This window comes from Dipteris shenzhenensis, chromosome 12 (genome assembly GCF_047967505.1).
Source record: "Dipteris shenzhenensis isolate YYH24624 ecotype China chromosome 12, Dip_SZ_1.0, whole genome shotgun sequence".
In the NCBI taxonomy this organism is placed as follows: domain Eukaryota; kingdom Viridiplantae; phylum Streptophyta; class Polypodiopsida; order Gleicheniales; family Dipteridaceae; genus Dipteris; species Dipteris shenzhenensis.
This window is the reverse complement of record NC_141607.1, coordinates 21,876,389-21,948,477: the sequence shown is the minus strand read 5'-3', so window position 1 is coordinate 21,948,477 and position 72,089 is coordinate 21,876,389. Positions and strand designations below refer to the sequence as shown.

The 72,089-nt window shown below is 41.6% G+C and overlaps 1 protein-coding gene across 1 annotated transcript; it reads left to right on the top strand.

The window, feature by feature from the left end:
- Nucleotides 1-32,687: 32,687 nt before the first annotated feature.
- Nucleotides 32,688-39,130, top strand: LOC147895976 (uncharacterized). Its single transcript, XM_087382190.1, has 12 exons — nucleotides 32,688-32,880; nucleotides 33,819-33,877; nucleotides 35,534-35,979; nucleotides 36,069-36,279; nucleotides 36,372-36,503; nucleotides 36,590-36,877; nucleotides 37,271-37,386; nucleotides 37,473-37,648; nucleotides 37,728-38,211; nucleotides 38,297-38,360; nucleotides 38,439-38,905; nucleotides 38,989-39,130. Exons 1-12 carry the CDS (start codon nucleotides 32,688-32,690, stop codon nucleotides 39,116-39,118), a joined length of 2,766 nt encoding a protein of 921 aa, XP_087238316.1. The 3' UTR covers nucleotides 39,119-39,130.
- Nucleotides 39,131-72,089: the final 32,959 nt, after the last annotated feature.

The following is a 72,089-nucleotide window of genomic DNA, read 5'->3' as shown; positions in this document are numbered from 1 at the left end:
TCCACCTAGTTGAAGGTGTGTGCAAAGTATTGTGCTCATCGGATATGCTTTGCATTGTCGATCAAGCATAACACACCGTTTTTTCCTTAGTATCATGCACAACCATATAAAAACACCGCCAAAGGTGTGCTATTCAAATAAGTACTTATCAGATGGGGGTTCCACTTTGCACGCAAGTCCGTTTCAACTACGTTGAGGTGCGTGCAAAGTATTGTCACCATCGGATACGATTTGCATGGTCGATCACGCATTATACACCATTTTTTTCCTAATGATATGCACATCCGCAAAAAAACATGCCATTAGGTGTGTTCTCTAACCAAGTACTTATCGGATGGGTGTGCCTCATTGAGAACATTTCAATACCACCTAGGTTGAGGCGTACAAAAAGTTTTGTGCCTATCAGATATCCTTTGCATGGTCGATCGAGCATTAAACACTATTTTTGCTCTAGTGTCATGCAGGGGATGAGCATTTTCCGAGCGAAATCTTCCGAGCATCCGACCGAAGGAAAAAAAAAGCTTCCAACTATGCAAAAATATGACAAAAATGGATCAGAAGAAAACATAGTTTCACTTAGAAATATGAAAAGTATTATAGGAATGCCTATTTTATACACGAATATTTATGTGAATCTTTGGGAATGGTGAGAACATAATGGGATGGCTTTTGAAGAAACCCACATGTAGAGTAGAATTCTCTATGAAAATTCCCTTATGATCCTTCTTACAACTTTTTACTTAATAGGGGGTGACATTGAAAAGCCTCTCTCAACCTATCTTCATGAAAGGGTTTCTCCAAAGAAAACTCATTGAAGCAAGCCATCAAGCTAGTTTCGCCAGCAAAACCCCTTTGATTAAGGTCTTTCAAGGTAGTTTCGCTGGCGAAACTACCTTGGACAGCACTTTTAAAAGTGACATAACTTTCACATCCAATGTCCAAATATAGTCATTCAGCCACTCAAATTGATCAGAAAACCCCATTTGAGCACATCTATGGGGTTATATTTTGGAAAACCTTGAATATATAGTATTAAATATTACATATATTTTATGAGAGTGATATATAATCCCAAGTTAATACTTATTTACAGTAATTTAAACTTTTGTAGAAACATGTCCATAAATATCTTGTTATTAATACTATAAAAACACTTGAAAGATATTGCCATATGATATAAATGTGTTTAATAAGTAATTATTTATGTATAATATTATTATATTGAGAGTGATTATGAGGGACGTTTCTTAAATGAATTATTTTTCAATACTTTTTTAAGGTAATAACAAGGGTACAAAGGGATGTCTATGAATAAGAAGATTTATGTTATGTAAAAATGAATGAGTGATCTAGTTCTAATGAAAATAAAAGTGTAAAAACTATGTTTCCTAAAGAAATACTATTTTTAAAGTCTCTTGAAAAACACGCTCGTATAAACCTGCTCATAGGTTTTTGCTCGTAAAATTGACGCATCCATGCAGGCACATCCGTAAAAAAACACGCTGCTAGGTATGTTATCCGATCAAGCACTTATGGGATGGGCGTGCCACTTTGCATGTAAGTCAATTCCACCTAGTTGAAGGTGTGTGCAAAGTATTGTGCCCATCGGATATGCTTTGCATTGTCGATCAAGCATAAAACACCATTTTTGCCTTAGTGTCATGCACAACCATGAAAAAACACGGTCCTAGGTGTGTTATTCACTTATCGGATGGGGGCTCCAGTTTGCACGCAAGTCCGTTTTAACTAGGTTGAGGTGTGTGCAAAGTATTGTCACCATCGGATATGATTTGCATGGTCAATCACGCATTATACACAGTTTTTTCCCTCGTGGTATGCATATCTGCAAAAAAACACGCCCTTAGGTATGTTATCTCACCAAGTACTTATCGGATGGGTGTGCATCTTTGACAACATTTTAATACAACCTAGGTTGAGGTATAGGAAAAGTATTATGCCCATTGGATATGCTTTGCATGGTCGATCGAGCATTAAATACCATTTTTGCCTTAGTGCCATGCACATCCGTAAAAAAACATGCTGCTAGGTGTGTTATCTGATCAAGCACTTATGCGATGGGAATGCCACTTTGCATATAAGTCAATTCTACCTAGTTGAAGGTGTGTGCAAAGTATCGTGCCCATCGGATATGCTTTGCATGGTCGATCGAGCATTAAATACCATTTTTGCCTTAGTGCCATGCACATCCGTAAAAGAACACGCTGCTACTTGTGTTATCTGATCAAGCACTTATGCGATGGGCGTGCCACTTTGCATGTAAGTCAATTCTACCTAGTTGAAGGTGTGTGAAAATTATTGTGCCCATCGGATATGCTTTGCATTGTCGATCAAGCATAACACACCGTTTTTGCCTTAGTGTCATGCACAACCCTATAAAAATACGGCCATAGGTGTGTTATTCAAATAAGTACTTATCAGATGGGGGCTCCACTTTGTACGCAAGTCTGTTTCAACTACGTTGAGGTGCGTACAAAGTATTATCACCATCGGATATGATTTGCATGGTCGATCACGCATTATACACCATTTTTTCCCTAATGATATGCACATCCACAAAAAAACACGCCATTAGGTGTGTTATCTGACCAAGTACTTATCCGATGGGTGTGCCTCTTTCAGAACATTTCAATACCACCTAGGTTGAGGCATATGAAAAGTTTTGTGCCCATCGGATATCCTTTGCATGGTCGATCGAGCATTAAATACTATTTTTGCTCTAGTGTCATGCACATCCGTAAAAAACACGCTACTAGGTATGTTATCCGATCAAGCACTTATGGGATGGGCGTGCCACTTTGCATGTAAGTTGATTCCACCTAGTTGAAGGTGTGTGCAAAGTATTGTTTCCATCGGATATGCTTTGCATTGTCTATCAAGCATAAAACACCGTTTTTGCCTTAGTGTCATGCACAACCATGAAAAAACACAGTCCTAGGTGTGTTATTCAAACTAGTACTTATCGGATGGGGGCTCCAATTTGCACGCAAGTCCGTTTCAACTAGGTTGAGATGAGTGCAAAGTATTGTCACCATCGGATATGCTTTGCATGGTCGATCACACATTATACACCATTTTTTCCCTAGTGATATGCACATCCGCAAAAAAACATGCCCTTAGGTGTGTTATCTGACCAAGTACTTATCGGATGGGTGTGCCTCTTTGAGAACATTTCAATACCACCTAGTTTGAGGTGTATAAAAAGTGTTGTGCCCATCAGATATCCTTTGCATGGTCGATCGAGCATTAAATACTATTTTTGCTCTAGTGTCATGCACATCTGTAAAAAAACACGCTGTTAGGATGTTATCCGATCAAGCACTTATGGGATGGGCGTGCCATTTTGCATGTCAGTCAATTCCACCTAGTTGAAGGTGTATGCAAAGTATTGTGCTCATCGGATATGCTTTGCATTGTCGATCAAGCATAAAACAATGTTTTTGCGTTAGTGTCATGGACAACCATAAAAAAACACGGTCCTAGGTGTGTTATTCAAACAAGTACTTATCGGATGGGGGCTCCAGTTTGCACGCAAGTCCGTTTCAACTACGTTGCAGGGAGTGCAAAGTATTGTCACCATCCGATATGCTTTGCATGGTCGATCACACATTATACACCATTTTTTCCCTGGTGATATGCACATCCGCAAAAAAACACGACCTTAGGTGTGTTATCTGACCAAGTACTTATCGGATGGGTGTGCCTCTTTGAGAATATTTCAATACCACCTAGGTTGAGGTGTACGAAAAGTGTTGTGCCCATCGGATATCCTTTGCATGGTCGATTGAGCATTAAATACTATTTTTGCTCTAGTGTCATGCACATCTGTAAAAAAACACGTTGCTAGGTATGTTATCTGATCAAACACTTATGGGATGGGTGTGCCACTTTGCATGTAAGTTGATTCTATATAGTTGAAGGTGTGTTCGAAGTATTGTGCCCATCAGATATGCTTTGCATTGTCGATCAAGCATAAAACACCGTTTTTGCCTTAGTGTCATGCACAACCATGAAAAAACACGGTCCTAGGTGTGTTATTCAAATGAGTACTTATCGGATGGGGGCTCCAGTTTGCACGCAAGTCTGTTTCAACTATTTTGAGATGTGTGCAAAGTATTTTCACCATCGGATATGCTTTGCATGGTCGATCACGCATTATACACCATTTTTTCCCTAGTGATATGCACATCCGCAAAAAAACACGCCTTAGGTGTGTTATCTGACCAAGTACTTATCGGATGGGTGTGTCTCTTTGAGAACATTTCAATACCACCTAGGTTGAGGTGTACAAAAAGTTTTGTGCCCATTGGATATCCTTTGCATGGTCGATCGAGCATTAAATACAATTTTTGCTCTAGTGTCATGCACATCTGTAAAAAAACACGCTGCTAGGTATGTTATCTGATCAAGAACTTATGGGATGGGCATGCCACTTTGCATGTAAGTTGATTCTACCTAGTTGAAGGTGTGTGCAAAGTATTTTACCCATCGGATATGCTTTGCATTGTCGATCAAGCATAAAACTCCGTTTTTGCCTTAGTATCATGCACAATCGTCAAAAAACGTAGTCCTAGATGTGTTATTCGACTAAGTACTTATGGGATGGGCATGCCAATTTGCATGTAAGTCAATAATACCTAGTTTGAGATGTGTGCAAAGTAGTGTGATGATCTCATATGCGTTGCATTGTCGATTAAGCATAAATCAACATTTTTGCCTTAGTGTCATGGACAACAACCAATAAAAAACATGGTCCTAGGTGTGATATTCTAAAAAGTACTTATTGAATGGGCGTTCCACTTTGCATGGAATACCATACCACCAATTTTGAGGCACATGCAAAGTATTGTGCCCATCAGATATGCTTTACATGATAGATTGAGTATTAAATACCGTTTTTTTCCTTGGTGTCATGTACAACGGTCAAAAAACAAGATCGTAGGTGTATTTTTCAAACAAGTACTTATCGGATGGGGATGCCACTTTGCACACAAGTCAATACTGCCTAGGTTGAGGAATGTGTAAATTATTGTGTCCATTGGATATGCTTTGCATAGTCGATCTCACATGATACACCATTTTGTTCCTAGTGTTATGCACAATCGTCATAAAATACGTTTGGAGGTGTGTTATCCGAACAAGTACTTATGAGATGGGTGCACCACTTTGTATGCAAGTCAATAAGACCTAGGTTGAGGCGTATACAAAGTTTTGTGCCCATCGGAGAAATGTAGATGCGATAATATTAGAAAATTCTCGGTATGTGTATATGTGTGTGTGTGGCAAACAATTTTGATACAAAGTAAACACCTAGTGCACAAATTATGCACGTCATACCTTGAGTAAATAAGCTTGTTGATGAGGATAAATATGCCCTTGAATAAAAGCACAGTTGTTGTATGACCACAATAGGATCGCTTTGACACCTGCGATTTTGCCCATATGTAAGTTTGCAAATAGTATAAAAAATCATATAATAATATATTAATAGTTTGCAAATGTGTATAGCAAGTGAGTAATGGGAAGTGGAAGTGGGAATGAGGAGGGAGGAGTGGAATGGGAGAGGGAAGTAATAAGGGTGTATGATAATAAGTATAAAATACTATAATAATATATTAATAGTTTTCAAATGGCAAATGGCAAGTGAGTAATGGGAAGTGGAAGTGAGAGTGGGGAGGGAAGAATGGAATGGGAGAGGGGCAGGTAATAGGGGAGTAGGATAATAAGGGAGTGAAATGAGTGAGGGAGTTAATAGGGGATGAAAAAGAGGAGGGTGAGATGGGGAAATATGGGATTTTGGGAAATGGGAGGAGTATGGGACGTGGTGGAAATGTGGGATGGGAGTGGTGGCAATGGGGAGGAAGAAAAAATGGATGGATGGGGGGAGGGCTAATGGAAGATTGGGATGAGGGATGGGGGTCCAATGGGAGAGGGGGAGTAATGGGAGCCAATGGGAGAGGGGATAAATGAAAAGCCAATAGGAGAGAGGGGAGGAATGGAAAGCCAATAGGAGAGGAGGAGGAAAACCTAATTTTTCTTATATATAATCTTCCTTCTTCATTCATTCTCCCCTCATTTCATTCACTGAAGCAAGAAAGCAAGGACGATCAAGAGAGCAAGGAAGGAAGAGCAAGAAAGCAAGAAAGAGCAAACTTACAAACTTTTTCCAGGTACTTGCAAATTTTTTGATTAATTTTTTTTCTAGATTTTTTTTTAAAATTTGAAGAGAGAGGAACTAGAGAGAGAAAGGTTCAGGGGAGGAGAAGAAGAGGATGGAGGGACTGGAGGGAAGGGAGGAGGAAGGGAGGGAGAGGGTGGGGCTGAGTAGAGGGAGGAAAGGAGGAGGGAGGGGGGGGAAGGGGGGGACTGGGTCTCCCATGGAGGGGGGAAGGGGGGAGGGGGAGCTGGCGGCCTGGAGGGGGGGAAGGGGGGGAGAGGGAAGGGGGCGGGGAGGGCTGGCGGCGTTGGCAGGGGCGGGGAGGGGGGTGGGTGGGGGGGAAGGGGTGGAGGGCTGAGAGGGGGCGGCTGGCGCCCGGGGTGGGGAGGGGGGTGGGTGGGGGGGAAAGGGGGTGGGAGGGGATGAGGGGGGGGGGGCTGGCGGCCCCGTGGCCACCAGCTCGGGGGCGGGGAGGGGGTTGGGTGGGAGGGGTGAAGGGGGTGGGAGGGGCTGAGAGGGGGGGGGTTGGCAGCCACGACCACCAGCTCAGGGGCGGGGAGGGGGTGGGTGGGGGGAAGGGGTGGGGGAGGGGCTGAGAGGGGGGGCTCGGGGGCGGGGAGGGGGTTGGGTGGGAGGGGTGAAGGGGGTGGGAGGGGCTGAGAGGGGGGGTGGCGGCCACGACCACCAGCTCGAGGGCGGGAAGGGGTTGGGTGGGGGAGAAGGGGGTGGGAGGGGTGAAGGGGGTGGGAGGGGTTGAGAGGAGGGGTGGCTTAGTGGCTGCGGCCGCTAGCCCGGGGGAAGGGGGGGTGGGAAAGGGGGGGGAGGGCTGGGGGGGTCGCGAAGGGGGAGGGAGGGCTGAGAGGGGGAAGGGGGTGGGAGGGTTGATAGGAGGGGGGCTGGTGGCCGCGGCCGCCAGCCCGGGGGAAGGGGGGGTGGGGAAGAGGGGGGGAGGGCTGGTGGGGGGGTCGCGAAGGGGGGGGGGAGGACTGAGAGGGCAGGAAGTTGGGTGGGAGGGGTTGAGAGGAGGGGGGGCTGGCGGCCGCGGCCGCCAGCCCAGGGGAAGGGGGGTGTGGGGAAGAGGGGGGGAGGGCTGGGGGGCTGGGGGGTCGCAAAGGGGGGGTGGGGAAGAGGGGGGGCTGGCAGCCGTGGCCACCAGCCCGAGGGAAGGGGGAGGGGGGGGGGAGAGGGGTGAAGGGGGGGAGGGGGGTGCGAGGGGGGGGCCACGAAGGGGGGCTGGGAAAGAGGGGTGCGAGAGGGGGGGGCTGGCGGCCACGACCACCAGCCCGGGGGCCGCGAAGGGGGTTGGGGAAGAGGGGGGAGGGTGAGAGGGGGGCGCGAAGGGGGGGGTGGGGAAGAGGAGTGCGAGAGGGGGGGCTGGCGGCTACGGCCACCAGCCAGGGGGGAAGGGGGAAGGGAGTGTGGAGGGTTAAGGGGTTGGGAGGGGGGGAGGGCTGAGAGGGGGGGCTGGCGGCCACAATCACTAGCCCGAGGGAAGGGGGGAGGGGGCGGGGAAGGGGTGTGGGGTGGAGGGAGGTGCGAGAAGGGGGGGGGCTGGGGGGCCGCGAAGGGGGGTGGGGAAGAGGGGTGCAAGAGAGGGGGGGCTATGAAGGGGGGGTGGGGAAAAGGGGGGGAGGGTTGAAAGGGGGTAGGGGAGGAAGGGGGTTAGGGGGGGGAGGGCTGGCAGCCACGGCCGCCAACCCTGGGAAAGGGGGGAAGGGGGTGTGGAGGGTTAAGGGGTTGGGACGGGGCCAAGGGAAAGGGGGTGGGACGGGGACGGGAGAGGGGGAAGGGGAGGGGGGAGCGGGAGGGGAGGGGTCGACGGGGGGAGGGGTTTTGGCGACGGAGGGAGGGAGGGGAGGGGAGGGGAGGGGAGGGCGGGGGTTCGAGGGAGGGAGGAGTTTTGGTAGTGGAGGGAGGGGAGGGAAGGGAAAGGGAGGGAGGGAAAGGGGGAGGGCAGGGGTCGAGGGATGGAGGAGGGAGGGAGGGGAGAGGAAGGAGAGAGAGGAGAGAGAGAGGCAGAGGAGAGGAGGGAGTAGAAGGAGAGAGAGGGGAGAGGAGGATTTGACTTACTATCACGAGCAAGAGCGACAAATAAGATTTGACTTACGAGAAGAATGAAAAGGACTTACGAGAAGAAAGTATCGAGAAGAATGTTGAAGAAAGTATCAAGAAGAATGTTGAACACAAATTTGAATTCAAGAGGAACGTACGAGAAGAATGTATGAGAAGAATGTTGAACACAAATTTGAATTCAAATTTATAATGAATTCAAATTTCCCTCTCTTTTTTGAAAATTCAAATTTATGCGTAGGAGGAGTGGGCTAGTTTTTCTTATATATACTTTTCTTTCCATTCATTCATTTTAACTCTCTCCTCATTTCATTGAAGCAACCAAGAGCGGAAGAGAAAGGATAAGCGGAGCCTTACTTTTTTCACTTTTTCCAGATAAGTGGAGCCTTACTTTTTTCACTTTTTCCAGGTACTTGCATTCTTTTTCATTCGTCTTGTAATTTTTTTTCTTTACTTACAATTCTTTTTCAATTAGTTTCTTGTTAAAGTTTTTGAGTTCTATTTCTTAAAATTCATCTTGTAATTCTTTTTCTTTACTTATAATTCTTTTTCAATTAGTTTATTCTTAAAGTTTTTGAGGAGGGTGGTCTTTTAGAAGGCATTACAATTCTTTTTAAATTAGTTTCTTATTTGAGTTTTTGAGTTCTATTTTAATTAGTTTTTTATTTATATTTGAGTTTGTAAATTTGAGAAATGAGAGAATAGGGAGGGAGAGAAAGAGAGAGGAGAGAGGACAGAGGGAAAGAGAGAAATTAAGGGAGAGAAGAGGGGCTCCTTAAATGAGAGAGGAGAGGGAGAGAGGGAGAGAGAGAGAGAGATTCACAGAGAGAAGAGGGACTCCTTAAATGAGAGAGAAGAGTAGGGAGGGAAAGAAAGAGAGAGGAGAGGGGGAGAGAGATTAAGAGAGAGAAGAGAGTCTCTTGGGGGCCGTGGCTGCTTTGAGGGAGGGAGAGAGTAGGGAGAGAGAGAGAAAGAGAGAGAGAGGGAGAGAGAGAAAGAGAGAGAGAGGGAAAGAGAGAGAGGGAGAGAGAGAGAAAGAGAGAGAGGGAGAGAGAGGGATTAAATTAGTTTCTTATTTGAGTTTTTGAGTTATATTTTAATTAGTTTTTTATTTATATTTGAGTTTTTAAATTTGAGAAATGAGAGAATAGAGAGGGAGAGAAAGAGAGAAGAGAGAGGAGAGAGAGAAAGAGAGAAGTTAAGAGAGAGAAGAGGTGCTCTTGGTGGCTGTGGCCACCAAGAGAGAGGGAGAGAGGGAGAGAGAGAGAGAGAGATTCACAAAGAGAAGAGGGGCTCCTTAAATGAGAGAGAAGAGTAGGGAGGGAAAGAAAGAGAGAGGAGAGAGGGGGAGAGAGATTAAGAGAGAGAAGAGGGTCTCCTGAGGGCCGTGGCTACTTGAGGGAGGGAGAGAGTAGGGAGAGAGAGGAAGAAAGAGAGAAAGAGAGAGGGGGAGAGAGAGAAAGAGGGAGAGAGGGAAAGAGAGAGAGGGAGACAAAGAGAGGGAGAGAGAGGGAGAGAGAGAGATGTTTATTAGAATGAAACGTGGCAAGAGGAGAGAGGAAAAGAGAGAGAGAGAGAGAGAAGAGAAGAGGGAGACTTAGGGAGAGAGAAAGAGAGAGAGAGAGAAAGAGAGAGAGGGAGAGAGAGGGAGGAATGAAACTTCTGTGCTAGAGGGAGGGAGAGGGAGAGAGAGAATAAGTGGGATGAGGATAGAGAGGAAAATACTTAAGAGTTGTCAGAGAGAGAGAGAGAGATTAAGAGAGAGAATGAGGTGTCGTGACTATGGCTACAGAGAGATTTAGGAGTCGAGAGAGAGAGAGAGAGAGAGAGAGAGAGAGAGAGAGAGAGAGAGAGAGAAAGTAAAGAGAGTTTTATATATTTACATGTTTTATATTATACTTTTAAAAAATTATAAAAGAGTGAATTTATGGTTTTTTTTGAAGGTGAGATAATATTTTTATATATATTCATCTTTTAAATTGAAAAATGTTAACTTTTCTTTAGATACTTGTTCTTCATTTATCTCACATGCAGGTTTAGCCTCTACATCACAACTCCTTCTTTTGCATATTTAAGCCTCTTAAACCCAACACATTAAAATGGACACAGAAAAAGAAATTATTTATTGCTCTTCTTCGCTTCGACGGTTGGTTTAGCATAGTTTAGCATAGATTAGATTGCCTTAGAGGAGAGACAATTCTCCAAGTTGCCAATCGAAGCCATGCTCAAATTTTTCTAACTAGTTCCTAATTGTTGTCAGTCCCTTCGCTCACATGTGGTTTAACACTCATAACATGCTATTAAATAAGGCCTTTTACCATTTACCAAGAAGTTTATCAGTGGGTAGATTGCATGAGCAGATATCAGTGGATAGATTACATGTCATGGGACATATTGGAGCTTGATGATTATTGGTTATTTTTATTGCATTTGTATAAATATTTAAGCTCCTTTATTGTCATAAAAACCCTTGTAAAGCCTTCTATGCTATTTTTTACATTTATTGTCATATGAAGCTCCTTGTAATAAACCCAACCATCCCGACCATTCACTATTTAACGAGTATCAGTGGGATGCATAAGTGGATATCATGTGGGCTGCATAAGTGGATATCAGTGGAACAGTTTTTAGAGGATAGATTGCACCAGTTGGGTATCAGTGCACAGATATCAATGGATGGATAGATTACATGTCATCACGAAGATTGAAGCTTTATGACTAGAGGGCAAATCAATGGATGGACAGATTACATGTCTTCACGAAGATTGAAGCTTTATCACTAGACGACATTTTATATTACTTGTAAAGCTTTATTGGCTAATTTTTTTACATTTGTACAAATATTTAAGCCTTGTAAAGACTTTTAGGCTATTTCTCACATTTATTGCCATATGAAGCCTTGTAAAGCCTTTTGGGCTATTTCCCACATTTATTGTATCAAGGGTTGTATATTCTACTTTACTTGTATGTATCTAAATTCTTCATTATCTTTTCTTGTAGGATTATGGAGCAATCAGCTAATATGATGGCTATCCTAAATGACTCTGAGATCAGAGAATGGGTTTCTGATGTCACTCTGAATTTCAAAGGAAAGGAATATAGCCCCAATGGCTTTTGTAGGTGGACTCGATATCACATGGGCAGAAGAGCTTGGTTTCTTCATCAAAAGGAAAATAGACTCTTTCTACTTATGTCAAAAAGGGAGTTCAATGGTGTTGAAGATCCATGGGATGCTACTTTCTTCAAAAAAGATATGACTTCAAGCCTTGTGGTAGGCATAATAATACAGCGAAAAGACACCTTTGTGGATATTTTAACAAAGAGTTCAGATCTTGAAGTTGGCGGTATTCATTTTATTGTGTCAACTCCTCAACCATCAAAGTTTCTAGAGCTGCAAAGTGCATTGGAGACTCTTTCATATACTTGGGAGAAATTTCCTAGTGTGGTGGCAAAAAGGATGCATGCAAAGATAATGTTTGAATACTTTCAGGATGCAGAATATGCTCCTCATATTCAAGGATCTTCACATGAAGGAGATCAAAAAGCTCAGACTTCGATGCAGGGACAAGAAGAACAGGCACACTGTCACAAACCTATAGAACATGAGCGCAAACTTCTAGAGCCAGAAATGGTGGATGTAACTAAGGATGATTGAGTGCACGGGAATTAAAAAAAATTGAAGAAGATCAAGATCGATCCACTGCAGTTATGCTAGAAGCTCTTGCTAGCAAACCACGACGTAAAATGCAAAAGGCTAGTACTGCAAGAGCCATGGTTCCAAGGAGTAAAAAAAGACATCGTCCCAGTGTAGAGAAAGATAATGTGGATGAAAAACGGTTAAAAAAAGAGAAAGATGAAGAGGACTTAGAACCCGAGGCTGAAGATGATCAAGATGAACTCACATCAATCAAAAATCTTAATCTGCGTCTTAATGAAGTAGTTACAGATGATGATGTGGGATATATCTGGGGTCAAAGGACGTGGTTTGTGAATGCCAAAGATGTGGAAGCTGCAGCTCTCTTTACTAATAGCCGAAGCCTTGATATATCCTATGCAATGCAAATATACGAGGCTTTGAGAGATGGTAAGAAACCTATGGCAAGCAATGTGGTCTTGCACCCAATAATGTTTTGTTCAACCAAAAATAGTTTTCTGGATCAAATAACATTTACAGGGCCTACACATTTCGAGGAAACCTTCAGTCAATTCCTTAAAGACACTCTTAAAAATATTCCACATGAACAAGGCGAAGAGGCACAAGGTGAGAATATGCTAAAGGAAGTATAGAAGGAGTTCCTCCTTCATTGCAGATTCCAGCCCATTGATGGTCAACATTGGGCTTATGCTTGTAATCAGATCACAAGGGAAGCAAAGGAGGGCAAAAGACTCACTCCAGAACAATTTGCAAAGATAAGTTCATTCCATTATTATCTTGCAACAATCTATATATTCAAGCATGAGATCAAGTATTTGATTGAGTCCGAAAGACTTAATCATTATGTCCATGGAAAGCATAAGATATCCTCAACATCAGAGGTCTTACAGAAGGCAAGGGTTATATGGACAACATTTGGTTCTCCAAATACTGATTTGAAGTGAAAGGTCACAAAAGCAGACGCCGACACACTCACAAACTTCTATACTTCTTTGAGTGCAGTTTTGCCTAGGGGAACTCAAGAGCGAGAAGAAAGTATGACAAGCCTCAAGGTGGTGAGGGACAGATATACCGACTACACTTCTATCATATTTCGTCTGGCAAGTCAAAGGTAATGGATAAGAAGGAGTTGACGGCAAGGATGTGGAGGCCTGTAAAGTACTTACCTGATAAGTATGCATCCATGGCAGCACAAAAAATTTTAAAGAAAGAATGGTTTTTTGGAAAAAAAGACAAAGACCACTGCATGGAAGAATGCATCAATGTACAGGTGAGGCGTGATGCAGTGCATAGTGCCATTAAGTATTTGCTGTCAGAGAAACAAATTCCACTTACTCATTGTAACATTGACTATAATGTGGTGAAGCATATAGCTTCTTTGTCAACACCCAAGGTAAAGCTATGGGCAAGCAGGTGGATTAAAAAGGATGAAGATGGGTCAGAAATAGTAACCTCTTATATGAGAAAAGAAATCCCACAACAGGTGGTTGCATATGTGGAAAGATTAATCAGCGAGATAAGGATGCCGACAGATATGCACCAAAGCTTTCAATTCAATGTAGAGGTTACGGCAGAGTCTGGAAAGCTTGTGAACTTCAGGGGAGTCTCAGAAGATGACTTCTTCAAGAATGAGTCAGCATGGGATAAGCCACAACTATTCTTTATCAATGAAGTTTCTAGCGATGATATCCATAACTTCATTGATAGAATAGCATATACCACCATTAGCAAAGTGGCGATTTGCAACAGTGTCATTTTTGTTGATAAAAAAGACAAAGAAGCCATGCAGGTTACTCTAGAGTGAGCATATTCGTCAGATTTGAAGATCTATAGTGGTGTTTATGCAGCAAAGACAGGCAAGAGAGAATGTGGCATAGCGATTCAAACTCTTGAATCATTCTTTCTGTGTATGCGGAGTCCCAACCCTGATCACTCCTTACAAAAGAACATAAGAGAGAATTCAAATAATTTGAGATTGATGCTAGAAGAGCAAGATATTCCCAGGTCCATACATTATCAAAAAAACAACTATGGAAGTCTTGCAAAAAGTGGGAGTCTCTTGCTTATCATGATGGAGAATTTGCTACTGGTAGGTTGGGAGGTCACCTTGTGCAGGATGGGATATTTATTTGAGGATCTCCTAAGAAAAGGCAACTCCACAAATATTATTGAAAATAAGCATTTCATGGCTTATTTCCACACGCTTCAAGCATATCTAACCACAGGCTATGAAAAAGAGATAGACCACAAGGACACCGATGACATGGATGATTACCTTGAAGATCATAATGTCCCAGTTGATGATGATGAAAAGATGGACTTACATGACCCGTTCACAAAGAGGTTGGTGGATGAAGACAAACATGATGATGCCTTCTTTGATAATTATGGCTCGCAGGGTTATGAAAAAAGGCCACTACGACAATACTTAGCAGTATGAACTCTATATTTCTCAACTAAATACAATTTTTTAAATAAGATTTAAATTTAAAGATAATGAATCTAATCTCTCATATTTGTTTACAGGCAATACAGGGAGAAGAAATGGATGAAGTCAATACGGAGGCACTCCCTTCTACTTCAACAATGCAACCACCTCTAAATTTGATTGAAAAATCAAATTTAGCTGCATTGGATAAAATGGAGAGCTCATTTGAAGTTAGGATCGTTTTGAAACGAGAACCTCAATATTTAAGCTTTGGTAGAGAGGAGGTTTCAATCCTCTCCAATCCTTGAAAAGAGGTTAAAGACAATGTTATCTTTGCCATTCTCAAGTAACGTTTATTTATTTGTTGCTACTTCAATGAGCTAACATTTGTTTATTTATTCACAGTGTAGTTATAGATCAGTTTCCTAGTGCAGAATGCAAATCAATTCTATGAGCTAATGTTTGTTTATTTCTTGGTGCAGTGTAGTTATTTCTCAGCTTCCTAGTGTAGTGCAGCATCATGTCTACATGCTCGATGCTCTCCTTTCTTTCATTCTTAGCTCTCCTCAAAAGACTATAGAAGATGTTTGTACCTGGTTAAGCCCTTTGAATTTAGATGGGGTGCGAGTCATCTTAATGCCTTATCATGAGGCGTAAGTATCAACTCTAACCTTATTTTTACTATTTCTTTGGCAAGTTTGTGTAAAACAATAATCATTTTTATTCTGGTCGTGTAGCTCACATTGGAGTCTGATCTTCTGGGACCCCCCCCCCCTCCCGCCACTCCTCTCTCTCTCTAGCGTGCGTGGGCTCGCTCTCCCACCCCCACATCAACTATCATCTACTCCAAGTTAGAAAAGGCAACCCTCTCGAGCACATCATGTGCTCTCTTGCTCTTCTCCATGATCCATCTTTTCTATTAAAAATTGGCATCACATCTCCTACAAAAACTACATTCTTTGTTTATGAGAAGTTGTCTCCAGACCTCACGATGAGTCATGGAAAACATGGAAAAAAGCATCCTTGACCATGAAAATCATATCTAATGGGCAATGTACTTTGCAAGGTCCTTAGAAAGAAAGATATTAAGGCCCATGAAAAAGTTTTATGCTCACTATAGACTCGCAGGCTCGAATGAGCCACCCTGATGTGTGATTTTGGACCCTTGTGCAAGGTGGTGGGTGGTGAAAAATAAGAAAAAGAGCATCCCCAACCATGAAAATTATATCTGATGGGCACAATAATTTTCATGGAAATTTGAGTTGGTGATATTAAATCCTCTACAAAGTATCATGACCATTAGAGTCTTAAGACCTTCAAATGAGACATCCTGATGCATGATGTTTGACCCTTTTACATGACAGATGGTGAATAATAAGTAGAATTCTATCCCCGACCATGCAAATGATATATGATGGGCATGAAATTTTTCATGAGACTTAATGGGAAGTATTGAGGCATGTGCAAAGTTTCATTTCCATAAAGACTCAAACTTTTGAATGAGACGCCCTGATGCATGTTTTTTTACCGTTATGCATGATGGATGTTGTGAAAAGCAAAAAAATGCATCCCTGACTATGCAAACGATATCGGTACAAGAATTAAACTTTGAGCATACCTTAAAGTGGATGATTTTAAGGCCTTTGCAAAGTACCATCCCATTGGACTCGCACATTCGAATGCGACACCTTGATGCGTGACTTTTGACCCTTATACATCATGGGTCATAAATCTAAGGAAAAATGTGTCCCCGACCATGGAAATGTCATTTAATAAGCATGATATTTTTTATGGGACTCAAGGTGGGTGTGATTGAGACTCATGCAAAGTATCAATCAAATTGGAGGCTCACACATTGGAATGAGAAATCCCGTTGCAACATTTTTTACTCTCGTGCATGATCACAAGTGGTGAACAACGATAAAAAATGGATTCTTGACCATGAAAGTGATATTTGATGGGCATGATAATTGAAAGGGACTTAAATTGGGTGATATTGAGTCTTTTTCTAAGTATTAGGAACATCACAGAATTGCACGAGCGAATGAGACTTCCTAATGTAACTTTTTTGAATGACGGGTGGTGAAAAAGAAAAAAAAAGCATCCTTGATCAAGAAAATGATATGCTATGGGCACGGTACTTTGAATTGGCCTTAACATGTCCATCCAATACTTGCACATTCCAATAAGACCATGTAGAGTATCATGCCCATTGGATATCAATTTCATGGTCAGGGGTGCACTTTTCATTGCTTTTCACCACTCGTCATGCACAAGGTTAAATAACATGTGCACTGGGGTGTCCCTTTCACACGTGAGAGTCTCTGATGGACATAATATATATCATAGGACTCAATATCACCCATTTTAAGTCCCATGTAAAGAATCTTGCCCATCGGATATTGTTTGCATGGTTAAGGATGCATTTTATGCTTGTTTTTCACCACCTGTCATGCATAAGGGTGATAAAACACACATCGGGGTGCCTCATTTGAATGTTCAAGTATCTGATGGAAATGATACTTTTCATGAGACTAAATCTCATCCACTTTTAAATTTATTTTGAAAATTATCATGCCCATTGGATATCAAAGATCGGGGATGCATTTTTCCTTATTTTTCGCCATTCGTCATGTACAAGGGTCAAAAATCATGCATCAAGGTGTCTCATTTAAACCTATGAGTCTCTAATGGGCGAATGAAACTTTCCACTAGACTTAATCTCTTATATAACACTATTTAAGACCCATGCAAAGTATCATGCACATCGAACACCCTCTAGCACATGGTCGGGCACACATTTTTCCTTAGGTAAAAAAACATGCATCCAGTACCCAATTCAAATGTGTAAGTCTTGTATGGGCATGATACTTTACACAAGCCTTAATAATACCCACTTTTAGTGTTTTGGAAAGTATTATTCCCATCGGATATCATCTGCATGGTCGGATACATATTTTTCCTTGTTTTTCCACCACCCATCCCCCACTCGTCATGCACAAGGGTTAAAAAACATGCATCAGGGTGTTTCATTCAAATGTGCAAGTCTGAGATGGGACTTATAACGTGTACAAACCTTACCATCACCCAATTTAAGACCTTTTAAAAGTATCATGCCCATTGGATTTCAATTGTCGGGGATGCATTTTTTTCTATTTGTCTCACCACCCATCATAACACAAGGGTCAAAAAATATGCATTGGGGGTGCCTCATTCGAACGTGAGAGTCTCTAATGGACATGATACTTTTGCACAAGATTCAATAAAACATAATAATTTAATTCTTGTGCAAATTATCATGCCCATCGGACATTATTTATATGGTTGGGGACCTATTTTTGCATGTTTTTTACCAACTGTCATGTACAAAGTTTAAAAGTGTCTCATTTGAATGTTTCAGTCTATGATGGGTGCAATAATTTATAGAGGCCTAAATATCACTAGACTTAATGTCCATGCAAAGTATTGTGCCCATTCGATATCATTTGCATGGTTAGGAACACTCTTTTTGTTGTTTTTCACCACCCATCATGCATAGGGTTTCAAAATCATCCATCAGGGTGTCTCATTCATACCTATGAATCTTTGATGGGAAAACTACTTTTTGTGGCCTGAATTTATTTCTCTTGACGTCTGTTGCAAAGTGTCCTGACCATTGGATATGATTTTCATGGTTGGTGTCACATTTTTCCTTGTTTTTCACCACGCGTCATGCATAAGGGTCAAAAAGCACACATTGGGGTGTCTCATTCAAATGTTGCAAGCCTCATATGGGAAATAGAATTTATAAGGGATTAAATATCAGCTACTTTAAGCTCCATGCAAGTGACATGCACGTTATATATCATTAGCATGGCCAGGGGCACAATTTTTCTTATTTCTCACCACTTGTCATCCACACAAGGGTCAAAAAAGCTATATTGAGAGGTCTCATTCACCCATGTGAGTCTCCGATGGGCATGATGATTTGTGTGGTATTCAATATCACCCACTTTAGGGCCCATGGAAAGTCTTGTGCCAATCAAATATCATTCGCATGGTCAGGGATGCATTTTTTCTTGTTTTTCACCACCTATCATGTAAAAGGGTAATGTTACATTGGGGTGTCTCATTGACAACATGTGCCCATTGGTTATCATTTTCATTGTCAAGGATACATGTTTCCATGGTTTTCACCACCAATCATATACAAGGGTTAAAAATCACGCATCAGTGTGTCTAGTTCAAACTTGTGAGTATCTGATCTAGGAAGGATACTTTGCCAAGGCCTTAATATCACCAAATTTAAGGGCCATGAAAATTAGCGTGCCAATCGAATATCATTTTCATGGTTAGGGATGCTATTTTTCTACACTCGTTCATGCAAAAGGCTCAAAAATCATGCATCAAGGTGTCTCATTGGAGCTTGGGAGTCTCAAATCGGCATGATAAGTTTTGCGTACCATGAAAAGTATCATTTGCATCGTTGAGAATGCAGTTTTCTTGCTTTTCACCACCCATCATGCACAAGGGTTAAAAACACACACATCAGGGTGGCTTCTTCGAGCGTGCAAGTCTTGGATGGCCATGATAATTTCTTCAAGACTCAATATCACCTCCTTTAGGTATTATACAAAATATCATGTCCATAGGATATCATTTGATTGATTGGGGACACATTTTTTTATTATTTTTCACCACTCATCACTCACAAAGTGTCAAAAAAGTTGTGTATCGGGAGGTCTCATCCACCCATGCAAGTCCATAGTAATAAATCTCATGAAACTTAAGGCTTTTACAAATTATCATGCCCATGTAATACCATTTCAGCGAGGATGCATTTTTCCTTGTTTTTCACCACCCATCATGCATAAGGGTAAAATTTAAATCATCAGGGTATCTCACATAAACTTGCAAGTCTCTAATGGACACGATACTTTTCATGGGACTTAATCTTACCATTTCTAAGGCCCATGAAATGTATCGTGTCCATAGGATACCCTCTGCATGGTCGGGGATACATTTTTCATCGTTTTTCGCAACTCATCATGCACAAGGGTTACAAAACAATCATCGGGGTGTCTCATTCAAATGGGCCATACTTGTGTGGGCACAATACTTTAATTGAGCCTCTATCACACCATTATTAAGGATTTTGCACAATATCACACCCATCAGATATCAATTGCATGGTCAATGATGTATTTTCCCTTGTTTTTTCACCACCCATCATGCATAAGGGTCAAAAAGCACACACCAAGGTGTGTCAATATTTGATAGGCATGGTACTTTTCATGGGCCTTCATCTCACACACTTTAATTCTCTAGTAAAGTATCATGCGAATATAATATCACTTGCATGGTCAAGGATGCATTTTTCTTATTTTTCTCACCACCCATGATGCACAATGGTAAAAAAGCATGTGTTAGGGTGTCTCATTTGAGTCCGCGAGTCTTTGATAGACAAGATTCTTTTACAAGGAATCAATAAAACCTAATTTAATACTTGTGAAAATGTTAACGCCCATCAGATATCATTTTCATGGTCAGGGACAAATTTTTCCTTGTTTTTCACCACTTGTCATGTACAAGGGTCACAAATCACGTATCAGAATGTCTCATTTGAATTTGTGAGCATTTGATGGGCACCTTACTTTGTATAGGCATTAATATCACTATATTAAAGGCCCATCCAAAGTATTGTGCTCATCATATATCATTGGCATGTTTGAGAACCCTCTTTTTCTTGTTTTTCACCACGCATCATGCACAAGGGTGAAAAATTACGCATCATGGTGTCTCATTAAGACCCACAAATATCCAATGCACATGCTACTTTTCATGGGCCTTAATATCTTTCTATTTAGGCCTTGTGCAAAGTATCCTTCCCATTGGATATTATTTTCATGGTAAGGGACACATTTTTCCTTGTTTTTCACCACCCATCATGCATTAAGTTCAAAAAACAAGATAATGCGCAAGAGGTGTACCGGCCTTATTCACCTATTGCTGACCGTGAATGTGAATGGGTGCATTGGCATACCAGGGACTTGTTAGCTGCTATGCATGGTGGTGATAGCCTACCATACAGACTCACCTAGACTTGGACTCGATGCTTATGTGGAATGCAATGGAGACGAATGTCGAGTAGTTGCACAGTGTGTCATCAGCCAAGTAGAGCACGTGCTGAGTTTGTTCCTCATCCTGGTTGGCAAGGGTGCACCGTGGGGTTCACATGGATGGAACTCCTTTGAGGTAGGGTATGCAGGTTCGTGTGTGGCTGTAACTGATGTGGAAACAAGTTCTTGTGGTACTACGACCCTTATTGTAGTAGGTGGGTTATGTCCTGGCAGCACTGCAGGTGCTCTCATGAGTAAGACGTCCTTTGATGGCATGCACATGAGCCTTGAGGAAGGTTCTTGTGTAACTACCTGTGACAAGAGTGGGAGAGAAGGAAGGAGTCTCACTTGCAGCTTTCCCACATACACAATGGAGGAATATACACAAAGGTGAAGGTTGAAAATAGTTTTCCTCTTCTTAGTTGTGAAATCTGAAAGAACTCTAAGTACAAAAGAATAGGTGAACCCTATATGTGGGTCTCAAACCAAACTCAGCTAACTAAGGTGGCATACTAACTGAGCCACTAACTAGAGTACATAAAGATAGCTATCATCCAGCTATTATTCATGGGCAGTGTACCAACCGCATCTGCAGCTAACAAGTCGGTGACATAAATGCACAATGGTCACCCTAGCATATCACGAGTGGAGCTCGATATCTCAACACTAACCCTCGAGCTCAATCCCAATTCCTGTACACCAAGCAGGTCTCTGAACTTGCGCAGCCTCTCTGCACCCAATGCCTTCATGAATATGTTAGCTACCTGATCCTCTGTGCTGACATAAACTAGATCAATAAAACCTACTAGAACCTTCTCCCGCACATAGTGATAATGCACCTCAATGTGCTTTGTTCTAGCATGATATACTAGGTTATTTGCCAGGTGTATATTGCTCATGTTGTCACAATAAATGACAACTGGCCCATCTGTAGACTGATGCATATCATAAAGTAGCTTATGCAACCAAGCTACCTCACATGCAGCCATTGCTGCACCCCTGTACTTAGCCTCTGTGCTCGACAAGGCGATTGTAGAATGTTTCTTGCTGCTACAAGTGACTGCAGCATTCCCAAAAGAGAACATATGTCCACTTGTACATCGTCTATCAGAAATACTACCAGCCCAATCAGCATCAGTGTATCCATGCAACTGTATCTAAACCCCAATCTCATAAAATAGTCCATACTGCAATGTGGAATTCACATACCTCAGTATGCTAGCCGCATCCAAATGTGGTTTCCTTGGAGCCTGCATAAACTGACTTACCAACCCAACAGCATAGCTCAAATCTGGCTTGGTAATAGTCATATAAATCAAACTTCCTACTATGTGTCTGTACATAGTAGGGTCTTCCAGAAGCTCACCTGCATCTGTGCTCAACTTCACATTCTGCTCCAAAGGAATTGAAATAGGCTTATAGCCTGTCATCCCATATTTGGACAGCATGTCCAATCCATACTGGTTTTGCAAGAGCCATATCCCACTTGTGGTTCTAATCAACTCAATGCCCAAGAAGTAACGCAGCTCTCACAAATCCTTCATCTCAAACTTCTGCTTCAATAGCATTTTCACATGAAGGATATCTTCATCACTATCACCTGTGATGATCAAATCGTCAACATAAATGACAAGTAGCATAATGCCTTTCTCTGTTTTTCTCACATAAAGTGGGAAATCTGCATTGAAAATCTGAAAGCCAATAGTGACAAGATATTGTCCTATCTTGTCAAACCATGCTCTGGGTGCTTGCTTCAAGCCATATAAGGCTTTCTTCGACCTGCAAACAAACTCAGGATGAACAGCATGAACATAACTTGGTGGCTGCTCCATATAAACCTCTTCTTGCAAATCACCATGCATGCAAGAAAGCATTCTTTACATCCATCTGATGTGAAGACCGTCCCTTTGATGCAGCCATAGCAATGACTGCTCTTACGGTTGCCATCCTTGTAACCAGACTGAATGTTTCTTCATTATCAATGCCATATGTCTGTGCATACCCCTTGACAACTAATCTTGCCTTGTATCTGTTCACAGAACCATCTGCATTGTGCTTCACCTTATAAACCCACTTGCAGCCAATTGTATTCTTGTCTTTAGGCAAAGGCACCAATTCCCATGTAGCATTTGCTTCTAAGGCATCCATTTCTTCATCCATGGCTTTCTCCCATTTTTCTTTTTCCATGGCTTGCTCAAAAGAAGTGGGTTCTGGTTCATGTATCACTTTGACCATATAGGCATAGTGAATGGCTATAAATCCATCATATTTTAGCCTATCCACAGGATACCTAGCTCTGGTAGACCTGCGCAAAATAGGCTCACTACCAGGTGCTCTCAAAACATCCCTTGTCTTTCTTAACTCTAGGTGTAACAACAGAAGGAATTCCCAACTCATCATCAAGGCTCTGTTTTGAGCCACTGGATTCACCATCCACATAAGAGTGACCTACATTCACATCAATCATGGGCTGATCTACTTTCTCTTTTCCTTTTCGTGATACTTGCATACCACTATCTGCATTACTTTGAGGAGATCCTCTCGATCTCAACCTGCCTGTCCATGGTGAAGTATGTGAACCATTGTTAGAGAACACTAAAGGTCCACTAATATTTTGTGATTGCTGCTGTGAATTCTGTGTAGCATTACCATTTTGTGCATCTACATCATCAATCACATTTATTGGTTTATACCAGCTGCTCATCTGATAAAAAACATCTCTGCTCATTGTAAACTTACGAGTAGAAGGGTTATAGCATCTATACCATATCTGCTACAAAGAATAACCAATAAAGATGCACTTCTCAACTTTTGGATCCAACTTGGATCTCAAGTCATCTGGCACATGAACATAGGCAATGCAACCAGAAACTTTCAAATGAGCAATATTTAGTGTCCTACCAATATACCTCTCCTCTAGCGTCATGCCATGTATTGCTACAATGGGAGTCATGTTCATTATGTAGACTGCTGTAGCAACTGCTTCAGCCCAATAATAATATGGCAGGTCTTTTTTGTTGAGCATGGCATGAGATACCTCTCCAATATGCCTGTTTTTCCAAGTCCATTTTGCTAGGGGGTATGACTACATGAATATTGCTGCTTTATGCCATGCTCCTGTAGGAAACTTGCAAACTCATTTGAGAGGCACTCTCCCCCTCCATCTAACCTTAGGCATTTTATTTGCAGGCCTGTTTCTTTTTCAACCATAGCTTTAAAAGCTTTGAAATGCCCAAACACTACACTTTTCTTTTTCATAAAATACACCCAAACTTTTTAGCTGTAGTCATCAATAAAAGTGGAAAAATAATGACAACCTCCAATAGATGCAGCTTTAATAGTCCACACATCAGAGTGGATTAATTCTAGTGGCCTCTTACTCTCTTGAACATGTCTAGGAAATGGTCTCCTTGCCTGTATTCCAAATTGACACGCTTCACATACCTTATACATTTTTGCAACCTTGAACTTAGGCAATCTTGCAACAATATTTTGGGCCTCCATTAATTTAAGTTGTTGTACATCAACATGACCAATGCATTTATGCCAGATATCAATATCTGCAGCTACACCGGTCCCATGTGCAAACATTGCTGCACTCAATTTAGGCATGTCCACATCCAACGTAAACATCCTGCCTTCTTCTTCCCTTTTTCTATCAAGCAACCTTTAATTTTCATATCCTCAACAAAGCATCCATGAGGATTAAATCTGACCTACAAGCCCTGCTCAACCATTTGATCAACAGAAACCAGGTTCTTGTGATATTTGGGACATGAAATATTTTTCCATCCTACATAGACAAAGGAGTTTTACCAATCTGCACAATAGGATGTGCAGTATCATTACCAGTCTCCACAAATCATGGTCTTTCCATTTTCATTGCATCCTGCATCCATTCTGCATGACCTGTCATGTGGTTTGATGCACCTGAGTCAACATACCACACATCATTGCTTTCTTTTGCACTTGTCACAGAATTGGTGATGTGCTGCACCATAAACAGATGCTCATTTCTGTCATCACCTTGTCTACTACAGGATGCATAATTGCCTTGTTGCAATTTTCGAGTCATGATGTCATTCTACTTTTTATAGTAGTCTTTAACCATATGATCCACTTTACCATAGTAGTAGCATTCAACATTGTTGTTTGCATTTTGGCCTCTTTGCCATCCACCATGACCTCTTTGGCTCCCCCTGCCTCTAAAGTTACCATGTCCTCCTCCATAGGACTGGTTTTCTTGAATTTGCTGCATATTCTGATTTTTGCCACGGCCTCCAAATCGGCCTGCTCTACCTTTGCCTCTACCTCTTCCAGCATTTTAGTAGAATATAGCTTCTCCTTCCTTCTCTTCCACTCTCTTCACATGGTATCAGAGCTTCGTTCGTGGTAAGGAGCTCAAGAAAGCAAATCAAGTTCAGTGTTGCTTTCCATTTTTTTGAGTTTGGGAGCAAATATCTACAGGTAGCACAGTCGGAAAGTGCTGTGCGACCACTGTTTTGCAGGTCGGTGAAAAGTTATCGCAAAAATTACATCGTATGCCTATTATCGCAGAAATTACATCATATCATAGAGATATTGGGAGTGACAAAATCATTCTTATTGCTTGTTGATGCATAATCGTCACTAGGAAGTGACTGTGTGGTCAAATACCACTCTCATCAGTTTTGCAGATTTGCCCTTGTGAGGCAGTTGTGTTTTTTTGTAGTGAAAAAATATTTTGCAGTGTTCTATAATGGCGTCTGATGCTCTTTCATAAATTGTCACTGAAACACTTGACAAGAACAACTTCCAAGCATGGAAGTTTAGAATGACGAATTTCCTTAAGGGAAAAGGCTATTGGGAGTTCATTACTGGAGCTGAACAAGAACCAGTTATTCCTAATGTTCCCAATCAACAGGAGTTGCAGGCATTTAAAGGCTGGCATGAGAGAGCCAGAAAATTTATTACTAGCTGTCTATCAGTATTTCAAATTCTATGATTGTGCATATTCAGGATGCAAGCACGTCGAAGGAGGCATGGGATACTTTAACAAAAATGTATAGCACAAATACGCAAGCCAGGAAAATGTAGCTCAAGCAGGAGTTGCATAATGTGCAGAGAGAAAATATGAGCATCAATGGCTACCACATGAAGGTGAAGAAATGCAGCTTTCTCACATACACGATGGGGGAATATACACAAAGGTGGACGTTGAAAATAGTTTTTGTCTTCTTAGCTGTGAAAGCCAAAAGAACTCTAAGTACAAAAGAATAGGTGAACCCTATGTGTGGGTCTCAAACCAAACTCAGCTAACTTAGGTGGCATACTAATTGAGCCACTAACTCGAGTACATAAAGATAGTCTTGCCTGTAATTGTTGACTCTGTGCCAACATGGACTCATGTAGAAAGAGAATGTGTTACAACTTTTACATATGACTTCTACATGTAGAAAGAGAATGTGTTACAACTTTTACATACGACTTCTACATGTAGAAAGAGAATGTGTTACAACTTCTATATACGACTTCTACATGTAGAAAGAGAATGTATTACTTCTACATATGACTTCTACATGTAGAAAGAGAATGTGTTACAACTTCTACATGTAGAAAGAGAATGTGTTACAACTTCTACATGTAGAAAGAGAATGTGTTACAACTCCTACATACGACTTCTACATGTAGAGAGAGAATGTGTTACAATTTCTACATGCAGAGAGAGAAGCTCTTCAACTTGTATAAATACCCCATAATGGAATGAAGCCCACACTCTTTGGGGCATTGTGTTGAGTTCTACTTTGGTATTCCAAGCAATTGTCTTAAGTGTCAGTGCTTCCTTGCACTCCATGTCCAAAAGCATGTCCTAACCTTGCCACTCCTCCTCCCCTCTCCTCCAACCTTGCAACCTATCCTCTCCCTCTCCCTCTCCTCCTCCCTCCTCCTCCTCCCTTCACCTCCTCCCTCTTCCTCCTCCTCCTCCCTTCTCCTCCTCCTCCTCTCTCCTCCTCCCTCCTCCCTCCTCTCTCCTCTTTCCCCCATGCTCGGGGGTTTCCATTTTCCGAGCAGAAATCCCCGAGCGGCGAGCGGCATGTCAGAGAATATGGCCGAAAACATTGTTCTTGGACCTAAATGTAGTACATCACGTCACCAATATTATTCCAAGGAATATGTATATTTGGTATTTAATTATTCAATGTGAGGGAGACTCTGATCGTAATATGTTTAAAACACATGTACCAAACCCAACAATATTACAAGATAACAAAAATATCAAAGAACCAGCAGTTAAAAATGTCAGGGAATCTTTCATTGTAATTATATGTTTAAAACACATTTACCAAACCGAGCTATATTATAAAATGACAAAACGGTCAAAAATTACGCCATGTAGACACTAACTCAGTTGCACCATTCACATAGTGACAATTTGAGGTGCAGCATATAGCCACAAAATGGTAGCGCAAAACTATAGCAGAGCGAAAGACCCATGCAGACATGTCATGACCACAAAGAGTACACAAAACCACAATGTGGTGAGCAGTGCCTCGACACAAAATGTTTTCTATCCATAGAAGACTACAGTAGTAGGTACGTATGTCCACATCATGGGATTCTTGAAAGTGCATTGTAAAGCTCTTGTTTTGTCATTGATGCTTGGTGGACCTCTTTGTGATTTTCTGCATCTAGACCCAAGTACTGCAATAGTATGTAGTAAATGTGCTTGCAAGGAATGTAACGATCCAATCTTCCAGACCTAAATAGGAAGTCTTCGCAAGTGCAAGATGGAAAAACAGATATGGTCACTGTATATTGAAGCCCCCTCATGCGAGACCCAGTTGTACCAACAATAAACTCCACGTGCTCCTTAGGCTCCACCTCATTCACATGAAGCACCTCACATTCCATAGCCCTTGCTGAATCCATCCTTGCTTGCATATCTTTACTTATTTTTTTTCTAAAGACAACTCTCTGGCCCTCTCGAAATTCAGGCCTCGCTTGATTCTCCAAATGTTTTTTATGGCCCTGCTCAAATTTCCTTGACCCTTTTTGAAGTGGTTCTTCCAGAACAAATCCTCCTTCTATAAGAATATGCAACTCTTCCAAGCTGATATTAGTTCCTTCAGCAACCTTCCACTTTGCTGGCGCTGGTTCTTGCAACGCCTCAATTGCTGTTGTTGGATTCCAAGAGTGGTCCACGCTATCCCCACAGAACCAGATCATTTGTAACTTTACACCTATCGGTGTTCTAATCCTCCCAAAAAATGAAGGTGCAGGGACTCCCAAAGCTCCTTTTCTTCCATTTGAGTCAATTAACTTGTTACACTTCCCCCCCCTTCGATGTAGATACCCTTGGCAGCGGACTTGACTCCTTGCTTGCGTACGTCGAATCGCCCACTTTGTCTGATGTATTTGCACCTCTGCCACACCTTGTTCACAACCATCAAGATTGTTATTGTCAATCACAATTGAACCTGAATGTCTTCTTCTTGGCACTGGTGTGCTAACTGTTTGATACTCAGGTCTGTGGGAGTCATCTTTATGGATTGCAGGGGACATGGATTTTGGTCTTTTCTTCCGTACTGTTCTAATATCTCCAAGGTCAATCCCACCTTCGTGTGCCACTCCAAGTTCTGTAGCCACATCATTTGTAAGGTCAATGAAATTTCTTTTCGAATAGGATTTTTTACTCCACATAGATTCTCTTCTTCTCAATTTTTGCACTGTCGGACCTTCACCAATATGTTTGCCTCTCATGTAGGATCCTTGTTTACTACTTTGCAAGATTGCTACAGTCATGTCAGTGATGCATGCATCATACAACGACACATACTTGACGCCATTGTTTGTGCTCAACCAACTACCATGGATTGATTCAGACAGGTTAGTCCTAGGAACAAGGTAACGTTCTTCAGCCTCCATCTCCTACACAAGAATAAGAAATCAACTTTGGTAAGGAGGAAGCAGTGATGCAAGATTTTAATGGATTAACAATGTTAAAATTTTCAAGTCACTCACTTTCAAAATGTATTCTCCCCAGTGGTAAACTCTTGAGTGCCACCACATGAGCCATGTCTGAATAAAGTGGATGTTGCCCTCGATTGCATGACCATTTTCAAGCCATTCACACAATGATTTGAATGCATGCATGGCAGCCTCCTTGGTTGGAGAATTCTTCCATTGTCTACATCTCATCTTGAACTCCTCTTGGTCATGAGATGGGATGCATTTTGTAGCATGCTTATGAAGATTATCCTCCCAATGCCACAAACAAGTGCACTCCTTTCCCAGCATCACATTCTCTGGGCCCCCATTAAAGACAATCCTAACAGCCCTCCAATTTGCCTGAGCTTCATCCCCCATGAAACCATGAAACTGTGCTTTATGAAAACCTTGTTTCCCCATGACTTGGTTCAACAATTTCCAAAAAATCACCTGACTCTCTGTGTCCTCACCTTTGAAATCACCAATGGCTATTGTTTGGAGTTCTTGAAGATGAGGGTTGTAAACATGGCAAGCCATGGTTGACCAACCTCGAATCCTCTTCACATGATCAAAGCAAACCCAGCACTGCCCAAGCTCTCCATTCGGTCGCATCTTGTTGACTAGGTCCACACTAGAACCAGGACCCTTTGTAGACATCTTGAAAATGTGGCATCTATTGAAGGATGAAAAAGATAACTGTCCTAGGAAAACAATACTTTGGATGTATTCGTATCTACTCCTTGACTTCAATTCCAAAATACTATCAAGGCTTTGTTCACCTCCACCCTTTTGTTCATCCACATCCTTCTTCCATCTAGACACCCTACACATAGGCACAGAAGTGAACTTATTAAAATCAAAGGTAGGAATTGTGCATTCAAGAAGAAGAGTAATGAAAAAGTACTGAACACCTCACCTCTTATTGTCAAGCAAAGGCTCCATCTTTTTTAGCAACGAATCCAGTTCAGTGTCAGTCAAGGGATTGGATTGATCCTTGTTTGGAATGATAGCTTCCAACACCATCTCTTCAGCCACCATCTTTTGCAAAGCCTTAGGCCTAGAAGGATGCTTACTTCCAACCATTTTATAAACCTTTCCTTTCAACTCATCCAACTCACTCCTAGATGATCCCTCTGCCACCAAATGCATATGAAAACCAATGTGAATCGCACATCTACTCACTGGATGCTCCATGGTGTCTCTTGGAAGACATATGTACAATTTGCAAGGACAGCTGGCAATGCAAAGTGGACTAGTCTTGCAATGATAGCATTTGAGAGTACCACCTGTGACTTGATGGATCTCTGGAATCTTTATTAATCGCCCCTTCCAATGACTCTCATTTCTAACACCTGATCTCAAAAAGAAAGGACACAACTTACTATCACATTGCAATCGACCTGCACATTTCCTCAATCTAACTATCCCATTGAAGCTAGAAATATTTGTTGTAACATCCTCACTCCAGACATGACCATCAAACTTGTTTTCCAATCCTATTGTCTTTTTGCTCCTGGAATGTTGGAGGCAGCTCGAACAAAATATTTCCATCATATGACTTGGGTAGCTCCTTGACAAATTTAATTGAAGAGACCATTTGAAAATAACTAAAAAGAGAATTAGAAGCTGGCAATTCACGTAACAAGTCAACGACACTGTGGAATGGCTTATCTTTGTCTCTTTCTGTTGAAGGTAATCTATCCCCAGTCACAATGAACTTATTTCCGAATTGAATGTCCAAGGTATATTCCCTCCCATCTCCTCTCATTGCAAATGGCACTTCAAACATAACCTCTTGCTGTGACACATCCATACACTGGTGAATCCTGATGGTAGAAGAAATCAAATTGAAGACTGAAACTATTTCATTCTCCTCAAGCATGCATACACCATTTTGAGCAACCTTTTGTAGCAACAAAATGCCATTCTCGTCATGAAGCATAGCACTACTCTCCATTTCCATTAAAAAGCTCTTCCTTTTATAGAAGAAGCTTCAAAATCTGTGAAAGCAATGGCAGTAGACTGTAGAAGTCAAGAAGTATTTACCGTGCAATGCCCCATAAATAATGTCGAGAAAGGAAGGGAAAGTTTTTGAAGGTGGAGATACCTCACATGCTAGGGAAGTTCAATGTTGCCAAAGCAAAAGAACAAGAACGACTGCACCTCACAAAAGTAAGTGGTAGAGGTAGTATTGAACGTGAAATAGGCACATCAAATGCTATGTGGAGCTACCCAAGAAAAAATGATGGTTGAACATGGAGGCAGGTGCGAACAGAGCTATGAAACTTGGAGCCAAGTGCTAGAGTAGTGATTCAGTAATGACAGTTCTTCAATTGCGTGGCACTCATGAAAGGAGGGGGAATAGTTATAAATGCCATGAAAGGTGGTGGAGTAGTGATATAGTAACGCGAGCTCGAAAAGTGTGTGCCACCAATGAAAGGATGGGGTATACTTTTAAATGCATGCATTCTTCTAAATTTTTAAGGGGTTGTAAAGAAAACATTTTAAGGGGGTGACTAAAAAACATATTATAATGCATGTCTTGCAAAAGATATATTACAATGTGAAAGATTGATCACATATAACTGCATAACTACTAAGGAATATTTATCTAATGATGTAGAAAATGCTATTTTTTAAATCTATCAACTTTGCATTTAAATAAAATTGTCTCAAAACTTAGTGTATGCCTTGCCATGCTTTTGTTTAAATATTATATTTTGATATCATAAATATTTTATTTCAAATTATGAAAAAAAATGAAATTCATTTGCATTGATAGTTAATCCAAGACACTTGTAAAATTTAGTATAAATCATTTTTGAGATTGAGAGAGATAGCATTCCAATATGGATGTGAATACAATGTCCATTTTTCAGATTGAGAGAGATTTCCTACCGTGCTCGAGCACTGGATTTGAAACCATCAACCTCGAGAAACGCCCATGTCAAATCTGTGATTTCCTACCGTGATGGAGTGGACCTCTGCCATCCTCTCTGCCATTCGATACCTCTGCCATGCGACAAGTGGTCTTTGGAAACGGTCGGTCTCCAAGCGCTTCCTGGTGCCACTTCTGCTATCTCTTCTCTTGGCGCCACTGGCATCCGTTTCCACATTTCTGCCTACCTCAGGAACTATACGTCTCCGCCTTCATTGGAGCGTGGAGATATGGAGGAGAGGTGAATAGCAAGGCCAAAGAGCGAGGTAAGAACCAAGGTCCCGAGCTCAAGCTCTCCCATTTTTTTGGTTCGTTGTGAAGCGTGAAATCCGTTCATCTCCAAGGTTCATGGTTCGTTCATGATTGGTTCATCTCCAAGTTCATGGTTCGTTCATGATTCGTTCATCTCCAAGGTTCATGATTCGTTCATGAGGATCCGTTTGCCAGCTCCCAAATTCACAATCACGACTAGTCCCATGGAAGACAGACGTGTAGATTTTCGCTTCACTTAAGAAACAATCACGTAGGAAAAGTTCACGTAGGGCTCGTAGGAAAAGTTCACGTAGGGCTCTATTGAAGGAAAAAAAGGGAGGCCTCCAAGCTCCGTGAGGGCCTGCGCTGGCGTGATTCACCTCTCCACATATCTCCACGCTTCAAATCACCAACAAGCTCGGCCGGAAGTCTGCAATTCGAATTTCTCGTATAGTCTCAGAGATGGTGCATTGGTTCGTGATGGGAGACGACAACACTCTGTTTATCCCTGAGAATCTTGTGAGTGTCCTCTCTAAATATGATCATCGTCAGCACTATTCTATCGGCAGCAGCTCCGAGAGCCATCTCCAGAACATAAATTTCTCTTACAACATGGCATTCGGTGGGGGTGGGTTCGCCAATGGATAGCTACAGCCGTTCATCAACGCCAGGAAACCGGAAGAACGGAACTATTGTTTTCCGAGGACAACGTGTAGTCGGATGATATCCCTGCCACCAAATTAACGCCAGTCAAGCACACGCAAACGAGAGGCCTGTGCAATAATTCGGAAGGGTCAAAAATAGGATTTCTTCAGCCTCTTGTACCCAGTGATGACGTAAATTAAACGCCTGCTTGGCTGCCCCGTCTCACTGCTCACCAAACTCCTCGGACTCCTCCATAGCTCCAATTCCCAGAGCCATTTCCGCTTCCGCTTTCCCAGAGCCTGTCATCTGAGAGCCATTTTCGCTTCCGCTTTCTCGGAGAGCCATTTCGGCTTCCGCTTACTCTCACAATAGAACCCTCGCAGAATCCCACAATTTGGCAGTACAAGTGGCTACGAAATGCGGGATAGGGGAATTAACTAGACTAGAGAGAACAGAGAATGTTGGAGACCAGAAAACCGGAAGTACCTGCGCTTGCCTTAATCGATCTTTTCTTCCTTTTCTTCCTAGCTGCTGCTCCGTCTCTCCTCCCTTCCGATCTCACCTCCCGCGCTTGCAACAGTAACCACCCCGCGCTTCATGAGCTAGTAATTGAAAGAAGAGACATCGCTCCAGCTTGTTTCGCTCCAGAGAGTAGAGCTAGACCTTAGCTTGCACGTAGAGACCACCTTCTCCGGTTTTTGGATTCGTAGAGCTTCTCGGAATAACGCTGGTAAGCAGCACCTTGGCACTCGTTGGCACTCTTGCAGCTTCTATCCCCCCTATTCCGCTGGCGGAATAGGGGGAGATAGAAGTTAAGAGGACTCGATATACGTTAAGAGATAGGCGCTACAGCTTACAGTCCCGCGAGATATCGATATAGATGCATCGTTATAGTTTTTGCTGTCCATTACATTTATATGCATTGCAATAGTTTTTGCGAAAAAGAGGTAGAATGGTAGGAAGAAATAGCTTCTATTCACACTTGCAGACTGGCTTGAGTCACGATCCAGTGACAAGGTGCGTACTCATTCTCTTGCTGCTAATATATATATCTTGAATATGTTTTTTTCAGTCAAGAAGGGTATTTGAAAGTCTTCAAGTACTTATTTCTTTGTCTTTCTCGATCGGCCATATCGTCTGTTGTAAGTTTAGCCCCGCAGAGTGCTGTTCTTGTGAGTCTCTCTCCCCCCTATTCTGCCAGCGGAATAGGGGATTTGCATTAGGACCACTTACCTCCTTCAAGGACGTTGAAGGTCGATTGAAGTACTTATTTCTTTGTCTTTCTCGATTGGCCATATCGTCTGTCGCCAGTTTAGCGCGGCAGAGTGCTGTTCTTGTGAGTCTCTCTCCCCCCTATTCCGCCAGCGGAATAGGGGATTTGCATTAGCATTACTTACCTCCTTCAAGGACATTGAAGGTCGATTGGTGCATGCGCATTGGAAGAACCATGGTGGATGTTGTTTGGGCCTTGGTTTATTGTTGTGTTGGAGCCTTGGATGTTGTTTGGGCCTTGGTTTGTTGAAGCCACTATAGGCTTTTATGGATGCCCCTTTCTTGAAGATTTAGTAGCTCTAGCATGCTTTTCATAGGGAAGCTGGCCTTGAAGGTATGCAGCACTGCAGAGGAGATAGAGAGTCTGACATTGAAGGTATGCAGCACTAGAAGAGGAGATAGAGAGTCTGCCATTTTGGGTTGAGAAAGCTTTTCACTGAATCTATCCCCCTTATTAAGCAACCTCTTAATGTCACTCTCACCCTATTCCGCCGGCGGAATTGGAGATTGTATAGTTTTTGGAATGCACTTGATAGGAATCGTATAGTCTTTTTAATGAAAGGAATACATCTTTTGATGAAATGAATTTAAGAGAATGGAGACTGTTAGGTTCCTTTTTGCCATTAGTATCCTTGCATCTCAAGCATCCAAGCAAATTGAAGATCACTTGGAAGCTATGTCAATGCTTCAAGTTGATGTATTAGGGGATTCCCATTATAGTGAAGAATATTGAAGATCACTTGCATCTCAATCATCCAAGAATATTGAAGAATACTCAAGCTCATTGCATCTCAAGCATCCAAGAATATTGAAGATCACATGGAAGCTTCAAGATTATGGCCTCCCTACCATATTCCGCTGGCGGAATAGGGGGAGAGGCAACACTATATCACTTGAAGGCTACATATCATTTGGCTAGTGCAGCTGATAATGTCCAACCGGGCTTGAAGTTGATGGCTTCCTTTCCCTATTCCACCAGCAGAAGATGGGAGAGGCAACACCATTTTAGTGTTCTATGCATCCTTGATGCCCTCCCCACCCTATTCCGCTGGCAGAATAGGGGGAAAGACTTCATTATGATATGAGAGAGACCTTGTATCTCTAACATCCAAGCATGTTGAAGATCACTTGGATGGTCATTCTTGGTGTATCAGCCACATGGATATGTGCAAGTATATTCTTTTGAAGACATCTGCAACTACATGTAGACTGTTGTAACTTCCCATTGCTTCAAATGCTCCAACTGTAAACTCTTTACTTTCATAATTCTTTGGTTGCTATGTCAATAGTTAATCCTTACTTTACTCCAATCAATATATGCAAGTTGTCATTTTGGATATTGGAGATTTGAATTTGTGGGGGCAATGGGACAGAGGTCCTAGCTCCTTAGGAATTTCTCCTTTTGTAATTTCAATTGGGTGAAATAGGGTTGTGCATTAGTTTTTTCCCACACTATGGTTGCTCTTTGATGTTCTTATGCTCCTATGTCAATACATGTTCTTGACTTTCTTGAATCTCTCTTTGCAGAGTGTTGGTTGGAATATTGGAAACTGAATTGTTTTTGGTATCAACCCAAGGTCCAAGATTAGCAGGTATTTCTCTTTTGGTTAGTTGCATTCTTTGATTCATTGTTCATTCAATGGCTTGGTTTTACTCAAAGTACAATAAAAAATGAATGGTGGCTGAGATGGGGCTGAGATCTAATATCCAATTTTCTTTTGTGTATGCTAGAAGTCATGACTAGTAGGTCAGGAAAGAGAAAATCTACAATAGGTGGACAGGCTGCTGGTAAGAAGAAAAAAACTACAAAAGAAAAAGAGCAAGCACCAACAACACCATCCCCCACATCTGCTGACACACAAGCCAAATCTCCAAATGCAGAGGAGGTTGAAGAGATGTCGGTGGAGAAAGAGTCTACTAGCAAGAAGGACAGTGGAAAGGCTAAGGGTGATACGGAAGGTGATGAATTTGTCCCTGAATCAATGGATAGTAATGTTGGAAGTGATTTTCTTGAGTCCATAACTGTCAATAGAGGAATGGTTCTCCCCGTATCCCTTTGTACAGATTACTTATCAACCCTAAGGTGAGACAACTTAGGAATGACCTCTCCATTCTCAAGAGAGCATTTGAGATGGAGGGATATGTCCCTACAAAGGTGTCCTTTATTATTTCAGTTGGGATGTCTAATGGGACAACCAAAGAGGTGGATGATGGGATAAGAGCTTCATGGGACAAGCATTGGCATGCTGTGAATGATGAGTTTGAGCATGAGCTTCAACAAACTCCTGCATGGAAATTCCTGTCTTGCAAGATGTTATATGTGTGGGAGGGAAACCATCGAACTGCCTCATGGATGGAGAGCATTGGGGAGGTCTTTGTTAATAACAAGGCAAGGCATATCAGGATTCATGCACATATTATAGCTCCAGAGCCTAACAATGAGTTGAGGTTGATTGCAGCTTTACAAAGGTTTAACTTGTGAGTATCATCTTTCTTTCTTCCACTAGTTGTTTCAAGGACATATTTCTATTTTCAACTTTAATGCTAAAACAAATTCCATTGTCCAGATTGAATGAGGAGGCAATTGTCACAACAAATCTTAAAGATTACTTGTATCATACAAGTACACTTGTTAGTTGTGATGCACAAGTATTTCTAGAGGATTTCACGAAAGAAGAAAGGAAAAATATTGAGGTTGTACGGCAAAAGGAGATTGGTCAAGGAAGAAGGGTTTGGTATCCCCTCACACAGGCTATTCTTGGTCGCATGGTTTATGCTGTGAGTTCTTATACTTTCTACCTCATGCTTTCTTTCCTTTTGCTTTTGTATATAGTTTGAATTATAGCTTTGTTGCATACTTGCTTTTGTAGGGCAAGTGGAAATCTGATTTTGAAGCAGCTTGTAAGAAGCTACCTCCTGGAATGGATAAAGATGAAAGAGTTGTTAAAATAGCTGGGATTAAAAGAACAGTCACTCAAACATATAGGAGAAAGGTGCACAGGGTGAGTTTGTGCATTTTCCTTTGTCTAGTATTGCTATGCATTGCTTTCAAATGTCACGCTGAATTTCTTTTGTGTGGTTTTCACAGATTTTGTCAATAATAAATCCTACACATGGCAAAGATTGGTTTCACAAATTATGGTCCTTGCCATATGAAGACACAACCGCTAAAATTACACTAGACAAGTTGTATCAAGTGGCCATTGCTTCTTGCAGCAAGGCTAGGCAGCTTTCATTATTGTCTTTACTTGGGTTTGATTTGAATTTGAAGAATAGTTATGGAATGCCAACAAGTGACCATGCCTTCATTGGGTGGCTTGCAAAGGAAGTTTTTATGGACCAGGTTCTTGAAGAGTGTCATAGGTTGTTGTCACAGGTTCAGGCTTCATTTGTTGGAGTTTCTTCTTTGGAGTTGCCAGAGCATCCTACACTATGCGAATATTTTGAGGATATTGTGGCAAGACATCGGAGTGATTTGTATGAGCCTTTTGCATCCTTCATGTCTGTGGCTACCGTGCCTGCAAAACAGGTTGACCTTGTGAATGCAAGCAGAAGAGTTGTTTTTAGGTAAGCATTCATCTTTCATTGCCTAATTCTTGAATTTCTATTTCATATTATTCTTATGCTTTCAACTGCCTGGGTTTTGAATAGGTTTATTCTTCATTTGCTGGACACAAAAAAGATACAAACCATTCCATCTATTTGCAAGGCATGGACAGTGCTCAATCCTCCTACCTATTGCATGTACACACATAAAGTCTTTCGTGAGGACATGACTGCAAAAGGAACTATAAGGCTTTCAGAGTGGGAGAGAAAGCATTGTCCATGGTGGATAGAAATGAGTAGTGGAAAGTGTGTAGAGGAGGAGGCATTAATGCTAGAGAGGTATACTTTTCATGTTTGTTATTTATGTGCCTCTTGTTCTTAACTAGTTTTTTATGATTGACTTGCTCCATGGGTTTCTTGATAAGGCATTCGAAAGGTCAATGTAAATCTGATTCTGGATCCTCTGGAGACATGACCGAGGAGCAGCGTAAAAATCTCGAGGACCAACAAAAGATGTTGGTGGAGAAACAAAAGGAAAATATAGGGAATCCTGATCCTGCAAAACCAGGGAGAAGGAAGAATACTGACTTGGATGGAGATGGTAAGCTGAAATATCTTTATTGAAGTTTTCCAATTCCTTTTAGTCTAGTATTGTCATTTGATATGCATTATGTTTGCAGATACTCCGGAAGTTCATGACTCTGGGATAGTGAGAAAGCCTTTCTCCATTGAATTTATTTGGGTTCCATTGTCTTTTTTGCCACGTTGGAAACATCCCCTCATACCTAGGAGTTGGGTAAAGGTATGGGAGTTTGACTATATCAAATTGGGCAAAGAGATAGTGCAATCACAGCTTGCAAATGGATATCAAGAATTACGCGATTTTTTTGCACTTCTACACCAACAAGGGAAGAAACGAAACTCTAAACAATGCACATGGAGTGTGGACTGTTGCATTGTGGATCTTCCCACAGGGTATGCTACAAGTGGTGGAGGAGAGGTTCCACCTTGGAATGTTATCTCAGAAGATCATATCTCCTCTTCCTTGGCCATTGCTGCAGCTGTGATGGATGACAATGGGTGGACTTTGGTTTTCTGTTCTCCATCTACTCTGCCTACTGTGGAGCGCTATGCAGTAAGATTAAAAATGGAGGTGGCTTGCAGGTAAATTTATTGTGTTGAACACTTCATGAAGTCTTGCGAGTTATAGGCTAGGGTCTGATTCTGGTACATATTGTTTTGTTTCAAGCAGATGGATAGTACAAAGCATGGAACCTCAAGGCATTTCAGACACACTTGGGATTGGTGTGAAGGTGAGTCTTCAAATGTATGTTTGCTTCTACTTCTGTATCATAAATCACATAGAAATTGACTCATGCTTTTTTGAATAGTCTTATGTTTTCCATGCTATGGCTATGAGGAGGATAGGACAAAGACCCACATTTAACATGCAATCAGCAAAGGGTGTGGCCTCCATGATGAGGATGAGTTTAGATGGCAACTTGCTTCCACATTACTTGCCTTCAGTCCATCGTTCCAAAAGAGTTGGCAAGGGAGGTGCATGGCGTGGATCTCTTGAGAAGAGTCCTACATTCATACTTATGTTCTTGGAGATGTTGTGTCCTCCAAATGGTTCCATTCTTGAGATGGGGGCAGGGATAGGACCAGGATTGAGGGCTGCACTCCACTCTGGTCGCCCTTGCTTGGCAATAGACAATGACCCAGAGATATGTACTGGACTACTTCCAGGAGTGGTGGATGCTATTTATGCAGGTGTGGGATTGTCTACACAGCAGCATATGCTCATGGACGTCGATGCTGAGGAGGAAGAAATCAATGTTGCTGTGCCATTGGACTAGTGAGTAAAAAATGTTGTTCTTTATTTTGAATGAATACCTTTCATTTACGCATGTAAGGGAGTTTTAGAGTTTCATTTTGAAGTGAATTGCCAACTTACGCAGAGAGTATGGCCATGCACATGGAAAGGAACGACAAATCATATAACTATGAGTTGAGGGAGAAGAGGAGACGACGGAGTTTATTTGTGGATGACTCCGCCGATGAGAATTAGTTTATGGTTATACTTTATGGTCTACTAGACATTGGTGCTATCTCATATACACGATATTTATTTTTGGCTATCGTTTTGATTCTGAAATTTTGTGACATTATGCGTATGAGACAATAGTTTGGAAAACTTTTTTTGGGTGCACTCTAGTTTATTAATGCGCAAGTAAAATCTACATTGGAGGTATAGATTGTTTTGGCTTTTGGAAACAATCTTGAGCTTCTATTTTGTTGGTTGGCATTATTTAATGTAAGATTCTATGATATGCATTCCTTTTCCTTCATACGTTGTCACTCTTACTTGTTATATTACCTGCATCTGGTAAGCTTGTTGCATGTGGTTTGTAAAATATCACTTGGCGGCTTACATATAGATGAGCAAGTTGAAGTGCACACGTAGATTTATTGGTCGGATTGGTTCATTGAAATTCAAAATTTAAATTACGCTTGTGGGTTATAATTTTTAGTGTGGAATCCTGGATTCATGATCTGGATTTAATGTTTTTTCGGTTAGGAATATACTGGGCAAAACTTCCACATCTGGTAAAAGTTTTGTGCAATATGTTCAAACCTTGTTCATGGATGGAATCACATACATCAGTGGCCAACTTAGTTGAATAGTCTACTTTGGGTGTGAGGAGAATAGAGAAAAATAATAATGAATTTAAACATATATATGAATGTTCTGAAAGATAATGTATCATTCTAGGGGGGTTGCAAATGACCTTGACCTGTTTTAACATTTTCTTTAAATACTATACATGGAAAGTTTGTACTATTAGAATTGAATAAATATAGTTTGTATTTAACATATTCCACTATAATAGTGTTTCAATATGATTCCTTGAATGAATATACATAGGAACATGTTGCAAAAAGGCTTGCTCGGACTTCTCCGCTCGTGCTTTTCTGCTCAGATACCTGTAAAACCCCCCATGCTCTTACACCTTCTTCCTCTCCCACTCCTATGCTCCCCCTAAACCCTTTGTTCCTCAACCCTTAAACTCCATGATCTACGAGGGAGACGAGTTCTCCACCATGTACTCTACCCTGAACCTTGGATCCTCCTTCTAACCCTGGACTCCTTCTAAACCTTGGAACCTCCTTCTAAACCTTGAACCTCCTTTTAAACTTTGGAACCTCTCTTTAAACCTTGGAACCTCCTTCTAGACCTTGGAACCTCCTTCTAACTTTGGAACCTCCTTCTAACCCTTAAACTCCTCCTAAACCCTGCAACCCCCAATGAAGGCGAAACCTTCATTACTCAATCATGATGATACATGTTCCTTTTACACATGCATGCACTTTGTTTCCTTACGACACTTAAGCCTATGTCTCTCACCGGAACATGAATCGAGGTCATAAGCTACATGTATACTACAAACGATAACCCCAATATATCTGTAGGTGACAACCCCAATATATACTCTGCTCTTCCTATGAAAGCCGTAGGGAAGAGCGAACATTTGGCGCCGTTGCTGAGGAGACTAGCATCTCAAGTAAGAGTAAACATACGCAGTATGTGTAGAAAACAAACTACTTCAAACTTTCACAAAAATAACACTCAAGGGCAAGGAGAGTAAAATTTTTCCTAAATCTAGCCAACATATCAACCCCAAGCATCAACCTTGGCTTTCTACCTTAAGAAATTTTCTTTATTTCTTAAATAGAAGCCACTTGATAAACAATCAGGCTAGGTAGTAGACATGAATGCCTAGAGCTTGCAGTTTCGATCATTTCACCTTTTTGTAGAAGAGCAAACCGAGCTATCCATAAAGAGTTATGCCTCGGGAAGAGTTTAGGGTTTAACCCTAAACCTAAACTCATTTCCTCTAAAAACTCACTCCACCCCCTCATTCTTCATCTTTCACATTGTGCCTCCATCCTCCTCTTCATTCCGAGCCCTATGCAAGACACTCCTCCCTCTCCATCGACCACCACCTTACTCCCATCCTGACATTGTAAGTGACTTCGAGCCCATCTCGCAACGATAACCTAGCCATCCAACCACCGTCCATTGTTCTTTAACAATCCTGTTACATCGAGAAAGACTTGGAGAGCATTCAGGTGACCACCTCTTCCTCCCTTTAGATTTCTGTCTGTCAAGTTTTTTCTCTTCTTTTTTTTCCCCCTTCCATCTCCACCACCCCCTCCCTCCTCCATTTCCACCACCCCCTCCACCCTTCTCCCCCCTCCATCTCCACCACCCCCTCCCCCCCTCCCATTTCCACCACCCCCTCCCCCCCTCCCCCTTCCATTTCCACTACCCCCTCCCCCCTCCACCCTCCATCTTCGCCACCCCCCCTCCATCTCCACTACCCCCTCCCCCCCTGCCATTTCCACTGCCCCCTCCCATTTCCACCATCCCCTTCCCCCCTCCCCCCTCCATTTCCACCACCCCCTTCCCCCGTCCCCCCTCCCCCTACATCTCCACCACCCCCTCCTCCTTTCCCTCTCTCTCTCTCTCTATATATATATATCTTTTCTCTCTTTCCCTCCCCCTCTCTCTTTCTTTCTCTCTCTCTCTCTCTATCTCTCTCACTCTCTCTTTCTCTCTCTCACTCTCTCTCTCTTTCTTTTTCTCTCTCACACACACTCTCTCTCCATATCACTCTCTCTCTTTCTCTCTCACTCACTCTCTCTTTCTCTCTCTCTCTCTCTCTCTCTCTCTCTCTCTCTCTTTCCCTCCCCCCTCTCTCTCTCTCTTTCTCTCTCTCTCTCTCTCTCTCTCTCTCTCTTTCCCTCCCTTTCTCTCTCTTCTCTCTCTTTCTCTCTTTCTCTCTCTCTTTCTTTTTCTCTCTCTCTCTGACACTCTCTCTCTCTCTCTCTCTCATTCTCTCTCTCTCTCTCCCCCCCCACCCCCCTCTCTCTCTCTTCACTCTCTCTCCTTTTTTTTCTCCCCCCTCTCTTCCTTTGTCTCTAACTCCCACCCCCATCCCCCTCTCTGCTCTCCCTCTCCCCTCACCCCCTGCTGCTTGGCCCGCCCGTCGCCCACCGCTTGCCACCCTGCCCATCGCCCCGCTCCCCACCTGCCACCCTGCCACCGCCCGTTGCCCAGAGTGCCACCTCGCCCCTCCTCTCACCCCTCGCCCCCTCTCCTCTCACCCCTCGCCCTCTCCCCTTGCCCTCTCTCCTCTCACCCCCCGCTCACTGCCCTGCCCACCTCTCCTCTCACCCCCTGCCCTCTCCCCCCACCCTCTCCCCTCGTCCCCTCTCCTCTCACCTACCACCCTGCCCCCCTCTCCTCTCACCCCTCCCCTCTCAGCCCCCGCCCTCTCCCCTCACCCCTCCCCTCTCCCATCCCCTCCCATGAACCCCCCCTCCGCCCCAGTCCCCTGTCCCCATCCCCTCTCCCCCCCCGCCACCCTCGCAAACCCCCTCGTGCCGCCGTCATGAACGCCCCCCTACACTATCCAAAAAAAAAAAACCTATCCTAAAACTAACTTTAGTTAGGTTAGTTGGTTAGTTACGTTAGGTTAGTTAACTGCCATTAGGTTAGGTTAGTTAAGTTAATCTAACCTCGGTTAGTTAATATTAGTTAGGTTAGACTAACTCTTAAGTTAGTAACTAATTGCAGTTAGTCAAACCTTTCAGTTATAGTAACTGGGAGGATATAGGTTAGTCAACCTAACTAGATTAACTTGCATCTAAATGGTACCTAGACCTTCTAGTGGAAGAGCACGCCACATGGGACCTACTTCAAACAGAATTCAAACGACGCTTTCAAATGGAGAGGCTACAAGATGATCCTGCTCTCCAACTCAACAAGATCGAACAAGGACGGAGAGAAGATGTACGCAGATGTATGCACGTACCTGGGTAAGATGAAAAGATTAATTACCAAATGTGACGCATGCCTAGATGCAAAGTACCTCACGGCATGGTTCATTGCAGGACTCAGAAAGAAAATCTGAAAGGATATGAAAAAGATAAGCAGCTATGAAATGTTCACTGTTGCTCATGCAGCAGCCATTGGCATCGAGGATGGCATGATGGGGGACTCAGACGCTAGCAGTGATGATGGCAGATCTAGTACCCGAGATAAGCACTCCAAAAAAGGCAAATCCAAGTCCATTGCTGAAACATCAAATGAAGATCGCCTAGAGGCCATGACCTTGAAGCTGAAAGAAGATATGATGTAGGCCATGCATCAAAAACTTCACTTGTCTCAGCCGCCAACTCAAACATATCCACGGTGATAAAATGTTTGATGTCCACACTGCATGGCAAATCATACAGCAAATGAGTGCTCGGTCCTAAGAGCCAGGATCACTGCATAAGCAAATCCTCCGGCAAGGTTGTGGTCCCATATCTGTGTCATCGGTGGTCATGATGAAAACAATTGCATCTTCAACATGCGCAACAACCTGCCTTGACCTCAACAATACCAAGCAGCACCCATGCCAATGTACAGGCAACCGGCACTTGCATAAGCGCCCCTAGCTTCGAGGCTAAATCTTATTCCTGTTCGAACACAAGTCCCACAAGTACTCATGAATCCAAATCCACGACCATATCCAAGAGCACCAAATCCAGCTCCTCAGACAGTTCCCATACATCAATTACAAGCTGAGGAAGTAGACTCACCATTTGAGTATGAAGCAGACTACCTAGTGTACTATGTAGAAGGTGCAGAGGGTCTAATACCAGTTTATGCAAATGAAGTCGGTCCCAACACATATCGCACACCAATCAAGTGCTACGGTTGTGGAGAAAATCCTCGGATCATAGAGTGCCCTCATCGTGGTAGCCCAGTTACTTTCCAACCACTTTGCAGAGATTGTGGCATAGTACATGCCTGTATGGATTGTCCCATGAAAAATCAGATCCCAGAACAAACAGAACTTAAGCCTAACGTCCCCATCAGCATCATTGGGGTGGACCATCAAAGTCTGGGTCTGGCAAATGTAAAATCACAACCTGTAAATGCAATTACATGCCAACAAAAAGAGGCCACCAAGGACCCTAACATTCCAATCCAACCTAAGAGACTTCTAAAAAAGAAAACACAGGTGCCTCCACCTCCACCAAGCAATGAGTAGCCAAGCTCATCCACATCAACTCCCGAGCCTCAAATAAAAGAAGCTACCTATCCAAATGCAGAGGTGGAGAAGGCTCGTTTTCAAGCACTTCAACAATGGGTACAAAAGGAACAAGCCCAATTTGAGGCTGAGAAACAAGCTCAATTCGACACTGAGAAACAAGCTCAAGACCCAATCCATGACGTGGCCCCACAAAGTAATGATATTGTACTTGAGCCTTTGTTCCAACAATAGACTCCACAACATAATGTACTGCCACATCAACTTAAAGGAGCCGCACTCTCTAGCATCCTGAGTTGCCCTGTGTTAATTCCCATAGGAATCCTCCTATGGAATTGTCCCAATCTCTGGGAGAGTTTCAAAGGATGGATTGAACTCACAAATCCCCCACCACCTATGAATGGCATTGAAGATATCCTTGTGCGGATGGGTGAGAGAGATGACATACACAACATTACTATGCCTTTGATCCACAAGGCATATAATGAAGTCCAAGCCATAGTGGATGGTGGAACAGGTGTAAATTTCCTTTCAAAGGAGCTCTACGAAGAATGGGGTCTCCCACCAATGCAAAAGGCTAATTTCAACATACGCCTTGCTGATGATTCACAGGCTAAACCCTTGGGAATAGTGAATGGCATGTCCACAAAGATCACAGGAGTTCATTTTTCCCTTCAATTCACAATCTTGGATCTCCCCAAAAAATCCTATCAAATCTTACTGGGACGTCCTTGGTTACCGGAAGCATCAATCCTCCATGACTAGGGAAGTGATAGACTGACAATCCAAAATCGAGACACTGCAGTCAAGGTGAATGTGGGGACAGGAGCTATTAAACCAATTGTGTCTAGAGCATTATATGACACATATTCAACAGTAATCTCAAGCAAATCAGCTCCCTTGCAACAGCATGCCATAACAGGTGACTCACAAAGCAATGTCAATAATTGGATATAAACATTGGCAACCATCGACAACTGCCATTCATTAGACCCCATCTTCTCACAGATAGATGCTAATGCACTACAGGTAGATCCTCCACTCGCACATGAAGAACCAATCGATCTAGAGATGCCATTCTTTATGGCTCGAGTGGAATAATGCACCTGAAGAAGGTACCATACCAATGATGACTTAAATTTTCCTTGGGACCTTGAAATAGAGGCTGCGAATGCTGAAATTGAAGGTCAAATCTTTGATAATGACAGCCATTCTGCATGCCCTAATGGTAGTCGAGCTCCCGAAAGTTGAACCTCCAAAGTTGAATAATAGCAGAAGATCCTGCAAGAAAGCTGAAGGAGGAAATCGCAAAAAAGCCAAGGCTGAGCACTTCAATGAATTCGAACGAGTCCAATCAAGGATCATCGAATTGTACATTGCAAAGATAGCTCCCTCAAAATCAGAATGACCGCCTCTTGAATGGTCCCCTGAGGGACTGGAAAGAGTATGCGCAACAAATGAACCCTTACTTGGAAACACCTTACCAGTGGAAAAGTTACCCCATAGTTCCCAACATAAGAAATTGCGAAAATATAAGCCACATGTGCGGATGAAGCTCGATCAAGAGAATTCAAAAAAAGAAAGTCAAGAAGAGCCTAACAAATTAGTAAATGCAACTATGCCACCTAGTACACATGACACATGTCAGGCTAGTTCAACACCATCAGAGGCTGATCTTCGAGAAGTGTCTGAATACTTCAAGAATTATACAAGTGGTAGTGTGCTAATAGAAATTCCAAGACCACTTAGAGAATATGAAGTTCAAGAAATCAATAGCATTGGAGAAACTCTAATCTATGAGGTACCAGCAAAAACATTCACAATAAACCTCGCCCTTGAAGGGAAGGAAGAAAAATTGGTTTTCATTGGGAAACAGCTTCGTCAAGAAGATGAAACCAAACTCAAAGAACTCCTAATGGAATACCGTGACTGCCTAGCATGGTCATACAAAGAGATGAAAGGAATTTCACCAGAAGTGGTAGTACACACGATACCTATAAGGGAAGGTGCTCACCCTAAGGTATGTGGACCTTATTGCACAAATCCTAAATATGGCACCATGGTTTATGATGAGCTGAAAAAACTACTAAATGCCAGATTCATCTACGCGATAGAGCACATTGATTGGGTTTCACCCATTATCATTGTACCTAATGTAACAAGAAGCTCAGAATATGCATAAACTTAAAAAATGTGAATGCCGCCACAATTAGGAATCACTATCCCCTACACTTAATAGAAACAGTGTCGGAAAAAGTGGCAGGTTCAGAAATATAGAGCTTCTTGGATGGCTTCAGTGGCTATAACCAAGTGCAAATCGCTCCTTAAGACCAATCAAAAACAGCATTTGCTACAAAATGGGGTATTTTTGCATATAGAGTCATGCCATTCAACCTTTGTAATGCCCTAGCCACATTTTAGTGAGTCACGTTCATAGCTTTCAAGTCATTTTTGAATAAGTTTTTACAAATGTTCTTGGATAATTTGTGCATCCATTCAAACAAACAGGACCACTTCAAATGTCTTGATTAAATACTAATCGAATGTAGGGAGTATGCCATCTCCCTAAATCCAACAAAATGCTAGTTCATGGTGACCCACGGAGTTGTTTTGGGACACATCATCTCTCAACATGGGATTGCAACTGACATGGACAAAATCAAAATCATCATGGAATTGCCTCCTCCTACAAATTCCAAAGGTGTACAGGTCTTTATGGGACATGCCTACTATTATAGAAGATTTATATTGTGGTATGCCATGATAGCTAGACCACCTTACAAATTATTAGTGGAGTTCTTATGGACCGAAGAGTGTGACCAAGCCTTTGAGCTTTTAAAGTGGCACCTAATCACATCACCCATCCTTATATCTCCCAATTGGGATATTGATTTTCATGTACATACTGATGGATCCAAGTATGCAATTGGGAGTGTGCTTTGTCAACCTGGTGAACATAAGAAAGACTACCCCTTCTACTTCGCCAGTCGACAACTGAACGATGCAGAGATCAACTATACAACCACAGAAAGAGAAGCCCTAGCAATGGTGTATAGTGTAAAGAAATTTCAGCACTATCTACTGGCAAATGATTTTGTCTTCTACAATGACCATCAAGCATTGCTTTATCTTGTGAACCATCCATGTACCACAGGAAGATTAACCAGATGGCTTTGCAAAGGTGCCCAATACTACATTGCCAATATAACGTCGAGTTAAGTCGGGAGAAGAAGCCACTGGAGTAGAAGACGACTTGCCAAATGCCACACTATTTCAAATCGATGTTGTTCTAGAGTGGTGTGGAGATATCATTGGGTACCTGATGGCAAGCAGACCACCCCCTGAACTAAAAGCAATAGATGCCAAAAAATTGATTCTAAAGATTGCACCCTATCAACTCATTGTAGGACAACTGTACAAGATGGGCAAGGACCCAGATATTAAGAAGATGTATAATGCCTCATGAGATCATGCCAATCTTGAGTGAAGTCCATGAAGGCATTGTAGGAGGACACTTCCAAGGGAAAGGCACTGCAAGAAAAGTTCTCCTCATAGGCTACTGGTGGCCAACATTGTGGGCAGATGCCTATGAATATGTAAAAGGCTGTGATGTTTGCCAACGGACTACTAAATCACAACACAAAGACTTCAATCCCCTAACGATAGTTTGTTGCACAAAAACCATTTGAGAAATGGGGGATTGACTATGTGGGTCCCATACATCTAGCAGCAAAAGGAACACAGGCATGCTACATCATTGTGGCCATTGATTACTTTTCAAAATGGGCTAAAGCTAAAGCAGTCAAAAAGGTAGATGCCAGAAGCACATCAAGATTCTTATATGAAAATGTAATCACCCGATTCGGATGCCCGATTGAAATTATATCGGCACACATTTTGTCAAGGAGGTAATCCAAGAACTCTTGTCTAGCTTCATGGTAATCCATAGAAAAAGCACACCCTACTACCCCCAAGGGAATGGACAGGCCGAAGCCACCAACAAAATAATATGCATTATCCCCACCAAGGTAGTAGAACCACAATGTTCTGATTGGGTAGAGAAACTGAATGCAGCCTGATGGGCATACAGAACCATATTCAAGGTTAGTACAGGGAACACACCTTTTCAATTGGTGTACGGCCTTGAAGCTGTGGTCCCACTCAAATTTTTAATACCAAGTCTACACATACAAGTACAGGAACACATGGGAGACCATGAATCCTTGAAAGAAAGGCTCTATTAGTTGGAGAAGCATACAGAGACAAGACTAGTCGCCTACCATGCCATGACAATAGAAAAACATAAAAGAAAGGCATGGTTTGATAGAAATATGAAAGCTAAAGACATCAAGGAAGGCGACTTAGTCCTGTTATATAATGCCAAAGTACACAAGGGAAAACTGAAGTATCTAGGTCAAGGACCCTACCGAGTATGAAAGATGAATCCCATCGGAGCTGTGCTGCTAGAAACATTGGATGGATCCCAAATCAACACAACAGTAAATGAGAGCTGACTGAAGTGCTACTACGTCAACACGCAAGCCATCCCTAACAAAAATGAAGATTTGGGAAACCAAGTCTTCCTTAGGATTAGAGTGTATCACGAGACCTCACTAGCATATGCACATTTTTGCACATATAATTTACACTAGATTGTTACACGCACTCACTGGCATATGCACATTTTTGCACATTTAGGAAGACCTAATCAATTTCGTATTAGGGATGATTGAGTCTTAGTTTCCCTATTAAATCCCACAAATAAGCGTATAGTTAAACACATTACCTGCACTCACATGATTTTGCATAGGCACATAATAGATTGCATCAATAATAGTATCACATACATTCATTCCATACTCTCAAAGCATGCAATGAATTCACAAGCAGGACAAGGAGCTATGCCAAAACTCAAGATGAATTGGCAAAGGAGTCTGCAGCCTCTGTAATGAGACCCCCGCCAAACATCATAGCCATCTCCTATATGCAAAAATATCAGACTTGCATACAAATTATTTACAAGCTCAATGATACAGGTGCAATCACATCCAACATGTATGCAAGATAGCAAGAAATGCCAGCCTCAATAACGAGACCCCCGCCAAACCTCTTCCCAAGAAGATTCGATGGCACAGTCCACAACCTCAGCAACGAGATCCCCTCTAAAATTCACAGCCATCGTGACCCCTCCTTAAGAGGAGATAAGCTTCTTGACTGCAGACCACAAATTCTCGACTAGATTATGCACATGGCATCCCAACTCTGAAATCATTATAAGCCATAACCCAAGGACGGGTAATAAAATGGATCCGAGAGTATGTTGAATCTGTGCAACATGGACTCATGTAGAAAGAGAATGTGTTACAAGTTCTACATACGACTTCTACATGTAGAAAGAGAATGTGTTACAACTTCTACATATGACTTCTACATGTAGAAAGAGAATGTGTTACAACTTCTACATACGACTTCTACATGTAGAAAGAGAATGTGTTACAAGTTCTACATACGACTTCTACATGTAGAAAGAGAATGTGTTACAACTTCTACATATGACTTCTACATGTAGAAAGAGAATGTGTTACAACTTCTACACATGACTTCTACATGTAGAAAGAGAATGTGTTACAACTTCTAGATGTAGAAAGAGAATGTCTTACAACTTCTCCCTCCTCCTCCTCCTCCCTCCTCTCTCCTCTTTCCCCCATGCTCTTACACCTTCTTCCTCTCCCACTCCTATGCTCCCCATAAACCCTTAAACTCCATGATCTACGATGGAGATGAGTTCTCCACCATGTACTCTACCCTGAACCTTGGATCTCCTTCTAACCCTGGACTCCTTCTAAACCTTGGAACCTCCTTCTAACCCTGGAACATCCTTTTAAATTCTGGAACCTCCTTATAAACCCTGGAACCTCCTTCTAATCGTGGAACCTCCTTTTAACCCTTAAACTCCTCCTAAACCCTGCAATCCTTAATGAAGGCGAAAGCCTTCATTACCTCAATCATGATGATACACCTTCCTTTTACACATGCATGCACTTTGTTTGCTTACCATACTTAAGCCTACATCTCTCACTGGAACATGACTCAAGGTCCTAAGCTACACGTATACTATAAACACAACCCCAATATATCTATAGCTGACAAAAAGCCTCGAAACCCTACATACTATGAATACTCTGCTCTTCCTACGAAAGCCGTAGGAAAGAGCCAACAGTAATGTGAAGGCTGGGCACTACATGTTCCATTGGCATAACTGCTTCCACCCCAAAGGCTAGGCTAAAGGAGGCATGGTTCATGGTGGCCACTTTATAAGATGTTCAGTAGGCCTACAAGGCTATGATGAGATTGTGCTCCCAGTCAGTAGTTTGGCATTGACTTTCTATTTATAATCATGAATTCACTAGTTAGGATCGCTATAGTTTCATTGAGGAAATGAGTTCCTTGGTCACGGACCAATTCTAAGGGACACCTGAGCTATGCGATGACCTACTCGTATAAAAACTTAGTGGTGGACCTTGCATCGAGTTTTCTTGTGGCTCTCCCTTCCACTCATTTGGTGAAATAATCTGTGGCCAAGATAATGTATATGACCCCTATTCCCTTAGCTGCTGGGCTTATCAATTCAATAAAAAATATGCCCCATTTCTCAAAGGGCTGATTAGTTAATATTCCTATTAGGGGCATCATGTCCACTTTATGGGGAATTCGTATGCATTGGTAGCGGTCGCATTGGTTGATAAACCCAGATGCATCTCTAAAGAGAGTTGGCCACCAAAGGCCAACCCATAGCACTTTACGTGCAATAATGTCAGTGGGGGCAAAGTGATCTCTTGCTATCCTGGAGTGTGATTCTTCGAGTGCATGTCAATGTATTCGTGCTCCACATGCATCTATGCATGATGCCATCCTTGCCCATGCGGTATCGCTCGATTGCAATTAACCGATATGGCGTTGTTTCCTTGATGAGTTTGCGGGCTCTATCCCTCTTGAGGGCTTCAACCTGTTGGCCAAGTAGTGGCCTATTTCGGCTGCTCATTCAGGAATGATGTGAATGAGGAATAGGGGAGCATCGGAGAGATATCCTCTACTCATATCATAGCTTCTCCATTGGGGATCCTTGAGAGGTGGTCAGGTAGGACGTGGGTCTTTCCCTTATGCATTGTGACTATGAAGTCGAACTCCAGAAGGATTAGCATCCACCTTGTGATGCATCCCATCATGCAGGCTTGTTAACCAAATACAATAATGCTCGATGATCCACAAAACAAGGGAAATTATTGGCTAACAAGTAATGCCTGAACTTTTTAACTACATAGACCATGGCTAGGCCTTCCCTCTCTATTGTCATGTAATTGACCTCGGCATTGTTTAATTTCCAGCTAGAAAAGTACCCAAGGTAGTCCAAGTTATACTCCCCTTATTGGGCTAACACACACCCAATAGCAGAATTGGAGGAATCTATGTGAATGTGGAATATTAGATTCCAATCTAGGGCCTGTAATATCAGTGCTATGGCAAAAGCTAGCTTGAGGGTTTCAAAGGATTTCTTACATTCCTTGGTCCACCACTCAAAGACTACTAATAGCTTGTACAATGGTCGGGATATGTCTGTGTAGAACAAAACGAACCTTCAATAATAGCCCACAACATGGCCTGTAAACTGCTACACACCCTTGGCATTTGTGGGGGGAGGAAATTCTTGAATGAACTTGATCTTGTTGTAATCCATGGAGATAATATTCTTGGACACTATGGTCGAGAATCACATTGTGTTGGACCCAAAATTGGAACTTGAGGGGATTCAGGGATACACGGTACAACTTGCACCTTTCTAGGACTAGCTTAGGTATCCCAAGTGATCATCCCATGTGAACTGGGGCTGGTAGGTCTTGGGGCAGGAATTGTCCATTCATCCAGTTTGAGAGGTCTCGCCAAAGGGTACGATTCCCTCTTAACAAGGATGTGATTGGAATCTCAACCTTAGTTGGAGAGGAAGGCTACCAACCCGGCACTATCACATGGTTCCTGAGAGTTCTCCCTACCTGCTGACGATAGCATATCTTCGAGATCGTAAATGTCTCCTTCCTCTCGTACGTTCTATAATATCGGGTCCTCATGGAACATTCATTGCATCAAGTCTGGGGCCTCTGATTTATTGGATCTGGATCGTTCCTCTTCTTCCACCATTTCTGGCACCCTAAGTGCCTTAGCTCCTCTATAAGTGGTCAGGTGGTCTGGGTGGATGCTATCCGACCCTCTGCTAGTAGCCTTCACCCTATGCTCAAACTTCTCCTAGCATTCTTGTACCAAGTTTTGAGTGTCTATTTGTGTTGTTTTTCCATGGATGGGTCCGGATAGATTCCATTATATTAAGGTGGGGTTGTGAGGTTTTGGACCCACACTAGCTTGTTTACATCCGGGTGTGGAGGCATACTCAGGTCATCTTAGTCGAGGGCTCAGAGGAGGTGGGTTGGTTGTGTAGTAGAGCATTTATTCAAGGATTGCCCCTTGAGAAGACCAGCGACTTGGGACAACCCAAGATTAATTTGTTGAGTATTGAGTAGGGTCAAGTAGCGGCAGTACCCTTGAAGGTCATCACAAGGATGCATGCCAAAGACATAGGCAGGGAAATAAAGAAGCAAGCAAGGAATGACAAAGCACCCTTACTGCAAAACCCTGAGGCATCCTAACCCCCACAGACTAGCTCCAAGAAGGCTATGCAGGTAGGCAAAGGAGCGGACCAAGTGCTCATCCAAGATGATTACAGCCACCCTAGGGCCTATCACAGGTGGAACTGATAGTGTAAGATCCCTATAGGGACAGTCCTTTAAAAACGCGGCCCCTGGCACTTAAAGCATGACACTGATGGGTTCATTGAGCCCTTATATGGGCATTCACTTGCCCTGTGTGGACATTGGAAAGTATAACATTGGATCAAGGGCCTTTGCATTATGGAGTTCATGTCTCTTGCCCTAGCGACCACAAGAGCTGTCTTGAATAGTGGGACCTATTGGTCCTCATGTAGGAGGTAGTGAATTATGGTGCGACTTCCCTCCTCACAAGGGTAATAGTCATGGCGATGACCGTGGTCCTATTCCAGCTCCTCCCAATCATTGGGTAGCTTCTCCACCAAGACTTGATTGACTGGGGTTATACAAGGTGGGGGAGGTTGCGGACCCAGTATGGGTGGTGGTAGGGGAGCCTATTATGCCTATATTACCTTGAATTGGCTAAAGAAGCACCTTGTGCATTCGTAGGGTTGGGTAGGGCCATCAGGGCTAATGGGGGTCTCGCTTGATAAATCAGTTGGGAAAGGACCCTCAGGAAGGACCCACAAGAAGGACCCTCCAGAATTGGCATTGGGATATGTCATGGTTTCCCCATCTATAGTCGTATGCATAGTAGAGTGCTTTCCTTGCCCTAAGGTGGGGGCACTCATTGGAGGGATGATTGCCATTGCATACCCTGCACCACACGTTGTCTCAACTTAGAAATAAATGTGGGTTACTCAGTGTCTCCTTGGAGGTCCCTGACTTCCACTACTGACCCAGCTCACTCAGTAGGTTTGAGGCCAACTCGCTCATATCCACGCCCTTGGGCTCGTTGTTCTCCTTCTTGGTAGGCTCCACACTAGAAGACCTTATTGATTGTGATACCTCTAATGGAGTTTTTGTTTTGTCCTGGAAACAACCTTATCCATCATATTATAGCTTATACGGATAGCCACCTTGCTACAAAGTTCAAAGGAAGTGGGATTCATAACCATTAAGTGGTCATGTAGCTTCGGGTTTGCCAATCCAATAAGGAAGCATGGTAGCAATTGTTTGTCACTCATCCTCTCATATGGTTCCCAATGGGAATTGAGGTGTTTGATCCATGTGATGTAATCCTAGAGGGATTCCTTGTCATTCGGTTTCACCTCATATAACTGGTTAATCAGTCTCCACTCATGTTCACTGGGGGAAAACCTTACAATGAATGCTTTCCATAATGCCTCCCAGTTGACTTTCTCTTTTGGGTCGGAGGCCCTATACCATTGGTCTGCCTTGCCATCTAGAAATGCATTAACCATTTCTAGACTTTTAGGAGCACCAAAGGCTTCGTATATTTTCTGGAATCGCTCCATGTGGGAGATCGGATCTTCTTCCCCCAAGGAATCTAGTCATCAACTTGGAGATGGCTATGGGTCGACACCTAGAGGGATTGGTGATCCCTCCTGGAAATACGGGTGTAGCGGGAGGTGGTGTGGGCCCCCTTCCTAGTGTGTCCACTAGGATGTGCATTGCCTCATCCGATAGCACCATTTGGGAAGTCGGTGAAGGCAACATCATTGTGGATCTAATGGTTCATAGGGACGGTATCAAGCCTAGCCTTGGTGGCGGGATCCACCGAGTTGCTAGTGTGAGCGTTGCGGTTGAAAAGCCTATTGTGCCATTGTGTCAAGAGGTGGTATCAATGGTCGACCAAGAGGCAAGTTTCCATCCTCTGTCACTTTCTTATCTTTCTTCGTTTTACTGTTCTTTCACCATTAAGCTTGTTAGTATTTTCTTATCTTTTTGTTCCTTTTTTGTTCTCTATGTTTGATTGCATTTTTTTGAACCTTGCTACTATAAATGCCATCCATGCATGTAATTCCACAATCCCCCAATGTTGCTCCATGCTACATCCCAAACCGATTTATCATTGAACCTATATTATTATTGAAGCTCTCTATCATCCTCGTAACCCCAAATTTATCCAATGTTTCCTTGAACATTAAATGGTTGCCTTTCTTTGTCTTTATCATTGTAGCAATACATGGATTTTCTTTAGTATCCACCATATCCTCTTGCGTGTCAAATACCTTGCAACAAAGATTATGCCATCCCTTCCCTATCCTTCTTTAAGTGAACATGGTAATAATAAGCACCACCCCTCAACTTTACATAATGTCAATTTGGAAACTCAAAGTTACATCCTTGAACTTCTCAAACCAAACCAAGGCTGATTTGAAACCTTTGGGAGTTTCTATTTTTAATATTATCTAAGCATTGCACTATCATAGAATGTATGTATCTCTAGAAATTGACACAAGGTTGATTTGATACTTTAGAAAGTGTGTCTTCCTTCGCGCCCGTGTGTGTGTGTGTGTGTGTGTAAATAGTTCAATATCCCATCATATAAATGAACCATATATTTAATTCCAAGTAACATTACCAATAATTAAAAATGACTTTATTAATGGGAAAAAGATACATATAATTCAAACATTATATTGATCCTTTGTTGAAGTAGAAGGAAAAATAAATTTTTATTGATATTTGATGAAATCCAAAAGAGATAACAATGTATCTTCAAGGGGTAACCAAGGTAGTCATGTACTTGATAGCAATTATTCGAGGAAGGAAGAACTATACCTGCCAACCAACTAGACAATAACAAAACTTTACTGGTTATTGAATGGGTGCCAGGTATCCAAGCATTCTTCCCACGCTTGTTATTGCTGTCATGAATAATAATTATCAAACATGCAAGAACCAAGGCTAGTAAACATCATATCCTAGGAACTAGTTAGAAAAAGGTATAAAAGAGAGGGTTAGAACCTATTAGGTGCAAACATAGAAGTCAATTTATTTTGAGATTCATTTCCTAGCCTTCCATAAAGGAGGCATGATACAAGTACGAGAAAAAAGATTTTAAATAAAAGCCTACGATATAGGAGGCATAGTGAAATAAGGGTTAGTGAAATAGTTTCCTAGCCTACCATAAAGGAGGCATTAAAGATTAAGAGAAATAATGTAATTGCTAAGCCTTCCATATAGGAGGTACAATAAATGTTAGAAATAATTTAGAGAAACTACTACATTAGCCGTTCATTAGGGAGGCACAATAAAGTTTTGAAAGTTACAAACAGAAAACTAGTCTTTTGTATCCTGGGCACAAAGAATTAAAAATTAAATCAAGCTAAAGGAACCTAGACATCTTCTTGAATTAAATACAAAAGATCTCCAGGACCATTATTATAAGGAGGGCATACATTAAGTTAATAATGGCCGGAGTGCTACCTCAACCATTGTGGAGCTACGTCAATAGAGCCGGTGTTTCATGTATGGAGCTCGACAACACAAGTTGGCTGGACGTGGAGAAGCAAAGAGGTCTCCCATTTGCAGGAGGTCACTGCAGGGAGCTTTTGGCTAGGTGGCTCTTTGAATGGACTCTTCAAGGGAGTCCTTATAGGAGCTCTTGGTAAAGAGCTCGATGGTTCTGTTGCACCAATTGGTTGGTTGGTAGCTGAAGCTTCGCAGCTTCCAAGTCAATGGAGGAAGCCTTTGGTACATCATAAGCCAAGCCTTGCTTGTTGTAGCCTTGGCTTGGTCGTAGGTCAAAGCTACCACTCAGAGCTTTAAGCTCTCTCTCTCTCTCAAACTATAGAGCAAACTCAAGGATATCTGAACAAATCTCAACAAGGATTCTCTCACAATCTCTCGCAAAGGGAAACTCACTCTCTATCTCTCATAAAGAAACTCTCAAGAAGGACGAATGGAAACCCTCACAAAGAATTCAAGAAATGAATGAAAATATGGACGGAACTTCCTCACACATGAACAGAGCTGAATGGGATTTTCCTTCTCTCGACGGAAGTGAACTTGCATGAAGAACACTCAAGAGAACCTCAATCTCTCAATCATCACACTCTCTCAAGAATCGCAATGCCTCAGCGGAAGGCAAGGGAGCTCTAATACCATGACAAAATATGAAGAGGGGAGAAACACTATATTAGAGAATTTGGGAAAATCCCAATTCCCACGAAATAAAATATAGTCACTTCAAAAGTAAAATTTGATGTTTTTTATTGAAACATTAGCTCCATTGAGGACCCAAGTTTCAATTATGTTGGGGGAGACTAGACCATGCACAATACTTTCCCAATTCCTAGAAACCCAAGCAAAAATCTTCACATTGTTGCTATGGAAAAAGGCCTTAATAGATGTGAACATGGCTCCATGGCCAAAACATTTGTTGATTTGCTAGTGAAAGAAAGATGTTTGTTGTTTCGTATGCATCGAAACCACAAACAAAAGCCAATTTATAGATGTTGCATTAGGAAGATTCATTGGAGTAAATTAAATTGGAGTATTGATATATGCAATAGGATTGTTATAGATCTTTGACATCCATCATATAAATGTGGTCTTCAAAAACAAAATTAAACTTGCAACAACTGTCAATTTTTATTTGGTATATTAGATGTATCAAATTAATGTCAAATTCATATGTTTCTATGTTGATAAATTGCAGTATTGACATATGCAATAGGATTATGGTAGAGCTTTGACATCCATCATATAAATGTGGTGTTCAAAAACACCGTTCCATCACAATAGAGCTCATGAAACTCTCCATCACAATAGAGCTCATGAAACTCAGAGACATGGTCTTGATAAAAACCTTTTTTTAAATTGCTTTCTTGTACTAAATATAATCAAAACCATTGACACATAGCCAATTTTGCACCACATCATTTAACATAATCATTAACAATTCCATACTAGTATTCATACTCACAAAGTAGCTCATCTCCGAAGGAGATATCCTTTATGGTTTGCACAGTAATGTAGCCATGGGCACTCAAATTTCCTTGTGACTTTTGAGCCCAAGGTGGTAGTTTAGGGATGTATACAAATATAACATTTGTTCTTTCTTTATAATACATTGAGCTATTTATATATCCAGCAATGTTTCCATACAATACATCTCCCACAATACATTTCACATCTGTCAATGGCTCAATGAATGGATCTTCAAACATTCCATAAGTCTTCATCCTTGGGAAAAACTTGAGGAGAGATCTCCAAGTATCATAATCATACTTTGGACCATTATATACCATCAAATCTTGTTTTTTCTTGATGCTCGTATGTACAAAAAGACCATATCCTGCCCCAGGTATTGTTGATTTCTTTACTTCATAATGGATGCCATTCATTTCGAACACGTGTTCAATGGGTATGGGCAATTCATGTTTCCATAAGCCATTGGATGCAGGATCAAAATTTGTAATAAGATAGCTCTTCAACTTTTCAGGACAATCTGCAACACCTATCATATGTTTAAAATCAAAGAATCATTCTTTTAGTGGAGGAATACAAACTCACATCATAAAGCACATAGCATTTTTTGAACAAGGTACTAACTCAATGTCTATTAATTCTTTCACAAAACAAATTGAAACATAATGTTTTGCAAATCGAATCTAACCAAATAGTGTCCAAATATAAATCAGAATGTAGGTACAAATGTTTTAGTTGAGCATTTGTGTTTGCAACTCTAATTAACAAGATCACTCACATTCCCTAAGGGTTGTCTATACAATAAAATCGAATCAAGTTGGCTAAGAATGCCCTTGCAGCATTGGCAGTGATTCCCCTTTCCTTGCATCCAAGAACCATAGCAAAGCGTTTTGCCTCACTATTTTTCAATGGCCCCATTTTGGAAATTTTTCCTAGCATGCATTCTTCCTCTTCATTCAATATAACATGTTGAGCATGCACCATACTTCTTGTAGTAGGACAAGTCCCTCTCACTCTAGTTTTGGTTATACGTAGAGTAATACCTTTCTCTGTGTCTTTTTTTGAACTATGAGTAGACATATGAGATTCGACATTCATCCTTTCGAGAACTTCTTTATTTTTTTCTTTGAATTCAAGGATCACTGGTTGAAAATAATAGAACATATCATGCCCTTTGACAATCAGAGCTTGACCAAATCTGTTAGAAGAGATGGCACTGCGCACATCTACTGCATCATCTAGCATCTGTAGGTACAGTAATAACTCATGAAGCAAAATAGAATCACCACAATCTATATCAAATTTTGTAGGAAAAATGCAATTTTCTGCCGGATTAACACAACCCGTGTAAGGCGAAACATCAATGAACACTGTTCTTGCTGGTTTGCATTCCTCTTTAAAACAACACCACACTCTCATTAATGGTTTAAACTCTGCTTCCACATTCATCCTATCTGGTCGAATGATTCTACTCTTTGTATGCTTGTGGCATGCCATCGCACCCCAAACCATGAAGAAATGTAACTTTCTGTTAACATGATGCTCCAAAGTGTCCAGCATGTGTTGCACCATGCCCTTTTCTTCTCCAGTGGACCAAATGCCAACATGGTAGTGATCGAGCAACCATTGTAGAAACTCTAAACACCTAGGACGGAGAACAAGCCAATGCTTCCCATTGTGCAAGCTCATATGTTTATTTGACTTTGAAAAACAATGCTCGAGCAATAACCCTTTCAAATCTATTATCACTGCTAGTCTTATTTTTGTTATCACCTCTTTTGACATTATTTCTGAGGGTGACATTATGTCTTCTCCTTTACCTTCTAAGATTTCTTCCTGCACCTTGGCTTCATACAATGACATTGCATCTTCTCCTTTACCTTCTAAGCTTGCATTCACATTTGTCAATGGAACATTGACTGCAGACATTGCATCCTCAACATTTTCAAGCAACCATGTTGAGCTTGGAACTTGCATGCTAATGTTCAAATTAGGCACATAATGAATCATTGGATCAGGTGTCACATGTACAGGCAATGCTTCTAGCGATGTGAAATTGAGATGGCCAATATCTGTTGATAAACAAGGAAATGAAATTCATAAGTAGAAACAAACTGAAGATTGAGATGGAAAACCAAATTGTCAAACTTTAGGTTGTGTGTTCTCAATGCAATTTGTTTGTGTGAAAGCATTCATGTTTTGTTTTTTTAAAACAAAATTGGAATACTAAAAAAAAGAAAGCATTCATGTTCATATGCTTAGTATACCCCCTAAAGTTGTTGAATCTATACCCTTTCAAGTTATTTTAATCCCCAAAACTACATATCCTTACAATGCCAAAAACCTTTGCGTAATAGATAGAGTGGAGTCCAACATTATATAGCATTGCCCGAGTGTTCCCACTAAGAAAATATTTGGCCAAGTGGCCAAAACATATTTAAGCATTCATATGAAGTGAATAAGGATAGAAACAACAATTTACACTAATTCATTCATCACGATCAAGACTCAACACACTTTTTAACATTTATGAACTCATAAATAAATTTGGATGTGTATCACACTCCAAAGGTATTACAACATGCAAACACATCTTTTCATGAAATATAGAAAATTAAACATATTCAAGAATACATATGAATGTTTGAACTATGGCAATGAGATAGAAGAAATTTCCAAGAAATATTAAAAGATCTTTGGAACAAAATTAATACATCATATGGAGAATATAGCAAGATAACATATGGAAAACACGAACACCATATAAAAGGACAATTTCAAGGACCTGGTGCTTCCTCTTCTATTTCCCAAAACTTTGAAGCGTGTTTTTGTAAATGCTCATGCTGCTCTTCATTGAAGGGTTGAAGCTCTTTTTGTCCTGGTATGGTATCAATTTCTTTATCCCCTCCACCTTCAATTGTATCATCTTCTTTTGGCACCCCCTCTATTGCCAATATTGGTTCTTGCAAGCCAGCCCATTGTCGAATTTCATGATTACTGTAAGCATACGTGCAACATATACTTTCAACCTTTGCCAACTCCTTATAAGTCTCAACAACTGAAACAACACGCCTCTTACAAGAAAGAGACTCTATTGCAGCAAGCCCCTCAGAGAACAAGTCCAATACATACTCATCTTCTCGACAGAAACCCATGATCATGTCTTTCATGATACTTGAACGTTTTCTTTTCAAGGACAATTCAATGTCAAATTCATCATCATCATCCTCGTCATCATCATCCTCATCACTTGATTCTTCTGCACCGCTTGATTTTTCATATTTTTCATCTGCAACATATATTGACGGCTTACATTGTGCATTGGTATAGCGCTCAATATCGTTGAAATGCTTTTCCTTGCTCACCAATACACAGGCAATTAAGCCATCCATAGATCCAGTGACAAATATATCTGTAGTTTCAAAATTAAGGCAACCGAAGTGTATTTTATATTGTTCGCATGTCTTATTTAAGGCATTCTTCAAACATGATACATGATCCATGGTCAAGAAAACCACAAGAAGGAATTGCACTGGGGGAGAAGCGATTGTCATCAAGCTTTTCAACAAACACTCAAAGGGATCCTCATTCCAATTTCTACTTCTGCTTGGTCCATACATTACATCCAAAAAGGCAACCCCTATTGCCATTGGCTCTTGGTACACATTATGTATAAATTCCATTCCCTCCATGTTTGAACCAACTCTGTAGAACCTCCAAGGCCGGGTGGAATTCGGTCCATGACTTGCACCTTCACTTTGTCCCATAATCCACCTCAGATACCCCTTTGCAGCATCAGGCAATGGTGGAGTTTCCTTGCCCTATTGAAGCTTCACTTTTAACCATGAGTCAGAGCAACCATGAATCCGATGATACAATTCTGGAGTAATTTTAAAATGTAATCTGCACTCATCCCAATTTTTCAACATTAAAGAAGGTCGTTCTGCGGATATAAACATATAAAGTTCTTCTTGTAGTGCAGCATCTCTCTTGATCTACATAGCTCATCCTTCAATATCAAGAATCATGGCATCAGTCTTTGTTTTAGCTATGACTACTCTACCTTCTTTAATGTCATTTTGAATTTGACCAATTTGATCATCACTCAATCCACGCAGGCATCTAAACATTGAGACAGTGGGTTGTCTACGGCATTTTCCATCTTGTGAATATTTGCCTGCAATGTAATCCTCAAGGATGGAGATCCAACCATCATAAATGGCATCGCTTGTGATTATCATATGTACATCCTTCGTGGCAAAGCTATTGCCCAATGTTACCTTGCCAGTGTCAATGAAAGCTTGCAAAATATATGAATCCATTAGAATGCAATAATTACGAAAACCGACTTGTAAAAAATGATTCATAATTAAAATGTGTACTTACATCCCAATTCTCACGATCTGGATGTCCTTTTGCAAGCCCTTGTTGTGCTTTCTTGGGTCTGTTAAAGAGAATCCATTGTCCCCTCACCTGCTTAAGTATATCAATGTATGGAGATTGTCTCAAGATATTTTGAGACTCCAGGTTTGCCATCTTTGATATCTCCACACAAAAGCGTGCGGGACAATTCACTACAATCCTCGCCTGGTGGGTGCGGTAGTAGTTCTTTCTTTGGGCCGTGCTGTTATCATCATTAGATGTGAATATTTTAGCAGCATATATTGAATGTTGTCTAGATAGTATCCAGTAGTGGCACTTGGTTAAATCCTTTTTATCTACCCTTTCCAGGGGCTGCTTTGTTTCAGGATTGAAAGGCATTAAATCCGCTACAGCAGCAGGAGGCCTAGAGTTATAACCGAAGTCTGCAGCAAGCTTCTCCACATGCTCTTTGTTCAACCCTCTATATACATAGCTTGGAGGAGCTTTTTGACATCTTGTAATTGGAATTGAAAATGTTGCATGCAACCCGAATGGGTAGTATTTTTCATATTCCACCAAGCCTAATGGTTTCTTTTGCCCTTTTTTTCCTATGAACTTTCCACTTCGCTCCAATTCACTACCACTGCTTCTTTCCACAACTGCTAGCATACCCTCTGGAGGTGTTCCTTCTTGTGGTACATCAACTATAGTTAGCTTTCCTTTCTTTGCCCCTTCTCCGCTACCACCTGGTGCTTGAACCACAGTCGATTTTCCTTTCTTTGTTCCTTCCCCACTCTTATGCTTCTTTAATGTTGCTGAAACTTTGCGATATGATTCAATGATTGTTGTCACTGTGTTAATTTCATTTCCATCAATTGATTCAACACTTATCCAGCCTCTTGAGTGCATGTTGTCATCTACATTAGACTTCATACGAGATGCTTCATAATCGCTGGGATCTAAGAGAAACTTCTTATTTTGATTTATAATGATCAACAATCCAATATCTCCCTCTTTTCCAACCACATCTTCAGTGATTTGATGTACCGATCCAACACAAGTGTATGCACTTTTATTAGGTAACAAAACAAATAAGTGAACTCGTGTCAACTGTGCTCCCTCAATACTATAAATGTCAAAGTACCAAGGTATGCTTTTTTCTGCAAATCCACTTACAACTTTCTCAACCTTCTTCACATTTGTGTCTTTCCTGTAAAAAAACCCAAGCAATATACAAACTATCATCTTTATAATCTTTAATGTTAGACAAAACACATTATCGATAAACATATCTGAAATAGAATCTAGAATTGACACTAGACATAGTAGTAGATTTGGAAAGCACTAGATTCTAGGGAGATTTGACTGCACTAGGGAGATTTGGCCGTGCGGCCAAATCTTATGGGCTTCTTTTAAAGCACTGGAAGGGGAGGTTTGGATGTGTGGCCAAATCATATGGGCTTCTTTCAAAGAACCAAAGTTTGGGGAGATTTGGCCTTGTGTCCAGATCTTGTGGGCTTCTTTCAAAGCACTAGGGTCTGAAGAGATTTGGCTGTGCAACCAAATCTTGCTAGCTTCTTTCAAATCAATCAAATCTTTCTAGCTTCTTTTAAATCACTTGGGTTTAGGGAGATTTGGTCGTGCGGCCAAATCTTGCTAGCTTCTTTCTAATCATGAGGGTCTATGGAGATTTGATCGTGTGGCCAAATCTTTTCAAAGCACCAGGGTTTGGGGAGATTTGTGTGCGGTCAAATCTTGTTAGCTTCTTTCCAATGACAAGGGTCTATGGAGATTTGGCCGTGCAGCCAATTCTTTTCAAAGCACCAGGTTTAGGGAGATTTGGCCGTGCGGCCAATTCTTTTCAAAGCACCAGGTTTAGGGAGATTTGGCCGTGCAGCCAAATCTTTTCAAAGCACCAAGTTTAGGGAGATTTGGCCGTGTGGCCAAATCTTGCTAGCTTCTTTCTAATCACGAGGGTCTATGGAGATTTGGCTGTGCAGCCAAATCTTTTCAAAGCACCAGGGTTTGGTGAGATTTGTGTGTGGTCAAATCTTGCTAGCTTCTTTCTAATCATAAGGGTCTATGGAGATTTGGCCGTGCGGCCAATTCTTTTCAAAGCATAGGTTTAGGAATATTTGGCCATGTAGCCAAATCTTTTCAAAGCACCAGGTTTGGGGAGATTTGGCCGTGCAGCCAAATTTTTTCAAAGCACCAAGTTTTCAAAGCACTAAGGTTTGGGGAGATTTGGCTACGATGCGAAATCTTTCTAGCTTTTTATAAGTCACAAGGGTTTAGGGAGACTTGACTGTGCGACTAGCTTCTTTCTCATCACAAGGGTCTTGGGAGATTGGCCGTGCGGCCAGATCTTTTCAAAGCAGCAGGATCTGGGGAGATTTGGTTGTGATGCCAAATCTTTCTAGCTTCTTTTAAATCACGTAGGTCTAAAGAGATTTGGCCATGCGGCCAAATCTTGCTAGCTTCTTTCTAATCATGAGGGTCTAGGGAGATTTAGCCATGCGGCCAAATCTTGCTATCTTCTTTCTAATCACGAGTGTCGAGGAAGATTTGGTTGTATGGCTAAATCTTTTCAAAGCAGCAAGGTTTAGGAAGATTTAGTTGTGATGCCAAATCTTTATAGCTTCTTTGAAATCACCAAGGTCTAGGGAGATTTGGCCGTACGGCCAAATCTTGTATGTTTTGAAAGAAGCTAGAAGGTTTGGCCGCATGGCCAAATCTCCCCATTTAAAATTTAAAATTCAAATCTTAAGATTCAAATTTCAAATCTAAAGAATTCAAAATCTTAGATTCAAAATTTAAAATTTAAAATTCAAAATTCAAAATTCAAAGTCTTAGATACAGAATTCAAATTTCAAATTTAAAGATCTGAAAGTCAAATCATATACTAAAGACCCTACTTTCAAATCACACTTCGAGATTCCTACTTTTACAAGAGTCTTTCTTTCAAATTGTGGTGTTCTGAAATGGAGAAAATGGAGAACATGCATGAATTAGGTACACTTTCGATTTCTTTCGTTTTCTTACTTGGATGATTGAGTAGCCATTGTTGTTTGTGAGCTTGTGCTTTTTGGATTTCGTGAAGGTGAGATCTCGTTTGGAAAGAGCTTGTACTGTTTGGATTTCGTGAAGATGAGATCTCGTTTGGAAGGAAACCTGCCACTGAAGGCAAGAGCAGGCCAAAACTGTGCAGAGGAAGAAGAAACAAGACGGAGGAAAGGTCAAAACTATGCGGAGGAAGAGGAAATAGGTCGAAATAGTGCCCCACAAGAAGAAGCAGGCCGAAAATAGCATCGTGGGGGGAAGGAGTAGCATCGCAGGCGTGGTGGAGGGAAGGAGCAGCGCCGCGTAGGGGAGGAAGGAGCAGTGTGGTGGAGGAGGGAAGGAGCAGTGTTGCGGAGGGGTTGCAAGAAGCAGCAGCATGAAGGAGCGTCGCGGGAGCATCGCAGGAAGCAGCAACGTAGAGCAACGTCGCAGAGGGGCCGTGGGAGGGAATGAAGAGCGCCGCGAGGGGAGAGGTACTGGGACCGTGAAGGAGCGTCGCAAGAAGCAGCAGCGCAGAGCAGCATCACGGAGGGACCGTGGGAGGAGTAGCGACGAGGGAGGGGAAAGGACTGGGAGGAGCAGCGACGAGTGACGAGGGAGGAGCAGCGACGAGGGAGGGGGAAAGGACTGGGAGCAGCAGCGTCGAGGGAGGAGAAAGAAGCAAGATAGGCAAAAAAAGCATGCCCCCAAAAAAGCAGAGTTTGGGAGGGAAGGAGCAATTCCCCCCAAAAAAGCATGTTTTGGGGGGAAGGAGCAATCCACCCAAAAGCATGAAGAGCAAAGAAAAAAAAAAAAAAAGGACCTCTTTCTAATCCAACTATTGTGTGTGGAATCTATGGAGAGTTGAATTGGTAATGGAAGTTTAAAACCTGCATAGTTAAGTACACATTGTTAGGAACAAACTGGGATGGGGAGCCTCCCGAGACCTCTCATTTTGACATAGTTTTGAACTTTTTTGCTTGCAATTAGCTAAGCAAGGGGGAGGAGTGTTTTCCAATAACTACCCCATCTAAGACGTTGTCCTAAAGCTCTCAAACCACCCTACATACACATTGGAGATCTAGGAAGGGAGAGAACAAGGTGAGCCTAGCACTTGATCCCCCATGAAGACAAATTCAATTTCTTCTCATAGGTTTACTTTTTATGCTTGGTTTAAAAGGTTTGTTTAGCTTTGCCTTTTAAAGTTTTGGTTTTTTAATAGTTTTAGAATTTCTAGTTTGCTTTTAAAGTAATAGTATGATTTTAAAGTGTAATAGCGTGAATCATGAAAAGCATGTACGATTTTTTTGAAAGTAGGATCTCTAGATTTGAATTTCAAAATTTGAAACTTGAAACTTGAAATTTTGAATTTTGAACTTTAAATTTTAAATTTTAAAATCTGGATTTTCAATTTTTAAATTTAACGTTTGAAGATTTATCCATGTGGCCAAATCTTCCTAGTGATTTGAAAGAAGATTTGGCCATGTGGCCAAATCTTCCTAGTGATTTCAAAGAAGCTAGCAACATTTGGCAGCACGGCAAAATCTTCCCAAACCCTAATGCTTTGAAAGAACCTGGTGATTTGAAAGAAGCATGCAAGAGGAGGTTGCACGGCCAAAACTCTCCATACCCTAGTGCTTTGAAAGAAGCCTACAAGATTTGGCCACACGACCAAATCTCCCCAAGTTTCAAAGAACGCCACAAACAAATCTTCTTAGTGCTTTGAAACCAAGGTCTCGAAGGATTTGGCCATGCATCCAAATCTTGCTAGCTTCTTTGAAAGCACCAAGGTCTGAACAGATTTGGCCGTGTGGCCAAATCTGATTGCTTCTTTCAAAGCACTACTGTCTTAGGAGATTTGGCCATGTGGCCAAATCTTGTTGGCTCCTTTCAAAGCACCAGGGTCTGGGGAGATTTGACCATGTGGCCAAATCTTGTGGGCTTCTTTCAAAGCACCAAGGTCTAAGTAGATTTGGATGTGTGGATAAATCTTGATGGCTTCTTGAAAGCACCAGCATCTCGGGAGATTTGTTTGTGTGGACAAATCTTGCTATCTCCCTTTCAAAGCACCATGGTTTGTGAAGATTTGGCCATGTAGCCAAATTTTGCTACCTAAAATTCAAAGCACCAAGGATTAGGAAGATTTGGTCTTGCAATGAAATCTTGTAAAGCATTTTCATCCTAAGTCACACCATCAAATATCAATATTGAACTATAACAAATGCTATGTACTATGCAGGTGCCACATTGAAAGTGGGGGTTAAAGTCAACTTGCTTGTCAGTGGAAAGATTGTTGCCATTGGGACAATATTCTCTACATCACATGATGACATGTGCCAAGGTGTGCCCTTGGGAGAAAACAATGTATCGGTGGCGATCGATATTTGTATGGATGAAAGTGCACTTCTTCCATTTCCTACAATGGATGCATTCTTAGTCTATGAGGCTTTGGGTAGTGTTGTTCGTTGGAAAGCACGATCAATGAGTTGTGTGGACAATGTCAATGGAGCTATTGTACCAATGAATGTACCAATGAATGATATAACTTCAGATACCATTGACGTCGAACCTCTATGTGAATATGATGAGTTTTCCATTCGAGAATCATGGAAGGACAAGAAAGTCTTAATATGGGATGAGCAGAAAACCAAGAGCATTGCAGAGGGTGTTGTTTTGTATGTCTACCCATTTGAACCTATAAATTTTGAGATGCTTGGTGAAGGTAATCTAGGTGTGGGAATTGAAAAGTATCATAGTGATGTATCAGGCATCGATACCATCCACTTAATAAAATGGCCCATTGCACAAATAACCTTTTTAGATGGAACTTCATTAAGAATTGACACCATGAATTCTTCAAGTGGTTTTGGGAAAAAGCACATGGAAGATGAGGACCCAATGGAAAAATCCACAAATAAGAGGCGTTACTGCATGATAAAGAGAAAAGCTAAAAAACATGGCATGCCATTAGCATCATCTAGACTCACAAGGGATGCAGTCATAAAAGCATCTATGATTGATTTTTGTAAACAAAATTGTTGTCAATTTGCCGATGGTCAAATGATATCCAATTTACGCATAGAGTATTGGGGCCAAAGTTTGGAGGCTCGCACCAATTATGTATATGACACTCTTGGGGTTGCTTGTCGAAAAGATGACAATGGGCAGTTCAAATATGTCTTTTCATTGAATGGTATTCAAGTTTGTTGTAGAGCATGGTATGAAATGCATGGTATTCCAAAAACAACATTTTATCGATACAGGGAGCAATTTGAAATTGGTATACGAAGGTGCATACATGGTAATAAAGGAATCGTGCGGAGAGGTTGGGACCACACAGAACTGGGTAGAGCCATAATCCAAGATTTTGTGGATAACAATTCTGAGCGTATGCCACACAAAAGTAGAACACTTCAGGATGGATCAAGGGAAACACAACTGGTGATACCAGATGTATACAAGCAGGTTGATATTCTCTATGAAGTTAACATGCAATTAAAGCATAGTTTGGGTTGTAAGGAGATGTCAACTTCCACATTGAACCGCATATGGAACTCTGAATTCAAGCATGTAACTTTGTCAAAAACAAGTGAAGTCTCTAAGTGTGGTTTATGTAGTGCAATCAAGGCTCAACTTGCAGCGACAAAATGCCAAAATGAACGTAATAAGCTGATGGAAGATAGAAGAAAACACATGTTACAACAAAAAAGTTGTAGAAATGTGTACTACACTTGGCGCAGATTTTTTGAAATGTATCCTCAGACATACTTGTGCATTATCCATGATAAGATGGACCAAAAGAAGACAGCCATCCCTAGATTACGCAATCGTTCAAAGGACACAGACAAGTCCTTTCAGCTCCCAGTGGCTTTGACTGGCATGATAACACATGGACATGGTCAAGGATGTTATGGTCACTTTTCTTTATCCTTGTGGCCGTCGGATCCTAACTTCACAATTGGTTCATTGGCTTTGTGTTTGAGAAATCTTGAAAGATTTGATAACCATGCACTTGGAGATTTGGTACATGATGGGATGCCAAGGTCTGACAATGCTCTGCTGAACGCACTAACCTCAAGAGAAGCATTGGATTCTCACTATGTTTCTAATGGCAAGCAACAACTTCATCTTGGAGCAGTGGGTGGAACATTCAAAGACCTTGGATTTGGAAGTTCCCATCAAGAAAATCCTTATAAGAAACTACCCGAACACCTATTGTTGCAGTTGGATAATTGTGGTTCTGAGAACAAGAATAGGTACTTGTTTGCATACCTGTCATTACTTGTTGCTCGAGGGATTTTCAAGTCAATTCAATTGGGATTCTTGTTGGTTGGGCATACACATGAGGATATTGATGCAATGTTTAGCAGGTTTTCAGAGAGGTTAAGAACTAGCCAAACATTAACATTTGCACATCTCATGGATACTTTTAGACAATGTGAGGAGTCTTCTCCAATGCCATTTTTGGTAACGGAAGTCCCTGATTTCAAGAGCTATGTTGATGGATGCCTATGCGATGGGAAAGATTCTTTAGTGGGACACTCAAAGCCTCTCCAATTTTGGTTCTTTATGCGAAATGAAGTTCCTATCATGCAATATAAAGTGCATCCACGATCATTAGATTGGCAACCAAGTGAAGGTGGCATTGAGTTATGGAAGAGACATCCGGATGGTCATCCAATGCTACCAAGTGGAGAGCCGCCTTATGTAACCATGTTCAAGTATCTGAAGGATCACTTAGATGTGATAGTTGGTATCAAGGAGTATGTACACTTTTGGGAAAAATGGGCACACCTGCAAGGTCCAGATGCATCTTTCACAAAGTTTTACAAGCCAGTAGTGAAGTACTAGAAGAACATGATTGATGAGCTTGATAAACCAAACAATAATGTAGAGGGCATGTACGAGAGATTTTGGCCAAAGACGCAACATATTGATTGTGTGCAAGTATTTGATAATGAAAACAATGAGTTTCAAGGAATTGAAGAGTTGAATGATCATTACTGTGGACCTCAAAGGAAAAAGCCAAAACAATCATTTGATCCAATGGTTGATGTACAAAAAGGACACTTTCTTTTGGTCCGACCAGCAGAAAAAATTTACCCAATTCGGCTAGGCATTGCTCAAACTGATGTACAAAAGGATAATAAATCTAAAAATTTCAAGAAGGTTTTCATACAATATTGGGCACCTATATGCAAAAGACACAATGCAGAAATTGAGGAGGTGTATGCAGATTGTTGGAACAAGATTTGGATGTGCAATAAAGGTGATTCTCCACGTTGGGAATCTGTTGATGCTATTGTATGGTCATGGGTTCCAAAATGTAACCTCTCAAAGAAGGTTTCCTCGAAGAGCAGCAACCTCCCCATCAAGGTGAAGATACCAACCATTGCACGCAAGCGAGCTTTATCCAATTTGGCTCATAGAACAGATTCCGACTCTGATGCTGACTCCACAATGGAGTGAAGGTACTTGAAAAGCATGACTTTTTTTTCCTTGCACAACAATAATTTATTTGAATACTGACAAATATTTGGAAGGTATGACATTGATCTTTTTTCTTTATCTTTTTTTTTGCAGACCATTGCTTTGTGGTTGCAAGTTTTGCACACTTGACAAAATATCAAGGACTAGTGTTGCATTCTTACTTTTTCTCCAACTAAACTAAAATGGTGTTTTTGAACACCACCTTTTTTTGAGAAGAGGCAAAAAATGCTTCGTTAAACTCAAACATATGATGTTTTTTTCTCGGCTAATGCAGAACAGGCACACCCCAAATCATGAATCTCATATACACGGCCAAATCCAAGGAGAAAGTCAATGGAGTGCACTCAATGCATTGTAATTGTAACCCCTCAAAAAATACCATGCATTGGTCAAAATTTCAACATTTGACATTTTATTTATGTTGATGCAAACCATGCACATTTGCAAGATTTGGATGGACTCCCAAATCTATGGGAAAAATCAATGAAAAACATTGAATGTTACATAATTACAACCCCTCAAAAGTTCCCAAATTATCAGGATTTTCCCAAATTCTCTAATATGGTGTTGAGAGGAGATGAGTGGAGATAAGGAGAGAGGGCATAGCTAGAGAGCACACCACAAATGACTAGTTGTACACTAGATTTAGTTGAAAATGTAGAATATATACAAACCCATTTAGGTTTAGGGTTAGGGCATCTAACCCTTTCCTTTATAGCACTCTATTGGGTTATTGCTGTGCACATGTGATCACATAATGGTGCTATGCACACATGATCATATGATGTTGAGAGTGATCTCTCAACACATGATGCTGTAACATGGCTTACATCCAACCTCTCCATAGGCACACATTCAACATACAATAAACAAAGGCTTAAGAATACTATAGTACACAGAGTGTTCCATGAAGTGAAAGTGGATGAAGTGCAAAGGAGAAGCCGACATGATTGCTAAAAAATAAAAGGAGTTCGTGGTTTGCATAGCATATGGGGCCTTTCAAACAACCACCTAATGAAAATAAGAAACTTTCTTGTTTCTATAGTGCATGTGAAGATAGTGGGAGAGAGGGAAGGAGTCTCACTTGCATCTTTCTCACATGCACAATGGGAGAATACACACACGGGTGGAGGCTGAAAATAGTTTTCCTCTTCTTAGTTGTGAAAACCAAAAGAACTCTAGTACAAAGAAATAGAAGAACCCTATATGTGGGTCTCAAACCAAACTCAACTAACTAAGGTGGCATACTAATTGAGCCACAAACTAGAGTAGATAAGGATAGCTGTCATCCAGCTATTATTCATGGGCAGTGTACCAACCGCATCTGCAGCTAACAAGTCAGTGACATAAATGCACAACGGTCACCCTGGCATATCACGAGTGAAGCTCGATATCTCAACACTCACCCTTGAGCTCAATCCCAAATCTTGCACACCAAGCAAGTCTCTAAACTTGCGTAGCTTCTCTGTGCCCAATGCCTTCATGA

Bases quoted from the DNA above. Each gene is read 5' to 3' on its own strand.
- LOC147895976 (XM_087382190.1), top strand. From the start codon at position 32,688: ATGTTGGAGACCAGAAAACCGGAAGTACCTGCGCTTGCCTTAATCGAT. The intron at 36,280-36,371 runs GTGAGTTCTTAT...TTGCTTTTGTAG, and splicing joins TTGGTCGCATGGTTTATGCT to GGCAAGTGGAAATCTGATTT. The intron at 38,906-38,988 runs GTGAGTAAAAAA...TTCATTTTGAAG, and splicing joins GTTGCTGTGCCATTGGACTA to TGAATTGCCAACTTACGCAG.